At 36.1% G+C, this 60,948-nt stretch overlaps 2 protein-coding genes and 2 pseudogenes across 2 annotated transcripts; 2 read left to right on the top strand and 2 right to left on the bottom strand.

Moving 5' to 3' along the window:
• LOC120192911 overlaps positions 1-563 on the top strand; it is a 575-nt pseudogene extending 12 nt beyond the window's left edge.
• A 5,579-nt stretch (positions 564-6,142) lies between these two features.
• On the bottom strand, positions 6,143-7,494 carry LOC120192912. Its single transcript, XM_039195594.1, has 3 exons — positions 7,338-7,494; positions 7,188-7,253; positions 6,143-6,573 (listed from the first exon to the last, which is right to left on the bottom strand). Exons 1-3 carry the CDS (start codon positions 7,492-7,494, stop codon positions 6,143-6,145), a joined length of 654 nt encoding a protein of 217 aa, XP_039051525.1.
• Positions 7,495-21,703: 14,209 nt separating this feature from the next.
• Positions 21,704-36,264, top strand: LOC120192914 (annotated as a pseudogene).
• A 372-nt stretch (positions 36,265-36,636) lies between these two features.
• LOC120192890 lies at positions 36,637-38,834 on the bottom strand. The gene is made up of 3 exons (XM_039195584.1): positions 38,749-38,834; positions 37,383-38,199; positions 36,637-37,253 (listed from the first exon to the last, which is right to left on the bottom strand). The coding sequence occupies exons 2-3, from the start codon at positions 38,171-38,173 to the stop codon at positions 36,815-36,817; spliced, it is 1,230 nt and encodes a 409-aa protein (XP_039051515.1). The 5' UTR covers positions 38,174-38,199; positions 38,749-38,834; the 3' UTR covers positions 36,637-36,814.
• Between the last annotated feature and the right edge of the window lie 22,114 nt (positions 38,835-60,948).

Genomic DNA, 60,948 nt, shown 5'->3' on the forward strand with positions numbered 1-60,948 from the left:
CCACCATATACTGGAGATGACTTGAACGCCTCCACCGCCTCCCCTGAATCCTCCACCGCCGTTGAGATTCACCCGAAATACGATCCGAAGGGAGGCGGCACACGGCATCTCATCTACCGAGGTGTCCGTATGAGGCGTTGGGGCAAATGGGTGTCCGAGATTCGGGAGCCGCGCAAGAAGTCACGCATTTGGCTCGGCTCGTTCCCCGTGCCGGAAATGGCTGCGAAGGCCTACGACGTAGCGGCGCTTTGCTTGCAAGGACACAAAGCGCGGCTCAACTTCCCCGACGAAGTGGATGATTTGCCTATAACCTCGACGTGCAAGGCTCGAGATATTCAAGTCGCCGCGGCTAAGGCTGCTCATTTGGCCACTTCGTCGAAGAAAATTCAAGAAGAATCGTCCGGGTACGGGGACAATTTCTGGGAGGAAATAAAACTGCCGGAGTTGATGAACAGAGGATGCCTGCCGGTGGAATTCTTGTAGGTGGACGTTCGCCGGAGACTCGTCGTGGCTAGACGGAGAAGCTCAACCACAGCACTACTTCTTGACATGTCTGTAAAAAAGAAAGAAGGAAAAGAAGTGCATAAAGGTTTCAACAAGCTCTTGTCTTGGCTGGCTATGAACGTATTTGGCATTATACTACATAAATGCTTTGAGTTTTGAGGTTATAATGGCACGTCTATTTGGCAAGCTAAGGTTCACAGTTAATTCACTCTCCCTCCTTCAATTTTTAGGGTTTGAGATTAATTATTTTTAATTTATTTTCCTTTCTATTTATATTTAACCGGGCTAATCGCGTCATCTACGTTTATAAAATTATCAGTACGTTCAAATTAATAATACCGTTCATTGTTGTGATTGAAGTAATTTCTTTACTATTATTCAGTTATAAGTCAAATGCACTTTAAACTCCATGCATGCATAATAAAATGATTAAAACCATAATTAGATGGTTGTAAAGTCAATTATAGGCAATTTTGAGATATTAAACAAATATCAGACCTCAAAGAGTGGGGGTAAATAAGAAGATTATTAGATGGTCATGTCTCACCACGTTCCTAACCAATAATATTTTTTCATATCATTTTTTTCCAAGTGAATCACATCTTTCCTATATTTAAATAAGAGGTGAGTGATTGTTTGGCAACTAATTCGAAATTTGTAACTATCATCCATTGGGACAATAGATAATGTGGTGAGTCAATCCATAAAATAATTTCTCGTAATTAAGAGTCTAAGACACAAGACTGAGATCCTAGTTTAACTTCACTCACTGCAGGGACGGAGGGCCATTGGGGCCCCAAGGCCCCCCGGCTCTGGCTTATAATTTGTAATTTTAATTTTTATATTAGCATAAAATTTATTAAAAAAAATTAGATAAATTAAAAGTTTAGCATCTAATCTATTATTTTTATTCAATTTTGGTACTTAAACTTTTTTTTTTTAAATCATAACTAAAGTTTAGTTTAAATTTTAATTTGACACATCATTGAAAAAATTAACAGAACTCTTGATATGACATTTTTTTTTATTTTTTTCAATGATGACATGACATTATCTTATGATAACACGTAATATCACCGTTAAGTTTTTAACAATAAGATATCATAATAAAAGAGAGACATACTCGATGGTCGGCAGTAGGACAGTAGCGTGATAGTACCGGTGGCTGCGCCTGCGCTGTGATAAGTGCGTGCGTGGGTAGGAAAGTTAAGAAAAAAGGTAGAAAAGATTGGGGAAAGTTAGAGATTTGGTACTGGGTAGTGCCGTAGTGAAGAGTGGAGAAGAGAACGGCTGTGCTGAAGAGTGAAGAATGTTAGGGTTTTCTACATTGTGTTAACTTTAATTGGGCTTATGGGAAGTTGGTAACCGGATATTCGGTTCAATACGGGTCAAATGGGTCTTTATGAAAAATTTGAATCGAATCGAATCAATAGATTTGATTCTTTAAATCAACCCGAATCTGAATTATTTATAGGTAAATCTGAACCGAACCGTTTTACTCAATTCGTTCGGTTTTTTAATTTTCTCGGTTTCGTTGCTCAGCCCTACAACTAATAGTAAGTTCACAACTAAATAACAACGTTTAGCATAGATGAGGGACTAAAATGAAAAATAAACTGTTTTAGAGAAGGCCAGGCCCATAACTCGAAAAACTTGTAAGATTGGGCGTCCAATTGGAATATGATATTATTTTGAGTTGAGCCTTGAAATTCAGGTCCCCCATATCTCTTTGTATTTAGATAATTTAATTTATTCAAATCAAAACCCACAATCATATCTGTCTCTCATACATAAACATTAGTACGCCATAATTACCCTCTTTAAAATCAAAGGAAAATATATGAATCAAATTCACAAACTCTAATAAATTTGGAAATGCTTATATAAGTGATTTCGGCCTAAAATTCCCCTTGAAATGAAAAACTATTCTCAAACAACTCATTTTCAGCTAAAAATTCACGTTTGAAACGTTATTATCGACTCAAAGCAATAAACTGAAAAAATAATATTTTTACGGTGAAAATGTTGGTTGAAAAAAACTAGTTTGAGAAGCATTTCCAAATGAATCTAGAGCTCTAAATGGAGCCAGCTAAAACGATGAATATAAGGTAAAATAATAGATGTCGTATTACCGGCTTTCTCCTAATCCTAGTTGGTGTAGGGCTTATCATTTGGCTACCTCAACCAAGGTTCGAGAGCTGGTAACGGAAGTAATAATAAATAAATAATAATTACAGCAGTTAAGGTATTCTAAAATACCTCTTTTGGAGTTTGGAGTTTGTAATAATTTCATATAATCACGGTCTGATTAACATGAAAATCCGATCAATACAACTAAGCTCTTATGATCGTCCAAAGTTCGACTCACATCACATGTTGAAAAGACTGCACGTCACTTTCTTTTCTTTGGCAGATGTATGATCACTGTAGAGTTTGAAAACATAAGAATTAACCCAAAAAAGGTCAATGATAGATAGAGGTGGATGACTGGTGAACGGCAGAGAAATCACAAGTACTGAAAACCCAGAATTTTAACGACAGTTCATTCCTTATTAGAATCTTACTTGGTGAGGTCGAAAGACTTCCTTTTTTTGCTGCTGTTTAGATCTAGTGTTTCTTCTTCGGTGCTTCTTTTTTCTGTTCAATGTTCGGTACGACCTCGTGTTAATTGTTAGCTTACTAAGAATAACAACAATAGGGTTGAAAAACAGAGGAAAGGAAAAATATGACATTCAACTCAATGAATTCATAACATTGACAGCTTGTTTATTTAGGTAATTGAATAATAAAAAACCAGAAAATTAGGCACTAGTAGAATAAGACTCTTAGCAACAAAGGAAAAATCGAAATAAAAACTACCCATGATTTGTAGCCATTAAATCCTTGATGCACAGCAACTACTGAATCACTAAACACATGAAAACAGATTTTATTAACAATCCCTCCCTTAAACGGAAAACGCCTTGAACTTCAGTTTGCTAGACATTACATTCTCTTCAAACAGGATTTTCCAAAGTGCGAACTCCCATTGACCTCCTTAACTTTTGAAAGAGAGACAATTTGAGCAGTTTGGTGAATATATCAGCCAACTGATCCTCACTCTTGCAGTACTTGAGATCAATTACCCCATCATTGTTGAGATCTCTCAAAAAAAAATACTTCACGTCAATATGTTTGCTTCTGCCATGTAACAAAGGATTTTTTTGAAAGTTTGATAGCTGAGTTGTTGTCACAAAAAACTGTTGTAGCTCCCATTCTCTTGAACTTCAGCTCCTCCAAGATTTTCCTTAACCAAATAGCTTGACAAGCACAAGCTGTTGCAGCAACAAATTCAGCTTCTGTTGTTGATAGAGTAACAATGGATTGCTTCTTGGATGACCATGAAACAGCTCCGGTTCCCATCATAAAAACATAGCCTGAAGTATTTTTTCTATAGCTCGAGTCTCCTGCAAAATCACTATCAGTGAACCTAAATAAATTTGAAAATTCTCATCTCCTGTAAAACAATCCAAAGTCTTTCGTTCCTTGCAAGTAACGAAGGATTCTCTCGGCAGCCAATGAATGCATCTCCTTAGGATTCTCCATAAACCTGTTGATCAAACTCACAGAATACATTATGTCAGGTCTTGTACCACTAAAATACATTAAGCTGCCAACAATCTGCTTGTAAAGGGCGCTGTCCACTTCATTTCCTTCTTTATTCAACTTCAAGTTGTACTCAATGGGAGTATTTGCTGGATTGCAATCCTTTATATCAAACCTTCTTAGAATATCTTGAATATATTTATTTAGAGAAAGAAATATTCCGTCAGCTGATTGCACAACTTCTATGCCCAGAAAATAATGCATCATACCAAGATCTGACATTTCAAACTCAGTCATCATAGAACTTTTGAATTCCTTAAACATGAAACTACAATTTCCAGTGAAAATAAGATCATCAACATATAAACTGACAATAAGCATTTTTCCTTCATCAATGGATTTAATGAAAAGAGTAGACTCATAAGGACATCTGGTAAAACCAACTTTCAAGAAATAAGCTTCAATTCTACTGTGCCAAGCACGTGGCGCTTGTTTCGACCCATATAAAGCCTTTTTCAGTTTATAAAATTTATTTTTCACTTTCATGTTTAATATAACTAGAAGGTTGTTTAATAAATACCTATTCTTGAAGCTCACCGTGCAGAAATGTCGACTTTACATCTAATTGGAAGATAGGCCAAGAGTGTTGAGCTGCAATCGAATTTATCAATCTGATTGTATCATGCCTTGCAATAGGAGCAAAGACTTCTTTGTAATCCACCCCAAACTCCTACTTATATATAACCTTTGGCTACCAAGCACGCCTTATATTTGTCAAGTTCTCCGTTCTCCTCCAACTTTTGTCTTATACACCCATTTGACACTAATTTTTTTGTGCCTTTTATGAAGCTCGGTCAACTCCCATATATCATTCCTCTCTATAATTGCAATTTCTTCATCCATTGCTTTTCGCCATTTCGACTCTTTTACAATGCTTTTAAAAGTTGTTGGATGACAATCTGCATACAAGGCAAAGTGGGTGATTAGATCTTCAATCTGACCAATGCCAGTTACTTCAAAATCTCCCATCCAAGATGGTCTCCATCGAATACGACTAGGACAAGGTTCAGCTACCTCCACCGCATTAGTTGTTGGAACTTCATTTGATGGATCCTCAAGCCCAAGAGTTGCTTGACTTTGCTGCTTTAAAGGTTGTTGCCTTTCACCTTCAATTTCAGTGTCAACAAAGGTTTGTGAAGGCTGTAGGACATCCCAATTCCAAATGTTCTCCTCATCAAAAAGTACATCCCTGCTGATCACAATCTTTTTTGTCAAAGGATTAAACAATTTATATGTTTTAGATGTTTAACTTACACCTAGAAAGACACACTTCTCTCCCTTATTATCAAGTTTTTTCCTCTTTGCATCTCGGACATGTGCATAAGCAATGCAACCAAAAATTCTAAAGTGATATATAGCTGATCTTCTTCCACTCCAAGCTTCTTCAGGTGTCATGTTTTGAACATAAAAAGTTGGACTTCTGTTCAAGATATGGATTCTCCAATTTACTGCTTCTATCCAAAAACGTTTTGGGACCCTTCCACCAGCAAGCGTGCTCCGTACCATATTAAGCATGGTTCTGTTTTTCTTTTTTTTGATACGCCATTTTGTTGGGGAGTATATGCAGCTGTATGTTCTTTCTGAATGCCATGACTCTCACAAAATGATTCAAATTCCTTAAAGTAATATTCTCTACCACGGTCAGTGCGAAGAGCTTAAATGGTTTTTTCGGTTTCATTCCCAACAAGTACCTTGAAGCTAGTAAAGACACTAAATGCTTCTGATTTCTCCTATAAGACGCAAACCCATGTTTTGCGGGTATACTCATCAATGAAAGTAAGGAAATAATTTTTACCTCAATTAGAAAGGTTTTATTGGCCCACAGATATCCTCATGAATCAATTTCAGCACACATTTTGCTCTACAGGACTTTCCTTCAGGAAATTGTTCACGATGTTGTTTGCCAACAACACAATCTTTACACATCTGGGAAGATGACAATTTGAGGAACCCCACTATCTCTTTTTTCCAAGGAGTCTTCAAACCCCCAAAATTAAGATGACCTCAAAGCCCCAAAATTAAAATGACCATAGCGATAATGCCAAAGCCATGAGTCGTCCTTCCCTTTAGCCATCAAGTATGGTTGAACACAATCAATTACCAAGGGAAACAACCTGTTAGAACTCATTGGAACCACTGCAATAGCACCTCTGAAAGGATCATAGATTTCACAAGAACCATTGGATATTGTAATCATATATCCTTTTTCTTGTAATTGACCAGCACTTAACAAGTTACTCTTCAAAGCAGACACAAAGAAAACATTTGAAATTGATTCTACAAAACCATTCTTGTTTCTTATGCTAATATCACCTTTTCCCACTACATCAACAGTAGATTTATCTCCAAAAGACACAGTAGTTTGAAGAATTTCATCGAGATGAGAGAAAGAAGACTTGTTACCGCACACGTGGTTTCTACAACCTGTATCCACATACCACAAACATGAGTTCTACGACTCCTCACGTTTGTCATGAACTGCTATCAACAAGGTTTCAGTTTTTTTTTGCAAAATTTGACTTTTTTTGCCCTTTTCTTATCATTAGATAGCCATGACTAAATTTATGACATCTAAAACATTCTACCTTTGACTTGTCAAATTATTGATCTTGTCTTCTTCCTTTATCATCTGGTCTGGTATTAGGGATGAGCATGGACTCAAACTCGACTAGATCGGGTCAGAGTTTTTAAAAAATTCAGGTTCGATTCAGGTTGGGTTGAATTTTTTTAAATGTGATGTTTAGGTTGGGTTTGATTTGGGTTTAGGGTAAAAATACCCGACCCAAAAAAAATATAATTTTATCTTATATATTTAAGAATAATTACAATAATATCCCTCTATATATTATTTTTTTCAATTAAATCACTTTTTTATTGAATAAAAATAATATTTTTTATTATTTGGGTCGGATCGGATCAGATTCATATTTATCTCAAAAGTCGGGTCGGTTGGAGGGTATATATTTTCGGGTTGGGTGAAGGATGTAAAATTTTCGGGTCGAGTTAGGTTGGCCGAAACCCGGCCCTATATGGCATGCCGGCCACCATCTCTATTCCAGCTATCTTCGCTGCTTCTTTCCCTTCCTCAACCTCTATCTCTTCCTCTAAAAGAATGAGAAGAAATCTTTAGCGCCTGCTCCATAGGGTAGAAGTTATGTTCATCTTCAGTTCATGGACCAACAAGGAACTTTGGAGTTCAAGGGGTGAGCGCATCAATGTCTTTACACTCTTCAATTGAGCAGACACATAATCATACTTCGGTGACAAAGACCGCAATATCTTCTCAACAATGGTTGTGTCGCCCATCTTCTCACCATGAAACCGCATATTATTTGTGATTCCCATAGTTCGTACACAATAGTCTGTAACAGACTCACCATTCTTCATTTGAAGAACCTCAAAGTCCCTTCACAAGGCCTGAAATTGTGCACGCTTCACTCTAGAAGAGTCTTGATATTTCATCTTCATGGAGTCCCAAATATCTTTGGAAGTTTCTTTGCAAAGAATAGTTTCCAAGATTGAATGATCAATAGCTTGAAATAAATGATTCTTCGATTTCAAATCTTTTAGCTTCAGCCCATCCATATCTTTTTGTTGTGCTTCAGTAAGCCTTTCTCTATTTGGTGGTGTTTTAATTCCGTGTTAAATAACCAGCCAATACTCCTTGGATCGTAAGAAGTTCTCCATCAAGATGCTCCAATGATCATAGTGACCATCAAAACGTGGAATACCTGCATGAACAAAAAATTCATAAGCCATAAGAGGACTAAAAATTTTTTTTATTAAAATAACCGACTCTGATACCACTGTTAGTTTACTAAGAAGAACAACAATAGGATTGAAAATAGAGGAAAGGAAAATATAACTGTTGACGAAAACGGGTAAAGAAAACGAAAGAACACGAGAATTTTACGAGGTTCGGCAATGTGCTTACGTCCTCGGTGCCTAGGCAGCGCTAGAATTTTATTCAATGATCTTTTAGGTCTAGGTTACATCTCTATTTATAATAGAAAACCCTGGTACATAATTACAAAATTAACCCTGTACCGTACCGCGGGGGCTATGCCCCCGCACCCCCAACCCACATAATTTGTAACCCCACAACAAGACTTTCTTTGTAAGGACAGTTGATGTTCGCTTCGCTCACTCCGCTCCATCTCCTGTCCTCTTTACTGGTATATATTTATGAGCCATACCTAACAAATCTCCACCTTGGCGAATATCCTGCCCCTTGGAAACTTCAATGTGGGTTGGGTTACCTTGCTTCTTTAACAACTCGAAACATTCAACAAGTCCAAGCAATGCTTGAACTTGTCTGTCGTAACTGGCTTGGTGAACATATCAGCGGCATTCTCATCAGTATGTACCTTCTGAAACAAAACCTCTCCAGATGCAACCAACTCTCTGATCTTGTGGAACCTTACATCAATATGTTTAGTTCTAGCACGATACACCTGATTCTTAGCCAAGTGAATAGCACTTTGATTATCACAAAGCAACTGAACTCCACCTTGTTGAACACCCAACTCCTTCACTAAACCAGTAAGCCATAAAGCTTCTTTTGCAGCTTCAGCCGCTGCCATGTACTCAGCTTCAGTTGTAGATAGAGCCACAATAGATTGAACAATAGACTTCCAACAAATAGGCCCTCCACCAAGAGTAAAGACATACCCTGTCGTAGATCTTCTATTATCCAAGTCACCTGCATAGTCTGAATCCACATATCCTACAACCAAAGGATTATCCCGCTGACTCCCAAAAACAATTCCATGTCCCACAGTACCCTTTAAGTACCGAAAGATCCACTTGACTGCTTCCCAATGTTGCTTACCAGGTTTAGACATGTACTTACAAACTTGACTAACAGCATGAGCTAAATCAGGACGAGTACATACCATCGCATACATCAAGCAGCCAACAACATTAGAATACGGAACCTTTGCCATATCTTCAGCTTCCTTATCTGTCTTGGGGCACTGTTCTGATGAGAGCTTAAAGTGATTCGCCAATGGAGTGCTAACTGGTTTTGCGCTGCTCATCGCAAACCTTTCTAGCATTTTCTCAACATAACCCCGTTGAGATAGCCGCAGTTTCCTTGAGTCTCTGTCCCTGCAAATTTCCATTCCAAGAATTTTCTTTGCAGCACCTAAATCTTTCATATCAAATTCCTGACTCAATAAAGTTTTCAAACCGATAACATCATCCATGTTCTTCGCAGCAATCAACATATCATCAACATACAGTAATAGAAAAATAAAAGAACCTCATCAAGGCTCTTAACATAGACACAAAATCATACTCACATCGGTTGTAGCCAATCTTGATCATATAGGAGTCAAACCGTTTACCACTATCTCGGAGACTGTTTCAACCGTACAAAGATTTCTTCAATCTGCAAACTAAATGCTCGTTCCAGGTTGAGTGAAACCTTCAGGTTGCCGCATGTAGATCTGCTCCTCTAAATCACCATGCAAAAAAGCAGTTTTAACATCCATCTGCTCTAAATGCAAATCCCAACTAGCCACCAATGCAAGTACTGCTCGGATTGAAGGTGCCTGACCACAGGAGAAAAGATTTCATCATAATCAACTCCTTTCTGCTGTGAAAAACCCTTCGCTACCAAACGAGCCTTGAACTTCTCCCCCTCTTTTTCTGTTACTGTTGGTTTCTTCTTATACACCCATTTGCAACCAATCGGCTTCTTACCCTCAAGAAGGGGAACTAACTCCCATGTGCGATTGTGATTCAAAGACTCCATCTCCTCAACCATGGCTGCCATCCACTTGTCGTTTTCCTGACTAGTAACGGCATCATGAAAAGTAACTGGATCATCACTGCTAACAGTAAGTGCAAAGATACCAAGTCTTCAAAACCCAATCTGTCGGAGGCTTTATATTCGTCCGTCTCACCCTGTCTTTGGCGAGACTATAATCCTGCAAATCATCCGTAGTGGAACCACCAGAAGTCGGTTGAGAAGTTTCTGGTTTCTCAACTGGAAACTGCTCGAAATCTACCACTATCGTGTCTTGCTTCTGCTGCAACATAGACTGTTCATCAAAAACGACATCTCTACTAATCACAACTTTATTCGCAACTGGATCCCAGAACTTGAATCCTTTGACACCTTTCTTGTAACCCAGAAAAATGCACTCCTTCGATTTTGCATCAAGTTTGGATCTCTCATCAGCAGGTACATGCACATAAGCAGGACAACCAAAAATCCGTAAGTTATCAAAACTAACATCATGACCAGTCCATACATCTTCTGCAACTTTCCCAGCCAGCGATGCCCTTGGCGATCTGTTGATAAGGTAACACGCCATGTTAACAGCCTCAGCCCAGAAGTGTTTGGGAAGCCCCGCATTCAACCGCAAACATCTGGCTCTTTCATTCAACGACCTGTTCATTCGTTCCGCAACACCATTCTGTTGTGGTGTCTTGCGCACTGTAAAATGCCTCTGAATCCCATGCTCCTTACAGAATTGTAGGAACTGTGAATCTGTGTACTCCGTACCATTGTCAGACCGCAAACACTTGATTTTTCGTCCTGTTTGGTTTTCTACCTCAGTTTTCCACAGCTTGAACTTCTCAAAAACTTCAGATTTCTGTTTCAAAAAAAATACACCCAAACTTTCCGTGAAAACATCAATAAAAGTAACATAGTACCTAGATCCACCCAAAGACGATGTCGTGGAAGGCCCCATACATCAGAATGCACATAATCAAGAATCCCTTGAGTTGTGTGCTTCGCAGTCTTGAAACGGACTTTAGTCTGTTTACCAAGAACACAATACTTGCAAAAGTCGAGCTTACAGCTTTTGACACCATGCAACAAGTTTCTCTTGTGTAATTCTGCCATACCACGTTCACTAAGATGAGCAAGGCGCATATGCCACAATTTTGTCGTATCATCACAGGACTCAACAGAGTGAACTCCACCTGCAACGGTACTCCCTAACAATCTGTAGATATTCCCTGCAGTCATCTTGCCTTTCATCACAGTCAATGCTCCTTTAACAATCCGAATGGTTTCCCTATCCTCGTCAGCCTTAGGGATAAAACCATTCTTGTGCAAAGTACCCAAGGAAATCAAATTCTTCTTCAAGTCTGGGATATGTCGAACACCACTCAACGTCCTAACGGAGCCATCGTGCATCTTAATTCTGACATCACCAATACCAACAATATTGCAACATCGATCATCACCCAAATAAACCGAACCAGAATTAACCGGCCTGTATGTCGAAAACCATTCCCTATTTGGCGTGATGTGATAAGAACATCCAGAATCAAGAATCCAAGCATCCGTCAATTGTGTCGTTGAAATAGAAAGCATATCACCCTCACTGCAATCAGAATTATCATCCTAGACCACGTTCACAGACTTGGATGAGCCATCACGCTTCTCATCAGTCTGCTTTTTCAACTTCGGACAGTCTCGCTTCATATGTCCCGCCTCCTTGCACTTGTAACAGTGAATCGTCTTCTTATCCCTGGATTTGGATCTGGAATTCCGCTTCCCGGACCCTGCCTTCTCTGGCTTCCGTCCACGATCTCGATTACCCTTGACATATAAGCTTTCGGCTTGAGAGCTTTCCCCTGCATTCTGCTTCCGCTGGTTGTGAGCCAACAAGGCTGCAGTAATCTCCTCAACATTGATAGTCTCTTTCCCATATGTAAGAGTAGTCACCATGTGTTCGTAAGAGGGAGGCAACGAACACAACAGAATCATCGCTCTGTCTTCATCCTCAATTTTCACATCAAGCCGAGCCAGATCAGAAACGATTTGATGAAGACATTCACGTGTTGCGCCAAATCGTGATCGTCCTGCATCTTCAGCCCATACAGCCGCTGCTTCAGATACAGTTTGTCGTTAAGGATTTGGACATAAACTGACTTTCCAACTTCCTCCAAATTTCGTCTGGAGACGATAGATGCATGACGTGACCTCGTCCGCCAAGCATAATCGTATGGTTCCTGCCGCTCGTTGCTGCAATTCTTCCCAATCTTCCTCATCCATCGACGCCGGCTTTGTAGATCGCAAAGCCTTCAAGATCCCTTGCTGCGCCAATAGATCCTTCACCCTCGTTTGCCATAATCTGAAGTTACCCTGACCATCGAATTTCGCGACTTCGAATTTTTCTCCTGACATCTGATACCAATTGTTGACGAAAACGGGTAAAGAAAACGAAAGAACACGAGAATTTTACGAGGTTCGGCAATGTGCTTACGTCCTCGGTGCCTAGGCGGCGCTAGAATTTTATTCAATGATCTTTTAGGTCTAGGTTACATCTCTATTTATAATAGAAAACCCTGGTACATAATTACAAAATTAACCACTCCGCTCCATCTCCTGTCCTCTTTACTGGTATATTTATGAGTCATACTTAACAATAACATTCAACTCAATGAATTCATAACATTTACAACTTATTTATATAGGCAATTGAATAATAAAATCAGAAAATTAGGCACTAGTAGAATAAGACTCTCAACAACAAAGGAAAATTCAAAATAAAAAACTACTCATGATTTGTAGCCACTAAATCCCTAATGCACAACAACTTCTAAACCCCTAAAAATATGGAAACAAATTTTATTAACATTAATGGCTCAAACTGAGGGCATTGTTGCAAGGGTTCCTCGATTGCTCATGCCGATTCAGGTGAGTGTTGAGATAGACAAAATTGTTTTTTTTTTGCTGGCTTTTGAGTGTGTGTCTGGAAAAATGTCTGTATTTGGCTGCCTAGAAACTACAAGGAAAGAAAATGGCTTATGTCACAGACATTGTTGTTGTTGTTCTCGAGAGAAAAAAATAAACCTTGATGGCTGGTTTTGCTTTTTGTTCTAATTACTTTGATTTTCTCAGCAACCAAACTGTATCTGGTTTGACTTGTACTTCCTTTCCTAATTGGTTCATAAGTTAGGGCGGTGGCGATGATCTATATCCACAACAATGAAAATTTTGCGCAGGCGCGTTGGGGAGATTCCTCAGGTTCAAGAGAGTCTTTTACTTTCTCCATTTGTTTAAAAAAAAACCTATTCAGATTCTTCCTTTTGTTAATTTCTTAGTTACAGTTAAACAATCTGAAATCTGCACTTTGTTTTCCTATGCAGTTAGAAGCATGCTCCATTTTTGGGAATGTGTGGATCTACTAGCAGTTAAACTAATCAAGAACTTTATAATGAAGCCCCACTGTTTAATCTTCCTTCTAAGATCCTATGTCATGTTCTTCATGTCCAGTTACTGGTGTTTTATTTATGATTCCAGTTCTTCTTACTTATTAGTATTAAATTGTTTTATTTTGTTGAACTCGAAGAGATCACCTTGTAATTACATTTCTACAGGCAGAACAAGAGACTGATGAGGTTTATGCTCAAATCACTTTGCAGTCTGAAGCAAACTAAGTCAATGCCATCCTTCCAATTGGAAAATCTAATTGTTTTTGGTGCATGACTACTTCTATTATCATTACAGCAAAGCAAAGTGAACCGACGAGGACGAGGACGAGTCCAGATCGGTTCCCATACAAGGCTCCAAAGAGGGTTGTTCATTCCTTTTGTAAGATTTTAACGACATCGGACACGAGCACTCATGGAGGGTTTTCCGTCCTAGGAAAGCATGCTACAGAGTGCCTGCCTCCACTGGTAATAAGTTTGATTTTAGTAGTCCTTGTTAGACTGTCCCATTGTGGTGTTTGATTAGAATAATGTTTTGTATTTATGTTAAACAGGATATGAATCAAGCTACTCCAACACAGGAGTTGGCTGCCAAGGATCTTGACGGGTATGAGTAGCGGTTCAAGCATATATTTAGGGGTAATGCTTTCGTTCCATTTCGGATTTGCTTTCTTGGTCTGTTTTTAATTTGTTATCACAAACGATCAGGGCAATTGCGGCGACATTTACTTACGACTAGGTGGAACACCTTTGTCAATTCCAAAGAGATGGTGCAAGAGATACATTTGTGTTTCTTAGGTACTCACTACTCGGTCTCTTAGAACTTTTTTTATGTCATGTGCGCGCTCAGTGTGTTTGGTTGTGATTGCACTGGCATGTTTTATTAGAGGTGATAATGGAGAACTAAGAATTGGGGTTTTCGACGGCTCGCTGGTTGACAGAACGATGCCTTTATTTACTATTTCACTCACTGTACTTTAAAATCGTTTAATTTCATCACTGAATTTAATATAATTAACATACTTGGTCATTCAACCGGTGTTATAACATGGCTTTTTTTTTATTATATTTTTAGTTATCATTTTTTTAGTAAAAGAAAAAAGTTAATAAAAAAGATAAATGACTTTCCCCTCCAACCCGCCATCACCACTCAACTCTTCCTCTTTGTCACCCCCTTCCCTTCCCATCCTCTCCTCCACCCTCTTCTTCCCTCTCTTCTCCATAATAAAACAAAGAAATGCAACAAAATTAAGTAGAGAAATGCGACAAAATAAAGCAGAGAAATTACACTCACCTGGGTTTTGTGAGAGGGGATTATCCATAACAAGATTGGAGGAATTGCATGCTCCATTTTTGGGAATGTGTGGATCCACTAGCAGTTGCCTACTCAAATCAGCATATCTGAATTCCCATAAAACCAAAGGTTAGAGACTACAGCAGTTGGTTTTTAATTTCAAAAAATGTAAAACATGGAAGAAAAAAAAAGTAAAATCCCTTGAAAACTTAGAGACAAATGTGACATTTTTATTCAAAAAATGAAAAAGAAAGGAAAAGATGAAGGGGTTACCTTCTGCGAGAATCATATGTTACCTTTCGAAGGTCATCAATTGAAGATGAGCGAGGTAAAATTCCGAGATTGATATGCTACTGGACGCCTCTGCGCTTCTTCCTTTGCAATCACTTAGCTCATTTCTTGGGTTCAAAAACACAAAACAATTAGACAAAAAGAGAAACCGTTTACACTTGGATTTGACAGACCGAAATCATCGAAACAAAAAGGGTGGAGGAGAGGATGGGGAAGGAGGGAGTGGTGGGTCCAGTGAAGAAGAAAGGCATTTGCCCTAAAACTAATCATACATGGCAATTTTATAATATAAAAAAGCCATGTGAGCATTCTGTACTAACAGCTCAGTGACCTAATTAATAAAAAAAAATCTAAACGTATAAAGTTTAATAATGAAATTGAATGGAATCAAAGTACAATTACTAAAATAGAATATAAAGTAAAGTACAGTGATGATTCGTGTAATCTACCCTAATTAATTTTATCTCTGGACCGGGGTGAATTCACGAGATAATGTTCTCGATTTTTTTTTTTCACGATATGGTGCACATCCCAGATTAATTGCTGGAATGGGGTGATTTCTACAGTGATGCCATAGGACGCCATGCAATCCAGGCGACCTTGTAGGACGCCATGCAATCCAGGCGACATACGGGAACATACGAGCCAATGGTTCTGGTTCTCCCCATGCATACGAGCCATACGAGTGCGAGCCATGCGAGGTGGCCATGCAGTGGAATAGAGAGGTCGTTCTCCCCATGCGAGGTCCCCATGCATACGAGCCATACGAGTGCGAGCCATGCGAGTGGCCATGCAGTGAATAGATGCATACGAGCCATACGAGTGCGAGCCATGCGAGGTGGCCATGCAGTGGAATAAGAGGTCGTTCTCCCCATGCGAGGTCCCCATGCATACGAGCCATACGAGTGCGAGCCATGCGAGGTCCCCATGCATACGAGCCATACGAGTGCGAGCCATGCGAGGTGGGCCATGCAGTGGAATAGGGTGTAGGTCGCCATGTAGTCCCGGCGACCTTATAGGTCGCCATGTAGTCCCGGCGACCTTATAGGTCGCCATGTAGTCGCGGCGACCTTATAGGTCGCCATGTAGTCCCGGCGCCATTCCCATCATCCATTCATGCAGCCCCATCATCCATTCACATGCAGCCCCATCATCCATTCCTTCACGTGTGCATGCTGCATGCCTACGGCTCCCAATGAAACCATGTGAACCATTGCTGCTGCATGTGAAATAATTGGTACAATAATTGAAGCTGCAATTGTACAATTATTGGTGAAATAATTAAGGCAGTCGGTTGGTGAAATAATTGAGGCAGCCGGTTTAAAAAAAGAAAGAAAGGGAGAAGAGATTGTAGAAGAAAGGAGAAGTGATTGCCATCGAGAAAAAAGAAAGGAGAAAGGAAAAAAAGAAAAAAAAGGGAGAAGGAAGTAAGAAGAATTCGAAAGGAGATAAGGTAAATTTTTTGTATTTAAATTAGTTATTATTATAAATGTTTTAATTTGTTAGTTTAGGGTTTAGGGTAAAACAAAATCAGCTAATTAGTTTGTTAGTTTAGGGTTATATGATTGTTAGTTTAAGTTATAGTATACATAAATTAAAAATATTTAATTAGTATATGTTTTGATAGTTATATAGTTAAAAAATAATTAATTAGTTTGTATTGTTATAGTTATTTTATATAAAAATTATTTAATTAGTTTGTGTTAGTTATAGTTAAGTTATATTTGTTTGTTGAATTTATATTATAAAAAATTAGGTAAGTTTATTAGTAGTATATTATAATGAAAAAAATAGTTTAGTTAGTTTTTAGTTATAGAAGAATATTTTATTAGTTGTTTAGGGTTTAGCGTTTACGTTTAACTTATATTTTAAAAGTTTAGTTTGTTAGTTTTATTAGTTTATTATATTATAAGCTATTATATTAAAGTTTAGTGTTGTAAATTAGTTAGTTAGTTTATATTATATTATATTAAATGATTTTTTAAATATTGTTGTTTAATACATGGAAATCCACGTACCATCTACTTGGATCATATGTTTGCAAAATGGAAATCCTTCAATACATGCCTTGAATGCCCAAAATCTATGAAATATTTTCTTCCCTGGCAGAAGTTGACCTTCTTCGTCATATGCGGGCATGGTTTGAGACTTCACTATAGTTCCTGGGATAAATCGCTTCATTGCTTGGAGCAAATGTGGTAGCTCATTGTACGATGTATCCCAATCTCCATACGTCAACTTCATTGCCTTCATTTTCGCATTCCACACCTTGCCATATTTTACTTGATATCCAAATTGGCTTCGAATAGATGCAGCTAACACTGAACAAGATATCCTTGGATCCTTTTCAACCATCGCCTTCACGTATTCACATTTACATCGGAGTCCAATAGTCGGTGGTCTTGTTCGATGGAGTTTCGCAAACATGTGTGCGAAACCATTGTACCTCGTGATGACCCAAACATCGTTCCTTTGATTTTTCGACACTCTGATCTTCCACTTGCACTCTGCCTATTTTACACACTTTGCGTATAGGGTTTTCTGGTTGGACTCTGCAACATGGACATCAACATGGCATTGATGCAGTACTCTTTAATAGCCAGCGTAGCTTCATTTTTTCCTCTGAATTGCACCCCAACTGAAATTCACCAAATTATCAAATGATTCAGTCATTTGGTACGGAGGTAAATGTGGCATGTCTGGGAATTCAGGGCCCTCATTGCATCATAATCTATCTCGTACATGTGAGGAGTAGCTTCATACGGTGTCGGAACTTCATCAATTGCACCTCCACCAAAATATTTTCGTCGCCGCCCAAAACGGTTCTTCAGTTTCTTCATCTTCGCTTGAATCATCATGAATTTCTCCCCATCGATTTTCAGCGTCAATATCAACAACCAATTCCGGTATGTTTCTCTCATACTCTGCTGCTAGATGTCCCCCCGACTTCATTTACACTTTCCAATAGTGCCATAAACTGTTCGGGAACCTGTATGTCGGCTCCTCAAACTGACTATATAAAGCCATTTCAGATGGATTTTGAGCCACCCTCTTGATGACCCAGGAACATCACATATTTACGCACATCAACAAATAATCAATAACTGCTATATTGGTTGACTCATGTAATCCAACCATGGTTCCAATATCATCTTCTTCAAGTGGACTGCAGCATATCTGACGGTTAGAGCATATCATAAACCTATACCTCAAACCATCCACTGCAGCTCGAATTTTTCTTTCTATCTTATGCTTCATTTCTATAAATGTGATGTCTTTTTTGAACATCATATTTATTGGTTTTTCAGACTGAAAAACTACTCCGACCTCATTTTCCATAATCTGTCCATTATAATGGACAATCGTGAAAAAGTTGTTGCTCATTTTCTCTACAAATAAAAATAAATAATTTAGATTAAAAATTAGATAAGATAATTTCATAAATTATTAAATAATATATACTATATTAATGATCAATAAAGTTATTATTTAACTTGATTGATTGCTTACTAATAAACCTAATAATGATTTGATAATTACTATTAATCTAATGATTTGATATTTAATGATTTAATAATAATATGATTTAGTCATAATCACTAATAATTATTTATTATAATATTTAATGATTTAGATTTGATACTAATCATTTAGTAATTATTACTATAATAATGATTAGTTTGATAATTTTTTTAAAAAAATCAAACAAATTTGTTAGGCAAACTGTCGAGATAATGTTCTCAAAATAATTATTCCGCAAGATGCATTGTCCGGATTATTCATTCAATTAATTTTTACTTCTTACTAATACACATACAATGTAAATTAAACAAATATTTTTAAAACAACTAAATATTTTTAAACACAATATTTTTTAAAACGGAAATTATCTTGCACAAATTAGTTATATAAATCTAATATAAACTTACTAACTAACTAATTTACACATACACAACAACAAAAAATGGACAACAAAAAAATAATTTACTCACGTCTTTATGCCTTCTTCCTTTACTTTCTTTTCCTGCCTTGTTTCTTTCTTCGAATCAATCTGTACGTGGGCAAATATGTAAAATAATGTCATGTATGTGTAAACAAATATTTATTTAAACAACAATAGCTCCCACAAATTAATTTTATATAATCTATATATATAATATACCTTAAAGTAATAAACTATTTCTTATTATAATATAACTTAGTTAAAATAACAAACTAATTAAGCACTAATTAATTTTATTATAATATAACTTCAACTTCAACGAACAACCTAATATACGTTTAAAGACACTAACAAATTAATTAATATTTTTATATTTAATAACTTAAACTAAGAACTAATTAACTAATTTTTTATATATAATATATAACTTAAACTAATAACTAATATAATATAACTTAAACTTACAAACTAATAATTTATACTAACAAACTAATTACTAGATTTTAGTTTTAAGTTGCACCCGAAACTAACAAACTAATAATTTCATATAATAAACTAAATTAAACAAAAAAAATTACCTCAACTATGTTTGAGCCTTTATCTTCTTTTCTTCTTCTTCCTTTTATTTCTCTCGGCAAAATTTATATGTGCTGGTTCTGCTTGTGCTTCTACCCTATACCCCATATCCTTATATAAAACAACTGAGCGTTTAACTATTGAGCATTGAAAGGCTCACAGCTAAATTAACGCTGCAATAACGTAATTATAGATGCAACACATACAGGTACGGGTGCAGGAATCTCTGAGCTATGAGCTATGATGCAACGCATGCATGCAAGCTATGAGCTATGCAACGCATGCATGCAGGACCTTGTCGCCGAGACTCCATGGCGACCACCGTGACCTACAGTTCGCCGTGCATATCCATGCACAGTTCCACGTCCAATGCACCATCCCCTCCCCCCATGCATTCCCACCCCATGCATTCCCACGTCCAATGCACCATCCCCTCCCCCATGCATTCCCCCCATGCATTCCCACGTCCCATGCATCCCCTCCCCCATGCATTCCCACATCCCATGTTGATCCCTCCCCCATGCATTCCCACCCCATGCATCCCCTCCCCCATGCATTCCCACGTCCATGTTGATTGCATGGCATCCCCTCCCCCATGCATTCCCACGTCCCATGTTGATTGCATGTCCCATGTTGATTGCATGTCCATGTTGATTGCATGGCCCTATTACACACAGGTCGCCCGGATGCCATGGCGACCTCCAAGGTCGCCCGGATGCCATGGCGACCTCCAAGGTCGCCCGGATGCCATGGCGACCTCCAAGACCACTGTAGAAATCACCCCATTCCAGCAATTAATCTGGGATGTGCACCATATCGTGAAAAAAAAAAATCGAGAACATTATCTCGTGAATTCACCCCTCTGGACCGAGTTTCTCTCCTTATGCTCGTGTTCAGGACAAGCCGATTCATAATAGGAGCAAACAAGTACCTGGAGGCTATTAACAACGGATTCTCCGTTGGCATTCTTGGGTTCAACTTCAATCCCGGCCATGCAGGTCGTTCGGGTTCAATTCGACAGATAGCAATGCTGCAATGGGAGTGACTGATAATGCTTCGTCCCATATGGATCAAAATCCAGAAACTTCAAAGTCATCCCATATGGATCATATTATTGAATAAATGATCATAGGTTAAACGGAAAAGAACCGATCATAATTTAAAGTTGAAATCAAATATCTGAAGTATAAATAATAATGCTATTCAACACCAAAATTATTATTTGTTTTATGTGTCTGTATTTATGATCTGATGATAAAATATCGAGCAATTTCATTGCAAAGTTGGTAAATTTGTGGCTGGTGGCAGTTGTGTTAGCCGTCCCTGTTACAAGGATGTCCAAAATGAGGGTAGGCGACACATGGGAAGAGTTGTTTTGGACGGACCAGATTGAGGATGGGGAAATTAGACTTTATAAGATGGCGGGGAATCTGTTTGATAATTATATTTAAGATTTGTCAATTTGATGACTTGTATTCGTAGTCACCCTAATGTTTCCATTTTTAACATTTTTTAGTACTTCTATGACTACCAGTCAATATCAACAAAAACTTGCTTTTGATTGCCATCTCGATTTCAGAGCTTTACCTTAATAAATTCATATCGACCCGTGTTGTATAAATAGCTTTAGTGTGTGTTAATCTCCCAATGGGAATTTTTTGTATACAAAAGAATTTGAACTCAATACTGATATCAAATTACTTACTACTAGAACCAACTTCATTAATTAAGAACTAAAATCAGTGATAAAGGTCACCGCAGCAGTGTCGTCAGTGGAAGACACTAAACGATGCGGTCAAGAGATTGGAGGAGATGGGCGAGTGGTGGATGAGCTCACTTACACAAGGGCCATGGCATTGACTTCCCTTATTTTCTCACCTCTCAATCATCATCCAACTAGTCCCATTTGCTCCATAGCTGCTGCATTGTTTCTTACCTGTGATTTATGGGGAAAATTAACGGTCAGTATCCAATGAACACAAACTAATATTTTCAGGGTCACTTTCAATGGAACTATTTTGATGATCAACGGTCATCTTTATGTGCATCAATGGATGAGGCTGCGAGTGCTTAGATTTAGAGACTTATCGCTGCTTTAAAAGCTTCAACATATTAGTACTAGAATTTAAGTTTATATTAATAGCCAACATGATAATAATATATATTTGGTAGATTTCTGTTTTCGGTCCCCCCGCCATACTTGCATTCTGTTTAAATTACTCCACTAGAATTAGAACATAATATAGGGCCAAAACCTTCAAGTTCTAGCAATGTTATCAAAACCGAATCGGACCGGCCGGTTCGACCGGTTGAACTGGGAACCGGTTGCCTGTTCGGTCCGGTCACCTCTAAAATCAGTTTTGCAATTAACCGCTAAAGAACCGGTAGAACCGGTTGGGAATCGGCAAAATCGGTGTGAACCAGTAGTTCTTGTTTTAAAAAAAAATTAAACCAAACGACGTCGTTTGTTATGATTTTTTTCAGCCTCAAATTTATTTTAGTTATATAATTATCATAAAAAAATTATGAAGGTTAATCTTTGTTTGTATAGTTTAGTTATATAATTATATTTATTATTTAATATGTTTTACACTTTTACTTTTAATTGTTAAGTATTGTTTGGAAATTTAAATTTGTATTTATTTATCATATAGCTAGGTGATGAAGATCTTGATGCTGTGGACTTTCAAGTTCAAAGTGATGTTATGAAGTTTCAAGTTCAAAGTGGTGATGGTGGTGGTAGTTCAACTAATGAAGAAGATTTTCCTAATATTTTGGAATTTGAGGGAATCAATTTTAATGAATATTATGATGATTGATACTTGTATTAATTATGTACTTTTTTATTTAGTTGTTGATGAATTTCATTAAGTATTGACCTTAAATATTATGTTGTAGTTGATTTAAATCATGTTGTTTCACTTGATTTTATGATATTTAACTTATATATGTTATGACTTGTGATATTTTTATACCTTTTAATATTGTAAACTTAAAAAGAGTTATATATATATATATATATATATATATATATTAATATTACTTTGAATATTATGTAAAATTTTTAAAAATATATTATTTTATATAAACTGATTCAATCGCGATTTAACCCGATTGAATCAGTGAACTATTACCTTCACCGGTTTAAGGTCCGATCCTATTTTAAAAATATTGAGTTTTAGTATTGGCGTCATTATAAATAGATTGGAGAGTTTCAGTAGGCGTTCTAATTTTGGCATTGTTAATTGACCATTTGAGCTCTTTCCATTTTAGGTGAATTGTGCATTTAGTATATAAACAATCAGTCTTCATTCCATTTTAAGGTGAATTGCACATTTAGTATCTAAACAATCAGTCTTCATTCCATTTTAGGATAAATTATGTATTTAGTATCTAAATTATCAGTTTTCATTTCATTTTAGTACTTAAACTTTTAATTTTTTCAAATCATACCTAACATTTAATTTTCATTTCATTTTAGTACCCTACCTTTAAAAATTTAACATGTTTTGTACCTAAACTATTAATTTTGGAAAACTTAACATTAAATTTTAAATTGGGGTACTAAAATGAAACAAAAACTAAAATTTTTATTAGCATGGTACTAAAATGTTAAAAAAAAAACTTAACTTTAAGTATGATTTAAAAAAAAATTAAAAGTCTAGTAGTTTACCCTTTATCTTACTTACCTCATGCATTAATCTATGTTTTGTAGATGGTCAAATCTCTAATGAACTCGGCTTTACAGATGTTGGTGATTTAAACTTTAAGTTTGATGGCTTTAACCTCCACCCCCCCCCCCACCCCACAATTGGATAAATTAGTACCTAAACTATTACCCCTTTCATTGGATAAACTACGCATTTAGTACTTGAACTATTAATTTTAGTCTGTTTTAGTATTTAAACTTTCAAATTTTTTAGAATCAGACCTGATTTTTAGTTTTTGTTTCATTTTAGTAGCCACCGTTAAAAAATTTATTTAGTACCTAAAGTATCAATTTTGGTCCATTTTAATACCTAAACTTTTAACTTTTTCCAAAACTTATAGTTAAGTTTTTAACGGGTACTAAAAATGAAACAAAAACTGAAAATCAAGTTCGGTTTTTAAAAAATTGAAAATTTAGTTACTAAAACAGATCAAACTGATAATTTGACATGTACCATTTAATATAAGGCAGATAATGAAGCTTGTTGAACTTACTTTTCCCGTATGCTGCAACCACTCTCTTTATAAGCTTTGTCTCATAGAGAAAAAATGGGAGCTCATTAACCCTTGTTATTCTTCTCCCTTTTTTACTTTGGCATTACATAAAATGCCCCTGCTTTTAGTGCTGTACCATTTAATATAAGGCAGATAATGAAGCTTGTTGAACTTACTTTTCCCGTATGCTGCAACCACTCTCTTTATAAGCTTTTTACTTTGGCATTACATAAAATGCCCCTGCTTTTAGTGCTGTTCCACCTTCTATCTTTCCTTTTTTGTGCTACCAAACTTGTAAAGTAACCCTGACCTTTTATAACTTTTTACGAGGTTTTTGATATTCAGTAGTCGCAAGAAATTTAATCAAGTTCGGAGCCTAATTTATATTAAAATTTGGGATTCAAATTTTATTTTTGATGTGATTTGTAAAATTTATGGTGTGTCTAGCTTATATATTATCTTTCTGTTTATTTTATTCCTTGTTAATCTTAGTTTATCTTCTTACTTGATGAATGGCATCTTTAAACACCGTCTATATTGTCCGACAGATAATCCCTAACCTACTACAATGGTGTGACCATAAATCTAACGAATGTACATCGTGTATTGATGGCTGGTAATTTAATTTTGCTGTTAAGCATGCATGTAACATCATGATACTAAAAGGTCACAAGTTCAATTTCTAGGATCTTCAAAAAATAATAGATTACGACACATTTATGGAAGGATTAAAAGGAAATGATACTAATAATTTAAGGACTGATATATATATATATATATATATATATATATTTATATTTAAGTTTAGAGATTAATTTAGAATGAAAGCCATAATTTTGAGGGCTAATATAGAATATTTTAATGTTTAGAGACTAATTTAGAACATAAGTCCTATTTTTGAGACATCATATGAAATTAACTCTAGATTTTAATGAGTATCCAAAAAAAAAACTCTAGATTTTAATGAGTATCGTTTAAGTTAGGACCCAAATTTTAAATTTCTAGAAATATAATAACTTAAAATTTAAAGGGTAAAGTACACAAATGATCCATTGACTACAGGATGATACTTTGTTGAGTTTTTCGACTATTAAAAGTTACAAAATAATCCCTCGATAATAGGACGTTAGTTTGTCGAGTCCCTCGACTATTAAAAGTTACAAAATGGTCACTCGACAATTCATTATTTTCCAAACTCATCGTTTTCCATTAAAAGTTTGACGGTCGTCTGAGTTAGACGTTAATATGTTGATTGAGATATGATAGTCGTTTGAGATTATGAAATCAGGTTTTATCATATCACAGTCAACATATTAACGTCTAGCTAGGGAAGGGCATGGGAGGGGACAAGTCGAATTTTTAGCTGCCCTGACCCCAACTTGAATATATATATAATGAGACCCCGTCCTGCCTTGATGAATTTTAGTTTTTTTCCCGTCCTAATTTTTAGACTAAAAACTCGACTTTGGCCCGACCCAATTCAAATATATTAACATTTTAAAATAATATATTCTATAATAAAATAGTTGTGTTGAAAACATTTTGATATTTCGATATAACAAATTAATTTAAATGAATTTTAAGACTTTCCAAATGATTTTCTAAGTATATTCGATATAACTATTCGAATATCAAAACATTACTCCAAATCTTTTAAAGATCATTTTTAATTCTTACTCAAGTGTAAAATTAAGTTTTAATCTTAAAACAATTTCAAAATAATTTTACAAAGTATTTCGAATCATTTCAAAGCCAAAAATTCCAGATTGCTCAGAGGGAACTGATTCTCCCCAAGGGGGTACCGATTCCCCCCTGAATGGTTTGGCTCCGAGAATTCTAGTATGCTCGGAGGGAACCGATTCCCCCCCAGGGGGTACCGATTCCCCCCCAGGGGGTACCGATTCCCCCTTGTATAACGGTCGAAATATTTGAATTTTACACTTAGGGAACCGATTCCCCATAGGGGGTACCGATTCCCCCAAGCTCCAAACTGTTTTATTAATTGTTTTCACACTAAAACGGCTATATTATTTTCTCTAATCATCCCCAACGTTCAGAAGTGATTCAAGGTGTATTTAAGCAAGCTTAGAAACCATTGATCAACAACAAGAAACATCAAGCAATTAGAATCAAGAGAGAATCAAAGAGAAAGCATCAAACCTCAAGTTTGAGCATTTCAAGCCTATTTTTCATTCAATATTCATTTTGCTTTCAAGAACACTTATTGTGCTCAATTGTATTTATTCTTGAGTGTTCTTTCTTTGTTCTAGAATTGTGCAAACATATTTGCCTTGTGAGGTTTTTCTTGTAAGTTTGCAAATTTGTATTTCTCTTTGAGAAAAGTGTGTTCTCAAGAATTGGGGTATATTCTTGAGGGAGTTGTAAGGTTATCTCTTTGGCCTCAAAAGAAAGAAAAAATTAGTGAAATTGTTGGAAAATTATTAGTGTGGATAGCTAAGGTAGTGGACGTAGACTTTGGTTGATAAAGTCGAACCACTCTAAATCGCTGTGCAATTTCTTTCAATTTTCTGCAAAAGCTTCCACCAAAATTTTTATTGCCAATTCACCCCCTCTTGGCCGATTCAGTCAATCGATTAACTCAACAATTGGTATCAGAGCCTAACTCATTTGAATGTTTAATCACTTCTTGAGTCGATTCGGGAAGAGTTATATCGATAATCAAAGTCATCAATGGCCTCCGCTTCAAACTTCGACTCCGGTCTCGATTCGATGCCTGTCAACAAGCCTCCTTTCTTCAATGGAGCTAACTATGCCTATTGGAAGAATAGAATGATGTACTTCATTCAAGCAAGTGACATGGGAGCATGGAATGCCGTAGAACAAGGATACATCAAACCTCTCACTCATCCAAGGTTGTGGAGTGAAGGAGAGACAAGAATGTTCCAGCTAAACTCCAAAGCCATCCATATCATTTTTTGTGCTCTTGGACCAGATGAATACGGAAGAGTTTCATCGTGTACAACCGCCAAAGAAATATGGGACAAACTTCAAGTCACTCATGAAGGTACCGATGAGGTAAAGAAATCTAAAATTAGTATTCTAACGCATAGCTATGAAAATTTCAGACGGATAGATTTTCAACGATTGTCAATGGTCTCAAATCCTATGGAGAGATCATTTCAAATGAAAATCTTGTGAGGAAGTTAGTCTACTCCCTCCCAAAATCGTGGCAATCAAAGAAGACGGCAATCATCGAGTCTAAGGACTTAACGTCCTTAACTCTTGAAGAGCTAATTGGGTCACTCCTCACTCATGAAATGATGCTCGAAGATGAGGTGGACCTCGACAAGATTGACGAGACACCAAAGGAGAAGGAGAAAAACATTGGAGTTGCTCTCAAATCCACAAAAGATGAGAGTGATTCGAATGACGATGACGATGACGAGGAAATGGCATTGTTTGCCAAACGGTTCAGAAAAATGATTAGACCTTATCGAGGAAGAAAATTCAAATGAAATGAAGGCCTCAAAAATGAACCGAAAGAGAATGACCCAATCATTTGCTATGAATGCAAAAAGCCAGGGCATGTCAAATATGATTGCCCATAATTGAAGAAAAAGGGTCAATCAAAGAATAAGCACAGGGCTCATGTGGCTACATGGAGCGATGAAGAAAGTTCCGATGAAGAGGAACAAGAAGTAGCTAACTTGTGCTTGATGACATTCGGGGAAGATTCTAAGGTAACCTCTAACTCATCCGATTTTGATGATTTATCCTATGATGAGTTATTAGAGGAATATAATGGGTTGGCTTCGGATTATGAGAAATTATTTTTAAAATATAAAAATGATGTTTCAAAATTGAAAAATGAAAACAAACTCATATCCAAAACCAACAACGATCTTGAAAGTAAAATCAAAGATTTGCAAATCAAACTAGAAGAGTTTGAAAAGAAATATTTAGATTTGCAAAATTTACTTTCAAAGATCAATGATGATCATCAAAAGAAAAATGATGATCTTAAAACTTCTTTTGATAAAGTTGGAACAAAACATTTTGAAAAAGGTGGAAATTCAAAATCCAACTTTGTTAGAAAAAGTTTTAGAAACTACAATCATAGAGGTCCCCAAAGAAACTCTAATGGAAAAATCGTTAGAAGTATGTGGGTTCCTAAAGAACTCATTACTACTAAAGATAAAAATATCCTACACAAATGGATACCTAAGGGGACTAGGATTTTGGAAACTAATGAATATGGACCCAAAAGAATTTGGGTACCAAAAATCAAAAATTAATCTATGTTTGTAGGGAAAGGAGCATTGCGGCACGGGAAACAAATTCAAATTCATGGTACCTTGATAGTGGATGCTCAAGACACATGACCGGAGACAAAAGCCGGTTCATTGAGATTAACGCCAAAAATGGAGGAGAAGTGACTTTTGGAGACAATTCAAAAGGTCACATTAAAGGTATTAGTACAATAGGTAATATCTCTTCCATACAAATTAAAAATGTTTTATATGTGAATGGATTAAAGCATAATCTATTGAGTATTAATCAATTATGCGATAAAGGATTCAATATCTTATTTGAAATTAATGGTTGTAAAGTCATTGACATTGCATCTAATCGGATTATGCTTGTTAGTCATAGAATAGGAAACATATACATGGTGCATTTAGATTCTTTTGATATGACTAATTTATGCCTAGTTGCTAAGGATGAGCATGATAGTTGGTTATGGCATAGGAGACTAGGACATGCTAGTATGAGTGTTTTGCAACGATTAATTCAAGGAGACCTAGTAAGAGGGTTGCCTAAGCTTAAATTTGATAATGATAAAATCTGTGACGCTTGTGCTAAAGGAAAACAAAAGCGAGTTTCTTTTAAATCCATTAATGATGTATCAACTAGTAGAGTTTTACAATTGATCCATTTAGATCTTTTTGGACCAACTAGAACTACTAGCTTAGGTGGAAAACAATATGCATTTGTCTTGGTAGATGACTATTCTAGATATACTTGGGTTCTATTTTTAAGTACTAAAGATGAAGCATTAGAACAATTCATCACGCTTTCAAAAGTAATCCAAAATGAAAAAGGTTACTCTATAACTAGTGTTAGGAGTGATAATGGAACTGAATTTGAAAATCTTGGATTTACTAAATTTTGTAACTCTAACAGTATTAGCCATAATTTTTCAGCACCTATAACCCCTCAACAAAATGGAGTTGTTGAGAGGAAAAATCGAACTTTAGAAGAAATGGCTAGAACCATGCTTTGTGAAAATAATTTGCCAAAATATTTTTGGGCGGAAGCCACAAATACCGCTTGTTATGTTGTAAATCGAGTAATGATTAGGCCAATTTTAAAGAAAACTCCATATGAAATTTTCAAAATTAAAAAGCCTAACAGTAGTTATTTTCATCCTTTTGGATGTAAATATTTTGTTTTAAACAACGGTAAAGAAAACCTTGGCAAATTTGATGCTAAAAGTGATGAAGGAATTTTTCTGGGTTATTCCTTAAATTCTAAAGCTTATCGTGTATTTAATAAAAGAACTTTAGTTGTAAAAGAGTCTATAATGTTTTGTTTTCGATGATGTAGGTGTTATAAATACAAATGACGTTAGACATGACGTTGGAGAACCATCATCAAAGGAAGAAACGAAAAATGAGGAAACTCACGATCCTCTTGAGAATCCAACCATTGAAGAAAGGGAAGTATCTTATCCAAGAGAGTACAACTATGTCAAGGATGGTGAAATTATAGGTGATCCATCCAAAGGGGTAACTACTCGATCTTCTCTTAGAAATATTTGTAATTATGTTGCATTTATTTCATGCATAGAGCCTAAGAACATCAAAGAAGCATTAAAAGATGAACATTGGATTATGGCTATGCAAGAAGAATTAAATCAATTTGAGAGAAGTAAAGTATGGACCTTAGTTGAAAGGCCTAGTAATAAAACTATTGTAGGTACTAGATGGGTATTTAGAAATAAGCTTGATGAAAGTGGTAATATAGTGAGGAACAAGGCTAGACTTGTTGCTCAAGGCTATACTCAAGAAGAAGGCATAGACTATGATGAAACATACGCTCCCGTAGCTAGGATGGAAAACAATTAGAATGTTATTAGCATTTGCATGTTTCAATGAATTTAAATTATATCAAATGGATGTTAAAAGTGCATATTTAAATGGTTTTATAAAAGAAGAAGTGTATGTGAAACAACCTCCAAGTTTTGAAGATTCAAATTTTCCGGATCATGTTTTAAAATTGACAAAAGCTCTTTATGGTTTAAAACAAGCTCCTAGAGCTTGGTATGAAAGATTGTCAAATTTTTTAATTGATAAAGGTTTTTCAAAAGGAAATGTTGACACTACATTGTTTTTAAAGAGAAAAGGTAAAGATTTATTAGTAGTTCAAATTTATGTTGATGATATAATATTTGGTTCTACTAATGATGTTCTTTGCCAAGAATTTTCTAAGCTAATGCAAAGTGAGTTCGAGATGAGCATGATGGGGGAGCTCTCATATTTCTTGGGACTCCAAATCAAGCAAAGAAAAGATGGCATCTTCATCAATCAAGCTAAGTACGTCAAGGATATTCTCAAGAAATTTGGATTGGAAAATGGGAAACCCTATGCCACTCCAATGGGTTCTTCTATAAAGCTTGACTTGGATGAAGGGAGGTAAATGTGTGGATGTTAAATTATATAGATCCATGATTGATTCATTGCTTTATCTAACCGCAAGTAGACCGGATATTATGTTTAGTGTTTGCTTGTGTGCTAGGTTTCAATCATGTCTTAAAGAATCACATTTACTAGCTGTTAAGAGGATCTTTAGATACCTTAAGGACACTCCTAGTATAGGACTTTGGTATCCTAGAGACTCTAGCTTTAGCTTGCATGCCTTCTCAGATGCGGATTATGGAGGATGCAAATTAGATAGGAAAAGCACCTCCGGTACTTGCCAATTCCTTGGAAATATGCTAATTTCTTGGTTTTCAAAGAAACAAAATTGTGTTGCATTATCTACCACTGAAGCATAATACATTTCAGCTGGTAGTTGTTGTGCACAAGTTTTATGGATGAAACAACAACTTTTAGATTATGGAATTGAAGTAAGTACTATTCCTATCAAGTGTGACAATACTAGTGCTATTTGTCTCACTAAAAATCCCATCAAACTCTCTAGAACTAAACATATTGAAATTAGACATCACTTCATTAGAGACCATGTCGCTAAGGAAGATGTAGCTCTAGAATTTGTTGATACTTTGCACCAATTAGCGGATATTTTTACAAAACCCTTAGATAAGGAAAGATTTTGGACACTTAGGAGAAAATTAGGTTTAACTGACCTATCTTTACTTAATGTTTAAAATAATTTTAGCACTTTTAATAAATATTGAAAATTTCTTATAATAATAATCTTTGATTGCATTATTGCTATTAGTTAGGGGGAGTTTATGATTCTTGATGAAAAATTAATTTTATGTTCAAACATCGTTTAAAGATTAATTTAATTGTTTGAACATGATTAATTTTCAATATATGAGTTGCCAATACCACTAGAGGAAATCAATTTAGCATTTTGGGTGTTTAAAATCGGATTTTAGCATTTTGGTACATAGGAATCGATTCCCACTTTAGGGAACCGGTTCCCCCCACAGGGGAATCGATACCCCCCTGGGGTTCTGGTTATACACGGCAGAACCCTTCAAAATCCTCAAAAATTCTCTCCTTTCTCTTCCGTCGTTCCCTCTCAACTCTCTCCCTATCTCCATTCTTGCCTCAAATCATCGATTTTAATCGGAATTCACTTCAAATATCATCTCCTAAACTTGCAATCATCATTAAAATCGTGCAAACAACATCAAAATCCACTCAATCTCATCCTTCAAGGTAAAATTTTCTAAACTCACTATTTTATTGATTTTGAACATAGGACTAGTTTTAATTAGTTCTAGGATGAACTTTAGATCGGGCATTGATTGTTTAGTGATTAGAAACTAGATATTACAACCAATTTCATCAAAAACACAAGAATTTTCCAAAAAAAATTAAATTTTTGAAATTAAAAAAAATGTTAATTTTCAAATTATTGTGTTTTGATTAAATTATGTTGTTGTTATGAAAACTATACATATATTGTTTCTCAAAACCATATTTTTCAAAAGTTTTTCAAAAACTTTGCCCATTAGGATTGATTTAGAGAACCTTGAAATATTGAGGGCTCAATTGAGTTTTGGGATTAATTGAATTGCATACATGTGTTTTCTAGATTGTAGGTTATCAATTCTATTCCGATTTCCTAAACCATGTCCAATCCTAAACGTGCTAGGTCATCATCTAGTCACTCACACCGCCAACCAAATCCACCTCCAAATCCTCATCCTATTCCAATTTCTAATCCTAATCCCATTGATCCTAACTTGACTATCCAAAATTCGTGTTTCAATCATCCTGGTCCTAGAAATCATCGTTTTTGGTATTATCAATATTTTGACTATTACAAAATCCGGGAAGAACGTATTCCTTCTCGTCAAGCTATGTTAGCTATTAATTTTAAATATCTTCCTCTTTTACAATAGTGAAATTTGATAAACTCTTTGACCTTGAACCCATCGTTTACCATCAACTTGTTCGTATTTTCTATTCTAATGTCGTTTGTGTTAAAAACCAAACTGAAACCGAAACCATAGGAATTCGTTCCTACCTCATAGGAAAATTCTTATATATTGACTCGGCTTACATAGCCAATACATTCAGATTAGATAATGATGGAATTTCAAATGAAAAACAGGTTTTAGGATCTCGTTATAAAAGAAGGGATAGTGCAAGTGTCTTAGACCTTCATGAACGTTTTCTTCATCTAATGATTTCTTGGTGGTTTCGACCATCCGGAGGTCGTTATTCTACTCTTAGAGCCTTAGATCTTTGGTGGTTACATTGTTTCAAAAACAATATTAAAATTAACCTACCTCAGATTATTTTTGTTTAAATTGTTGAAACCGTAAATCTTGTTCCTAACAAGAAACTATGTTCATCCCTAGTTTACGGTTGCATTTTGAGTAATCTGTTTTCCAAAGCTGGGCTTAGAGTCGGTCTAGATGTCATTTTTCCCCTTAAGAAACAAATTAACCTTATTTTCTTAACGATAGCGGGATGGATTAAGGATAAGGAAACCGGTGAATGGGTTCGATCTTCTGCAAATACTCCGGGAGCTAGTTCTTCACAAGCTCCACCCGAAGCTGACGAAGATCTCGAGCTTGAGCAATTAATGCGAGACATCGATGAAGCCGAAGATGAGCCTGAGCAGCCCGAGGAGCAAGCACAACAAACGCATCAAATGCCTCCATATTTTCAATCCTTTATGGAGACATTCGATTTCCGATATGCTACCATGGATTCACACTTTACTTCTATAGAGTCACACTTATCCACAATGGGAGCTCAACAATTAGAAATTCTTCGGGAGATGCGTGCAAACAACGAAGCAACCAACGCGTGTATTAATGACCTCACTCACGAAATGGCCGCTATGCGAGCTTGTTTTCCTCCTCCTGATCCTGATATGTGATTCTATGTTTTGCTTTGAACTCCAAACTTATTGTTTTAACATTTTGAATATTTTGGAATGTTTGAATTTGTGGATTGATTGACTTTGAATTTGTTTGGATTTATGAATGGTTAGAAATTATCTATTTGGTGTGATTAAATTTATTCATTATTGCATCATTTACTTCATGATTAGATATATGACCAATTTTGCCATTTCACATTAACTATGAATATTGATTATGAAACTAATGGCTAACGTTTCTCTTGCTTCTGATCTTAGTAGCTTAAAATATAATCAATTGGCTAAATGATTTCAAAACCTTGTTTAATTCTTTAAAATGTATTTTTGATGTAACAAAAAGGGGGAGAAGTGTTAAATGTTTTTTAAAAGATAAATGGGAGAAGTGTTAGTGTTAAAGTAAGGGGGAGTAATTTCAAAACTTGATTTCAAAATCTCAAAATCTTAAAATTACTAAAATGTTTTGTTATATCAAAAAGGGGGAGATTGTTGAAAACATTTTGATATTTCGATATAACAAATTAAGTTAAATGAATTTTAAGATTTTCCAAATGATTTTCTAAGTATATTCGATATAACTATTCGAATATCAAAACATTACTCCAAATCTTTTAAAGATCATTTTTAATCCTTGCTCAAGTGTAAAATTAAGTTTTAATCTTAAAATAATTTCAAAATAATTTTACAAAGTATTTCGAATCATTTCAAAGCCAAAAATTCCAGATTGCTCAGAGGGAACCGATTCCCCCAAGGGGGTACCGATTCCCCCCTGAATGGTTTGGCTCCGAGAATTCCAGTATGCTCGGAGGGAACCGATTCCCCCCAGGGGGTACCGATTCCCCCTTGTATAACAGTCGAAATATTTGAATTTTACACTTAGGGAACCGATTCCCCATAGGGGGTATCGATTCCCCCCACGCTCCAAACTGTTTTATTAATTGTTTTCACACTAAAACGGCTATATTATTTTCTCTAATCATCCCCAACGTTTAGAAGTGATTCAAGGTGTATTTAAGCAAGCTTAGAAGCCATTGATCAATAACAAGAAACATCAAGCAATTAGAATCAAGAGAGAATCAAAGAGAAAATATCAAACCTCAAGTTTGAGCATTTCAAGCCTATTTTTCATTCAATATTCATTTTGCTTTCAAGAACACTTATTGTGCTCAATTGTATTTATTCTTGAGTGTTCTTTCTTTGTTCTAGAATTGTGCAAACATATTTTCCTTATGAGGTTTTTCTTGTAAGTTTGCAAATTTGTATTTCTCTTTGAGAAAAGAGTGTTCTCAAGAATTGGGTATATTCTTGAGGGAGTTGTAAGGTTATCTCTTTGGCCTCAAAAGAAAGAACAAATTAGTGAATTTGTTGAAAAATCCTTAGTGTGGATAGCTAAGGTAGTGGACGTAGACTTTGGTTGATAAAGTCGAACCACTCTAAATCGCTGTGCAATTTCTTTCAATTTTCAAAAGCTTCCACCAAAATTTTTATTGCCAATTCACCCCCCTCTTGGCCGATTCAGTCAATCGATTAACTCAACAAGTTGTAATTATTTATGATATTTTAAACATTAAATTAATTTTTTATATGTTTAATAATTATATATATATAATATAAAATAAAATTCTTAATATATATTTAAAAGTAAAAATTAATTGGGTTGGGTTGAGCTATTTTTCACTTGAGCCCAGCCTCGCCATACCCCGAATTTATATGCTATATAACCCATCCCGCCTCGCCTCGCCCCGCCCTAAGCACAGAAGTTTAAAAAAATGCCCCTATATGGTTGAATTGGGTTGGGCCCAGTTGAGTTCGGGCATTTTGACCATCCCTATGTCCAATATAGATTGTGGTCATTTTTTTAATAGAAAAGAATGAGTTTGGAATATAATGAATAGTCTTGTAATCAGTTCGTAACTTTTAATAGTCGATGGACTAAATAAAACAACATTCTATAGTGAGGGATCATTTTGTAACTTTTAATAGTCAAGAGACTCGACCAAGTAGTATCTTATAGTCATAGGACCATTTGTGTACTTACCCATTATAAATTAGAGTAAAATAACTAAATTCATAAACTATATATAGTATAGAGGCTAATAGAAAATTTTCCCTTTTGCTAACGAGTTTTTCTCATTCTTCTCCTCCCCTCCCCCTCCCCTTAGATACGTTAAAAAAATAACACTTTCCCTGCTCCTTCCCTTATATAGCAATAAACATTAGTTACCACTTTTCGAAAGTAACCAAACCATGGGATTTGAAGCAGAGCATCGAGTTACCTTTGTTTTCATCTTCACATGCACACATGGTGTCACCGGAAAGACCAGGGACGTTAACCCCACCGTTACGCGCCTCGGCCTCGGTCCCATTCCGTTGGGAAGAGGAACCAGGAAAACCCAATGCTTAAGCCACGGTCGCCGATTTTTCCGATGACTTTTCTCGGAAGTGCCTGGAACTGCCTCCCAGGTTGCTTCTATTGCAGGAAGCCAATAAGAAGAAGAACGATAAACTTTGCTCGCCCACACACTCTTGGATGGTCCTTACTTGGGCAGGGCTAGGTTCCAGTCTTCTTTTAGAATGGTAAAAAGTGAGCGTTATGGATCATTTCGTGCTGGTAGCTTTTGCCGTGAGAACATGGTGCCGGAGGGTGGTGATGGTGCTATGGTTGTTAGCGAGAGAGGGAACAGGGAAAACTCTTGGTTTCTTGGTTCTCGGAGGAGAAGCGATATCGGAGGGAAGAGTTATGTGTTCCCATCGTATGTAGATAAAGGAGAAGAGTACAGTAGCAGCAGCGTTAGTATCACGAGGATGAAGAAGATGGGCGGCTTGAATAGTCTCTATCATTCCAAATTCCATTTCAGGGTTTCTCTTGTTCCTTTCGAAAGTCGACATTTAATCTCTCTAATTTGACAAATCAAACCATTTTATTGTTTTTGCTATAATCATTGTACTAATACATCCCAGAAAGTTGTTTGATTTGTTGTCTGAAACACGACAGGCAAGCATCTATGAAGGCTTAAAGCAAGCGGTTCCATGGAGCAGAAGGGACAAGAAGGATAGGCAGGCATATGTGGGCTGACTTTTAATCAAGACACCCTATACCCTAAGGCCGCAGCAGTATTCCAAATTCTTATCCATTTAAGCCGATTGATATATTTCCTTGTGAATGAAAATGACTGATCAAATGTAATATATAACTTTTATATTTGGACGCATATATGGACATGGCTACGGCTATGGCTGCAGCTACAATCTTCTTCATGTAAAAATATTTCAATATGAAAGGTTCCGGACTAGGTTGGTCTGCATACGATAGTGGTAATATCATTAAGACATGCAGATTTTCTCCATTCATAAGACTCGAACTCAGACATTGGCCGTACATCTATAAATTTATCATAGAGAATTATCAGGACAGTTTCGCACGAGATATGTACAACAAACAGCTCAGGGACATCATGTAAATTGTACGTACCCCCCCCCCCAAAAGTACACTGCCTACAAACAATACAACACCTACAATAAAGAAGTTGAAAATTACTAGCATTCAATAAACATGGCGTACAAAATGCAAAATGTGGCAAAGCAATTTTCATGGCAGCAAGGGGATTAGTTTCCACTACAATTATCTAGAAAGGTAGCATCGGCCCCACAGTCCATCCCAACAGCAAACCAGCACTAACAATACTTAGTCCCAATGCAAAAGCAACGGCACATGTTGTTATGCTCGGTCTAGGCTGGCTCTGCTTTCCTCGTCTACCTTTTCCAGTCTTCTCCAAGCTCTTCCGTGAATTGCAATTGTTGTTGGAAGTGAAGACTGGCTCCTCGTTGTTCTTGATCTGAAGATAAACATCTAGATGCAGCATTTTGAACCACTGTTTATAGGAATAGATTTGTGAGGCTTGTTTGAAGATAAGCTTGATGACATGCTCCTTCTCTGCGTAGGCTTGCTTCGCTGCTTTCTCAGCTTCCCTTGCACGTGTTTGTGAGTGATGAAGCGCATTGAGTAGCTGAGCCATAGTAGGATCAGACTCTGTAACTTGATCCACGAAATCCTTCTCGGTTGTACTATAACAATGCAGTCAAATAAGCTGAGATAGGTTAATTAATTTTTTTCAATCTTAAAGTATTGGTTGATTAGAGACAAAATAATGTTCATCTAAGAAGTCATTTTGGAAGCACATTATAAAACAATACCAGAATGAAGAGTTGGAAGCACATTGCGCATCTGCATTAACGATTGGACAGGAGACAGGGTCTGTTTGGGACTTCCAAGCCGAAGAAGATACTTCATCACCGTCGAAACCAGAACATTCACAATAGTACCTCCTTATATGCATCTTCTGAGGTGGAGGGAGATCACAGTTCTCAATGAAGTCCAGCGACTTTTTTGCAACCAGGGAGGCTAGCTCATCTTTATCTGTCACACGCCACCATGGCTCGACCTTCCCACTTCCGACCCAGGGAGACACCAGATCATAAGACAATTCATTGGTTTTCTTGGAAACATCACATTCTATGGATTCCATCTCCAATAATTCACAATTTTTCATTCTCTCTGCTGAATCAAGAGAATATTCATAGTTCCTTTTTCTGCCAGCACCAGAAGCACCTGGTGCGTCTTCCGGGTGAACTCTACTTACATCAGAGGAAGAGTTCGCTTCAGATTTCAAGCTTTCCACTCTATCATCTAAGGCATTTAACAGCTCGTTTGTTGAACCCTTTTGGGGTTCGTAGCTAGGCTGTAGCTGAAGCCACCAACTCATATCAGAGGGTGGATTGGGATAGTAAGCAATACTGTTGAGCGGCATAAAACCAACGGCAGGCTGATCGTGCGCGCCTGCTACTCCAATGGGGATAGAATCAGCCTGTTTAGAGGAAGATGACGATTGGCAGCAAGCTAATTTGGGAGCTCTTTTGGCATCTTCTTGGACAAAGAAACGATTAGCTGTTCTTTGCCAGACTGCCCTTGCTTCAGCTGCTGCCATTAATCTTCTCTTCAACGTACATTTAGCTGTAACAACAACTATGAGATGAACTACTAGTCAAAACAAAAACTAACCGCATTTGAAATACTACAATGTTATCACTAGACAAATTACAGGTTATCCATATTCTTGTCATGTTGTAAGAACCTACACAAAAGTTCATAAGTGATCAAAATAGCAAATCTTAAGTTGATTTCATTGCCTTCAATCAAAATCTAAAAGACTAATTTCAAGTGAATTTCAGACGCATCCCCAGACACCCACCGTCATGAGATCACAAAAAACAGGCACCACAATGTAAATTCCGAACTCTAATCTGACTAGAACAACATATTTCCATAACAAGACGTGAACGAAAGAGAAGAAAGACACATACTTGAAGAACAAGAACCACAAAAGGTCAACATAGAGATAGAAGAAGAAGAAGAGAGAAATAAACAGTGCACGCAACAAGGTTCAATAATCAAGCATAATTCAACAAATGAAACATACCCAACAAGAAGAAGAGAGAGAAATAAAGCTGTAATCAATCAAGTAATCGAAAGAAGAATAGATTAAATAGACAGAACACAAACCCAGAAGAAAGAAGCAAGATTAAAAACTGGTGGGTAAGTGATAATTGAAGGAGAAGCTAAGTGCACGAGATTCATATATCTGAGTCTTGTGCCAGGCTTTTTGTTCATTAAAACAACGAGTTTTCAATTCAGACATTGTTTAGTCACTTTCATGGAGGTCTCTAGCCCATAAGAATCTTTAATATTTTTTATACTAAATTTTAATGATTTTATCAAGCAATTTGTTGGACCGTCGATGAATGTACACGTGCTGAATGATTAGGATATAAAGAGGTGGTAGTCGGTCCAAATCAAATTTCGTAAGAGAAGACAACGAACACAACAAATCATCGTTTTGTCTTCATCATCAATTTTCACATCAAGCCGAGTCAAATCAAAACGATTTGATTGAATACATTCACATGTTGCACCAAATCATGATCATCTGCATCTTTAGTCCATAAATCGATGTTTTAGATACAGTTTAGTCGTTAATGATTTAGATATAAAATGACTTTCCAATTTCTTCCAAATTTCATCTGGAGACGACAATGCATGACGTGATACATGACTTTTCGCTAAACATAATCGTATGGTTCCTATCGCTCACTGCTGCAATTCTTCCTAATCTTCCTCCTCCATCGACACTGGCTTTGTAGGTCGCAAAGCCTTCAGGATCCCTTACTGCGCCAACAGATCCTTCTCCCTTGTTTGTCATAATCGAAGTTACCCCCGACCATCGAATTTCGCAACTTTGAATTTGACTCCTGACATCTGATATCAATTGTTGAATAATCGAGTAAATAAAACAGAAAGAACACAAGAATTTTAACGAGGTTCAACAATGTGCTTACGTCCTCGGTGCCTTAGGCGGCGCTAGAATTTTTATTCAATTCAATGTCTCATAGGTTTATGTTACATCTCTTTTTATAATAAATATATCCGGGTATATATTTACAAAAATAACCATGTACCATATCGCGGGGTCGCAGCCCCGCAGCCCAACCCACATAATCATAATCCCACTACGAGACTTTCTCGATATATTTATGAGTCATACCTAACAAACACAACTCCGAAAGCTTTGGTTTAAGCCTTTTAAAACTGTTAAAAACACACTAATATTTATATTGCTTCCATTTTTTATATTTTAACAACTCGAGTTTCTTTAACTTGCCTTGGTAAAATTATTATTTTAGCCCCCAAAGTTTTAAAACCATTAGATAACAGCATGGTAATATTTTCTTTTGGCCCACCTAATTTGGTAAAAGTTACTTTTGATCCCGAAATTGAAATGTTTTCAGTCAATAAAATGGTAAACTTAAGCTTTGTCTCCCTTAAAATTTTTGTAATTGAATCTCAGCTTTTCAGTTAAAATTTTCTAAATTTATCCGTGCGATATATTTTAAACTAATACCACATCGTATAATGAAATTCACATCATGAAATAACAGTTTTGTTTTCTACCTATTAAAAAAATGCTTAGGATTTGCTCAATACTTTTACCACTTAGTAATGCCCACGGTGGCATGTAAATTTGCCCAATCAATATCAACGTTATAGAAATTTTTTGGGTTAATTTTAATTATAAATTTTACAAGTAAGTTTTAACTCAACGACCTTTCCCCTAATCTGCCCTTCCCAATCCTCAATTATAATAATACACCTTATTATATAAATTTTTATTTAATTTTTTTTTAAAATTTGTACTTCTTTAAAGGGGGTTTTGCATTATTAAAGAGTAACACATACAAAACATGAACATTGATAAGAACCTCATTAGCCTAACTTAAGCGTGCGATGTGATAACAAGACTGAACTTTTACAACAGATTTCTCGGCCACAATCTCACTAAACACACCACTACACCCAACAGAGAGAGAAACAAGGTCTGTGAAAGCACCCAAAATCCCTTACACCCAAAATTCATACTATAAGATAGTACTCAACACACTCGCCTAGCAGGATCTCTTTGCTTCCCTGAAAACAAAGAGGGGTCAACCTTGTTAATCTTCGATCCATTAACCATCCATCCCGAGTATATGGCACGAGCGCAACACCCATGAAAAATAGAACACCCCTTTTGCACTTCAACACACCTACCTTTATGTTAAAGAAAGCCACCAGCAGCAGCGAATCACCAAGGCACAAGACAACCTTGTATACAAAACTCAAACACTACCACCACCAACAAGAATCCAAACATAAACACCCTCAAACAACTGCCAACTGTATCAGCGCTTCCAGCAGTACTCAACAGAAACAAGGTAATATAATAACCATAAGCACAACACCCTGTCCTCAAGACTGTCAAATCAAAGGTTTTGTCTTCGTTCCATATGTACGATTAAATAAAGCCTTGTTCCTACACAACCATGCCGTTCAAAGGTACCCAAAGAAAGCTATATTCCAGGCCTTTTTGTATTCAGGATCTAAAGGTTGAGCATCCCAAGATAAAAGAAACGATCTAACAATCTCCAGATATACAAAATTCAGATTCGAAATCGAAAACCACCTTAGCCAAATCTTCCAAACAAACCTACAGTGACAAAACAAATGATTTACCATCTCCCCCTCTTCTTGACAAAGAACGCGGATACGAGATTCAATGCTCTCTAGTCTCCTTTTAGCAAGCCCCACAAATGTTGAAATTCTTTGGCGAACAACTCTCTAGACAAACGTCTGGACCTTTCAGGGGCTAGATTCGACCAAATTAGACACACACCTTATTTTTTTCAGTCCCTTCCCTTAGCAAATTCTCACAATAGCTGCTAGACAAGTAGGAGCAGCTAGGAGAACCAAACCATCTCAAACTATCGCTCTATCCACAACCCAACACTACCATGTTTATTGTATTCATAAACTGCTCCCCAAATGCTAATCTCCCACTGGAATAACTATTTTCTTACTTCAATGTTCCAAACCCACACACTGTTGATCTTTCGACCGAACTCTGAAATCATACCCATCTTCTCCATAGCAACCCCAACATTCTCCAAAAAAAAAAAACTGCTTTAGTGATTATACTTCCGTCCAATGATCGTTCCAAAAATCAATATTCCTACCATCCCCACAACACCGGAAATGTTTACTGAAGATGTCATCATTTCTATGCAAAGGGGTTGAGATATTCATCCATATCCGCGAAGAATTAGTAGGCTGAGTTGGAGACGAGAGTAAAGAATCATGATCGAACCCATATTTAGCTTTAATAATTATCCTCCATAAGGATTAGGGTTCACAACCAAACCTCCATAACCATTTATTTAATAATAAATGATTCTTAACTCGCAGATCATAAAAAACCAAACCTACATAAGCCCTTAGTTTGTTTACATTGTCCCATTTTACCCAGTGAATAGCCCTATCGAACTTCGTACCCCACAGGAAGTTTACAATGATTTTATGAGGGTATTAACAACATTAACAGACATCTGAAATAACGACAGAAAGTAAACTGGCATATTCACAATAATAGATCTTATCAAGGTGAGGCAACCATCAAAAGAAAATAGCTTGCATTTCCAGCCGTTCAACCTTACTTTGAACTTTTCTACAGTGGGTTTCCACAAGGTGACCGAATTTCTTGTTTGACCAAACAGAAGGCCAAGATACGTTGTTGGGAGATTACCCCAATCGTATTTGATGTAGTTCGCCCAGCTTTCAAATAAGTTCACACCATAAAGGATCGATTTGCTCATATTTAGCCTCAGGCCAGAAGCTACCTCAAAAAATTTTAAAACCCTATTCGCGTTTCCGATACAATCCAGATTATCATCCAGGAACATTATTATGTCGTCAGCGAATTGAATACGGGATATGTGCATCCCACTTGAACCCACCAAGACTCACCAATCAGACTTAAATCAACTGCTTTACTAATCATACCACTTAACGCTTCACCTACGAGATTAAAAAGGAGAGGGGGCAATGGACATCCTTGACGAAGTCTTTTCTTAATGTTGAACTTATTAGTTAGGGAACCATTCACCAACACAGATATAGATAATACATAAGATTGTAGACACCAGTTTTGTGCGCGCCAAAAAGATTATTAATTATATTATTATATTTATTATTAATTATTATTATTATTATTAATTTATATTTTACAACATTTTGCAGGCGCTAAAGACCAAGTCAGTCCAATATAATATCAATCCAGTGCAAGATGGAGCCCATACCGACATACTTCAAACCCGACCCAAAGGGGATCCGAACCAGCCTAGCGACCCGACCTAGTATAATTAGGGTTTTTAAACCCTAAAATAAACATCAACAGCTCAGCCGCCACCGAATCTCCCTCTCCCCGCGCATGAGAGCCTTCACTGACACATGAGTCGCCGTACAAGCTGAGTTCCATCTTCGCCAAGCCATATCTGATGACAAATCTGCACCCAACCACAAGCCAAAGTCAAAGAAAATATAATTCCACCTAATCTCAAAAAATCCGGGATGAAATCATACCTAATCCCATCTTAATCTCACCATAAAGCAAAGAGAAAAAATCAGAGGAAAAGGAGGAGGGTATTCGAACAAGGAAATAATCCAAAAAGAAGAAAAAAACCGAGATATAAACTAAAGAGGAAACCCCAAAAGGGATTGGAATGAAAAAAAAACAAAAGAGAGATAGGGGATTTCTAGCAGAAAATAAAAGAAAGAGGGTTGAGGTTTTACCTTCCTGAGCCCTCGCCAGAGTCGAGTGGTTAATCCTCGGTTAAGAGGCTAAGTTATAGTCAAATGGAGAGGGGAGTGGGAAGGGCCATTGATGGTTCAGTTTCCTCGTTGTTGCCGCCAATGTACGGCGGCCGTGATGTTTTAAATTTCCCACATGGGAGGAACTGAAGAGAGAAGATGAGAGAGTTGAGATTCTCTCTCTCATTCGGTTAAAACAAAGAGGGCAAATGAAGGTTAAGGCCGAATTTTGGCCTATTATCGGGCATATATATCATGCCCTGAACGACGCCGTTTCAATGGGGGAAGGATCTGCGTGTTTTTTGCTAAAGGGATAATAGCATTTTAAGTCCCTGTATATTTGTAAGGTTCCGTTTTAGCTATTAATGAATTTTCATTTCTTTTTGATTTGGACTTCATGTTTATTTGTTATTACATTTTTGTCCTAATCTGTATGTTGGTATTTATGATGATATTTTACATCAAGCCCTAAATTTATAATATTTTTGTTTTAGTCTTACATGCACTATAATATCTGTTTGGTTTAATGTTCTGTTTTGCCTATTGATTATTGATTTATTTCATTAGGTCCTTGGCTATGTTAGTAAATTTATTAATGTTTAGGATTGGGTTCCTGAATTTGTTATACATAGGTTTTCGTCTTTAATCTTTTATTTTAAGGAATAAATACTTAGTTTATATTATAGATCCTGAATTTTTATGTGAGTTCATTTTTATCATAATTTTTAACACTTTATTACTTTGTCCCTTTTTATTTAAGCATCTTATTAAGTAACTTTGTTTTAATTTTATTTTATTATTATTATTATTATGAATCATTTAAGTAATATTTTTTTATTTATTTTTATGTTTATTATTATATTACATGTAATTGTACTTGCTTGGTATTCCATAATTCTTGTGTGCTTGAATATTGATTATTGTATATTAAATTCATATTAATTGATCTTGTGTCAGTATTTTAGGCATACCTCATATTCGATTAAATATTTTATTAATTAATTCGAACATTTTCAAGAGCTGCATTTGTAGAACGGGCGTGGAAAGTATCACTTGATTGAAGTGTTGCAATCTGATACGACGTTCGAACGAAATAAGAGCTTGAAATAAATTGAAGTTATTTTTCGTGCTAATTAATCGGTTTTAATTCAAATGATGCAATGCATGTTTCTAAATTACCATTGATGTTATTTATGCAAATGTCGATTTTTTAATTTATAATCGATTCATATTTTATTGAAGAGGGAATATTCTTTTACTGATAAGAAAAAGTCGAGTTAGCTTTCCCGATGAAGGATTGCTAATTTCAAGATTTCTTTTCGAGTAGAATTTTCTCTAATTAATTAATTCGAAGAAAATTAATCAATGTTCAATTTATGGATCCTAATTTAACTTCATATTCTATTCATGATTTCCACCATTTACGACAACTTATAAGCGATCCAATACTAATTTTAGGCGTTGTGGGGGTGCTAATCCTTCCCCACGCGTAACCGACTTTCGAACCCGTTTTAATCGAATCTTTATAAATGCATACCAGCTTTTGTCTTAAAAATGATTTTCCTTATAATTGTTTTAAAAAGACGTTTTGGGTATTCGACCCACCTAACCCAAAGGTCGATGGCGACTCCTATTCGATTTAATTCAAATCAATTCAAAATCCGCCAATTTTCCAAATTAAAGTCATAACTGTTTTAAAATCAATAAATAATTGTTTTTTGTAAATAATGGTTATGACAGCTTGGCGACTCTGCTGGGGACTTTTTTTACAGAGTCAGGTTGTAGGTCGTTTACACATTATCGTTGTGGTGGAAATATTGAGTTGAGTCTTTAGTTGACTTATGATCTATTTATTGATGTTTTTAATTGCTTCATTTTTTATTGTCATACTAACATTTGAATCTTTGTTTTCAGCAGTGTTCAAGTCTCTCTCGAGAGTTTTCTTTTTCTTTAAGAGTCAAAGGTAGGTACGTTCCTCCTCACACACATCACGTTCATTTGTATAACATGAGCTCTAGACTGAGCTTTGATCCAAGTAAGTCAGGTGAATGCTTTACTCACGTAAGAATTTATTCTTCGTATGAGTTTTAACAAATAACCCATGGGATACATATCTTATACCTTCGTAGGGATTTATTCCTCGTATGGTATAAGGCAGTGAATCCTCTCGAATTGAACTCATTCCGCTCGAAACCTGTAATGGTGAGGATCGAGGGTTTGGAAGCCTAAGGGGGAATTGAAATCAAGGACAATTCGAGTATCATTTCCTCATAGAGCCGTAACTATGCATATAGTGAACCGTAGAACGGTCACCCTAGGTATAGCTATATCAAACCTCTGTCTGTCAGTAGGTACCCAAATTAAGTGTACACAAAGGATGAGCGTTTCGAAACCTTTTCTTTTTGCTTTAAATTCTGTTGAATAACAGCATGCGAACTAGATACCATGTGGTCAGGATCAATTTCTTGAAAATAAATCATTTTGGGTATAACATGTCCGGGTAGGAATGTTATTTAATTAAAGCATGTTCGGGCAGATATCATGATAGGGTAGGTGTTATATTATTTTTTGAATAACATTTTATCGTTATCGATTTGTCTTACATGTTTGAACTAATTTCTTTCCTTTTGTTTGTTTACATTAACTAATTTCTTTCATTTTGTTTATGTACACTAACTTATTTCTTTTGATTGTATCATTTTTCATATTTCTTTGCACTGCATTGCATCAACATAACATAATGCAAAAATGTTGATTTGCAAGGGGATACTCAAGTGGAAATTTTGTCAAAGAAGAGATAAAAGTTTTCATTCAAGCGGTCACGAACACAAACATGCACCAAGGGCTAAAAAGAGTTCAGAGTACAAAATGAGACTTGCTCGAAGATAGTGCAACATTCGAGACTGAAAGGATAACAATCCATTGATCCGATGAGTAACCCAACAATATATTCTCATCTACGATCATCTCATCGCTAGTTATCAAGAAGCGACGTACTAATTTATGCATCGCCGGGGCATTAACAGAGTTAGGTTATAGAACACTTGAGGGGCATCATTTTCAAGGATGAAGATCCAAAACAAAGCAGTGATCCACTTCGGACTCAACCATCTAAGCGAAAGCATGTCTGTAAAGTGGATTGTCTTGTACTGTGAAAGTTTTTATCATTGGTGAAAATTATTCTACGATATACATCGTTGGGATCAACATTTTTGCATTTGCATCTTTGCATTTTGAATCTGCATTTGCATCTTTGCAATTTGCATCTGCATTTCATTTTTAAGCATTTTCATAAAAAACATATTCATGGAGGATTCTATAAAGTGCTCATAACCACGTGACGCCACATTGAAGCAAGAAGCTAAAATCATTACAGTTGGAGCTTGTTCAGCTGGTTGTAGGACTGAGCCTTCCAGAATGATATGAGAAAATAGTCCCCATATCCCGAGGGTTACGATGTTAATATCGTGTATAGTTACCACATAGGAAGCTCCAGATATTCCTCTGAGAACTGTAAGGCACTAAAGCGCAAGATCCAAAACCTGATAGATTCAGGGGCATGGACAATCGAAGAATGATGGGGCATGTCATCTCCACATTGCAATGAGAACATTGTTTTATTTGAAATCGTTTTTGTTCTATCTTTTATATTTTCTTAATCTTTTAAATGACTGAACTTATGCTATCTTCTAAGGTTGAATAATTGAGCGATTTTAAAATCTTTAGTTCTTTGAATATCAAATGAATTAAGGATTCTTTTAATTCTTCAAGAATTATGGATTTTTGAAATGTGGCAAGATTAGACCTCTTTTATCCTGTCTAAAACCCAAAAAATAAAATACCTTGATTCTTTACCCAAAATAACTCATGGTAATTACCAAAAGACCATATTTTGACATTACCTCCCTTTGAAACTTTTGAACATTGCCTTTATCTTTTGGATACACAAAGAGTCACGCACATACCTTTCTTTGAGTCAATAAAGTCACAACATTATCTTTTTAGACGTAAAGCCAACATTTGTTTACCAATAAAACCTAAGGCATTGAGTACAAGATGTTCACTTGAGCATGAACCTTCCTACCAGAAGACACAACTTGGGGCATCTCGCATCAACTTCCTGAAGATAAGCCTGAACATTGAGACATGTTAGGAACAAGAAGCAGAAAGTATAATTAATTCAAAATAATTCTATCATGCATTAATTACATTTTTTTATGAGAATAAAAATTAATCCTGAAAATCTATTCCCTTGGGATACCTCTTCTGTAAAGACTTCTGTGTATGAGATGATGAACGACTTTGTTTCATTTATCCATATATATATATATATATCCCTTATTGTCCTCTTTTGAGCCTGTAGTATTTTTCTTCCGACTCAACCTTAACCAAGGATCACCCTCCACACTGGGGGGTAAGGTGGAGGAAATATGCTCACATGAGTGAAGACATCAAATCAGAGGAGATACTGAAAGGTGAACCAAATGCTAAGTGTAAAGATGAAATCAAAATTAAAAAAAAATAAGCAAAGCAAAAATAAACAAAGAAAAGGGACGAAAATCAAGTCAAATGGCGCATCAAGCTTCAAACTATGAGATTGATCAAGCACAATTATTCCAGAACCACTTCACTCAAAGATCAAGGAGCATCAAGAGAAAGATACATATAAGCATATTCAAAATGAGCAATACAAGATTGAAGGCATAAAAATGAATTGATCCTTGGTTCATCACCCTTAAACACTTGTTTGGGCTTACTTATCATTTCTTTCATAACTATGAACCATGACCTACATTACGTGCCTTAAAAAGTCCCTTCTAATCATACATGGATTTCTAAACATAAGAGACTATCTTCAGATTTCATTCCGCCAATCAGGATTAATCTTTATTTGCCAAATGTTATCTAAAATCTTTAATGCATGATAGGAAAAATAACAATGGGGTTCAAGATATGAATTCTGAATAATATCTTGAAACCAAAGAAGGATTTGAGTTGAAAACAAGGCTCGAATATAAAAATTGTGCAGCTAAGGCGATCACACAAATTCCTTTATAAGGCTTCGCACAACCCGAGTGTGACCATGGGAGCTGGGAGTCGGAGAACACTTCCAGTAGAGGAGCATACAAGTTACCCCATCAAATCAGTGAACATAAAAGAAACAATAATGCCAAAACTTTGACCAAATACAATAACCTAAGACTTTTTTATCCTTTTCTTGTTTAACCATTTCCCAAAGATAGCTTTGATCTTGATACTTGTCAAATAGCTATAATTTATTGAAGGATTAACAATGTAATTAATTCTTTGATATCCAATGAACTCTAGTTTTATGATTTGTCTCAATTGTAAAACCTAGAAAGGGGCAATATTTTCAAAATCTTTGATTAAACATTTTTCAAAACTCTTCTAATTGATATTTTCAGATCTTGAAAATAAAAGAAGAAGAGCAACACTTTTCAAACAAGATAATCTCTCTAGAGTATATCTTGGTAATTGACATGTGACTCTCAGACACAAAGCTCATGCTTAGAATCAGTGTTGAAGCAAGAAACAATGAATAATGGGGGCATCTTTGAAGATTCAACATCATATGTTGGGGCTTCTTTAGAGATTAGACATCGAATATTGGTGCATCTTTGGAGATTCAACATTATGATGTGAACGATCATATCTTTTGAAGGCATTTTCTCCACCAACAGAAACAAGCAGACTATTGATCATCTTTGAGATTGTTTCTTTTGAAACAAAGTATTGTCTCAATCGAGACAGTTTCTTTTGAAGAAAAATCTTTGAGTTTGTTTCTTTGGAAACAAAATTTTCTCTTTTGAGATAGATTCTTTTAAATCATTATCTCTGAGTCGATTTCTTTTGAAACCAAAATCCCTAAAGATAGCCAAGAGTTATCATAGTATGAGCAATATCATCCCCGACCAGATCTTCTCATCACGTAGGAGCCGTGTCAAACCTGGATAACCAAGATTCATCATAGTATGAGCAGTGTTATCACCCTTATATGGCTAAGACTTATCATAGTATGAGCAGTGTCATCCCTGACCAGATCTCCTCATCACGTAGGAGCCTTGTCAACCCTGGATAACCAAGATTCATCATAGTATGAGCAGTGTTATCACCCTTAGATGGTCAAGACTTATTATATTATGAGCAGTGTTATCCCCAACCAGATATCCTCATCACGTAAGAGCCGTGTCAACCCAGATAATCAGCCATCCTCATCACGTAGGAATCGTGTTATCACTTTTAGATGGCTATAACTCTTCATCACATATGAGCCATGTCATCACCCGACCTCATCTCCTCATCACGTAGGATCCGTGTCAACCTTTGATAATTAGTCGTCCTCATCACGTAGAAACCGTGTTATCAGCTTTAGATGGCCAGAACTCTTCATCGCGTATAAGCCATGTCATCACCCGACCTGATCTCCTCATTATGTAAGAGTCGTGTCAACCCTCAGATAACCAGCTATCCTCATCATGTAGGAACCGAGAATTGTTCATCATGTATGAGCAGTGTCATCCCCTAACCAGATCTCTTTATCACGTAGGAGTTGTGTCACCTTTAGATGACCAGAACTCTTCAGCACGTATGAGCAGTGTCGTCTCCCAAATCAAACAACAAATATCAAATTTTAAAACAAAAAAAGAACCATACAAAAACTGGTTGTCTTTTTTATCTTTGCCCCATTCTTGTTAAAACAAGAATGTGCAAAGAGGGGCAGTTGTAGACACTCGTTTTTGTCCAGACCAAAAATATTATTAATTATATAATAATAATAATAATAATTATTATTATTATTATAATTAATTTACATTTTACAACAATTTGCATGTCCTAAAGACCAAGTTAGCCCAATACAATATCAACCCAACTGTTACCCAGTGCAAGATGGAACCCATACCCGACATACTTCAAACCCGACCTGAAGGGGATTCGAACTAGCCCAGCGACCTAACCCAGTATAATTAGGGTTTCTAAACCCTAAAATAAACATCAACAGTTCAGCCACCACCGAATCTCCCTCTCCCCGCTCGTGTGAGCCTTCACCAACACATGAGCCGCCGTATAAGCCGAGTTCCATCTTCATCGAGCCATCACTGATGACAAATCTGCACCCAACCACAAGCCAAAGTCAAAAAGAAAATATAATTCCACCTAATCCCGAAAAATTCTGGATGAAATCATACCTAATCACATCTTAATCTCACCATAAAGAAAAGATAAAAAACCAGAGGAAAAAGAGGAGGGTACTCGAACAAGGGAAGAATCGAAAAAGAAGAAAAACCGAGAGATAAACCAAAGAGGAAACCCAAAGGGGATTGGATGAAAAAAAAAGAGATAGGGGCTTTCGAGCAGAAAAATAAAAGAGAAAGGGTTGAGGTTTTACCTTCTTGAGCCCTCATCGGAGTCGAGTGGTTAGTCCTCGGTTGAGAGGCTGAGTCACAGTCAAATGGAGAGAGGAGTGGGAAGGGTCGTTGACGGTTCAGTTTCCTTGTTGTTGCCGCCAATGTACGGCGGCCATGATGTTTTAAATTTCCCCACGGGGAGGAAATGAAGAGAGAAGATGAGAGAGTTGAGACCCTCTCTCCTTCGGCTAAAATAAAGAGGGAAAATGAGGGTTTAGGCCAAATTTTGGCTTATTATCGGGCATATATATCATGCCCTGAACGACGATGTTTCAATGGTGAAGGATCTGTGTGTTTTTTCTAAAGGGATAATAGCATTTTAAGTCCCTGTACATTTGTAAGGTTCCATTTTAGCTATTAATGAATTTTTATTTTTTTTATTTGGACTTAATGTTTATTTGTTATTACATTTTTTTTCCAAATCTGTATGTTGGTATTTTTTATGATATTTTACATCAAGCCCTAAATTTATAATATTTTCATTTTAGTCATTACATGCACTGTAATATCTGTTTGGTTTAATGTTCTGTTTTGCCTATTGATTATTGATTTATTTCAGTTAGGTACTTGGTTGTGCTAGTAAATTTATTAATGTTTATGATTGGGTTCCTGAATTTGTTATACTTAGATTTTAGTCTTTAAGCTTTTATTTTAAGGAATAAATACTTAGTTTATATTATAGATCCTAGATTTTTATGTGAGTTCATTTTGATCATAATTTTTAACACTTTATTACTTTGTCCCTTTTTATTTAAGCATCTTATTAAATTACTTTGTTTTTATTTTATTTTTTATTATTATTATGAATAATTTATGTAATATTTTGTTTATTTATTTTTATGTTTATTATTATATTACATGTAATAGTACTTGCTTGGTATTCCATAATTCTTGTGTGCTTGAATATTGATTATTGTATATTAAATTCATATTGATTGATCTTGTGTCAGTATTTTAGCCATATCTCATATTCGATTAAATATTTTATTAATTAATTCGAACATTTTCAAGAGGTGAATTTGCAGAACGGACGTGGAAAATATCACTTGATTGAAGTGTTGCAATCTGATACAACGTTCGAACGAAATAAGAGCTTGAAATAAATTGAAGTTATTTTTAGTGCTAATTAATCAGTTTTAATTCAAATGATGCAATGCATGTTTCTAAATTACCATTGATGTTATTTTATGCAAATGTCGATTTTTCAATTTATATTCGATTCGTGTTTTATCGAAGAGGGAATATTCTTTTACTGATAAGAAAAAGTCGAGTTAGCTTTCCCGGTGAAGGATTGCTAATTTCTAGATTTCTTTTCGAGTTAAAGAATTTTTTCTAATTAATTAATTCGAAACAAATTAATCAATGTTCAATGTATGGATCCTAATTTAACTTCATATTCTATTCATGACTTCCACCATTTACGACAACGTTCAAGCGATTCAGTACTAATTGTGGGCCCTGTGAGGGTGCTAATTCTTCCCCATGTGTAACCGACTTCCGAACCTGTTTTAATTAAATCTTTGTAAACGCAGACCAACTTTTGTCTTAAAAATGATTTTCCTTAAAATTGTTTTAAAAAGACGTTTTGAGTATTCGACCTACCTAACCCAAAGGTCGATAGTGTCTCATATTCGATTTAATTCAAATCAATTCAAAATTCGTTAATTTTTCAAATTAAAGTCATAACTGTTTTAAAAACAATAAATAATTGTTTTGGTAAAAAAATGGTTATGATAAAAGTCATCCATTTCCACCATATTTTCTCAAAGCCCATTGTTCTTAACAAGAGGTCTAAGAACTTTCAGTCAACCGTGTCATAAGTTTTTTTAAAATCTACTTTAAAAATAGATGCTCTCATTTTTCTTTTTGTTAGATCATCTATCAGTTCATTTGCAATGAGATAACAATCTGTTATTTGTCTCCTAGTAATGAATGCGAATTGTGTCTCACCAACCACTTCATTAATATAACCCACCAACCTCTTAGCCAGAACTCGAGCAAAGATTTTGTATATACTACCAACCATGGTTTTCAGAACCGGACCGGTTAGCGAACTGGTCATGCAACCGGTTTACTGGTTCAATCGGTCGAACCGGTCCGACCGGTCGGAAGAATTAGACGATGTCATAATTATTTAAAAAAATTAAATAAAAATATCAAAAATATTTAATAAAAAATAATTTTTTATATCACAATTCATATTAAAAGCAAGTCATAACATATATAAGTTAAAAACCATAAAATCAAGTAAAACAAAATGATTCAAATTAACTACAACATAATATTTAAGGTAAAACATATTAAATAATAAATATAATTATATAACTATAATTAAAAAATAAATTTGGGGCTAAAAAATTATAACAATATGATATTGTTTGGTTTAATTTTTTTAAAAAACAATCACACGTGGCTAAGAAACATAGAAGATCATCCCAACTAACTTCTATAAATAATAGAAGTAATTTGACATTCAAAATCATGGAGCCTTTTGGTGAGCATTGAGTGAACTATTATTTCACTTCAATCAAGCTCGAATTTTAGGTTTCAATCAAGCTTCTAATTTTTTTGAGTTCAAGCCTTTTCGAGTTCAAGTTTCAATATTATATTTCGAGTTCGAGTTGAACTTGATAATTTTTAGCTCGTGAGTTTGAGTCGAGTTGAGCTTACTTTTAAAGTTTTCAAGTTCGAGTCGAAGCTCAGCAATACTCGAGTTCGACTTGGCTCGTTTAACAAACGACGTCGTTTGGTTTAATTTAAAAAAAAACAAAATTGGCGATTTTTTCCGGTTTTCAGCCGGTCCGATTTGAACGGTTCAACGGTTCCGACCGGTTCACTAATAACAACTCAACCTGTCTAAATTGAACCGGACTAGACAACGATTCCCGATTGAACCGGTCGATCCGATCCGATCCGATTTTCAAAACACTGCCACCAACTAGGGAGATCGTTCTAAAATTATCGATGCAATCTGGAGAACTCTTATTTAGAATGAGTGGTTCATGGATTTTTCAGCTAGCTTCCCATTGAAGAATGCGACAAAAAGCTCCATAATCTCCTTTTTCGATACCCCAAAACTTCTTATAAAAATCGATATTGAACCCATCAGGGCTAAGAGTCCCTTGACTCATCGGCTGAAAAAATAGCTTCTCGCACCTCCTTCTCCGAGAACGAAACTTCCAAAGCAATAGCAGAACCAGGACTCAGTTTCTTTAACTAGACGACGAATCTCTTGACTGGAATAATGTTGACATCATTCTATATTTTCTTGAAATGTTCTTCAATCACCTCAGAGATTTTAACCCCATATTTTTATCAACTCGTTACCTAACCGAAGTCAGGATATAAAATTCACCCTCCCTCTAAAAGCTACAGAGAGATGTAAGAATATGTTCTTTTTGTCGCCTCCATGAAACCACTTCAGCCTAGACTTTTGGAGCCATTCTCTTTCCTCTCTACGGAGCCTTGACCAAAGTTTTTGTCTTATAACGTAGATTTTTGCTCTGGTCCCATTATCGAACCCATTAGACACCATTAATCCTTCGAGCACCTCAATTCTATTTTCTAGCTCCTGAATTGACTTAGCATCCTTCTTTCTAGCCTCCATAGTCCACACCTCCAATGCCTCTTTTACCTCTCTTAGGAGCGCACCCATACCTCTATTTTTGTAGTGCAAACTAACAATTTTTACCATTTCTGTAGTCTTTATCATTTGCCCAGTGTTAGAACCATTTGAAGGGACAGGGGCGCCCTAACGGATACTCTCCTTAATCAATACTGGGTTATGGTCTGACACACTCCTAGGTAGCACTGATTACGACATTCTTGGAAAGTAACATAAAACTTTATGTGATATCAAGAACCTATCCAGTCTACCCGCTGACAAAATATCCCCCTTTGAACCATATAAATGGGCCTCCTTCTAATAGTAGATCTATTAGGCTCTGGGATTGGATAAAATCTACAAAAAAAAATTCATCGCACTTGGATCAGGAAAGCCCCCAACCTTTTTTCCTCTGTTGTAACATAATTAAAGTCCCCCCCGATGATAATCGGTAATCCCAAATTCTTAATAATATCATTTAACTGGTTGAAGAACTCAATGAGGTGGAATTGAATTTGCATAATAATAGTGGGGATCGGTCTTCTTGTTTGAAACTAAAAAGATTGAATTGCAAATTGTGGGAGGTCTATAGGAGGGAGAAGAGATAATGGCTTCAAAAGTCGCGAGTGAAGTGGATCTCATAGGACAATCAGAACACAAGGTTTTTCCACAACTACAGTTTTTTTCAGGAGAAGGGTAAACACTATTGTCTCTGATTGAGAATGGGAGGAGGGTTGAGGATCCGCTAGAAGTCAAAAGGGATGTGAAAGGGTACTTCGAAAGAGTTTATAATAGTAGTTCATCACTGGAGGTGATGGCTTGAATCTGTCGTTCTCAAAGCTTTTGGAGAATCAAGTTGAGTGGTTGGAAGGTTCCTTCAGAGAGGAAGAGATCGGCCACGTTTTGAAGTCTTTTGATGGCAACTGCGCTCCGGGTCCAGATGTTTTCAACTTTAATTATTTTTTTAAGAAATTTTGGTCAGAGTTAAAAGATGGGATTATGAGGTTTTTTGAGTTCACAACTCTGGTAGATTGGATGCTGCAAGCATGAACCATTCTTTTATCTCTTTGATCCTGAAGAAACTAAACCCTCAATCGTTGGAGGACTTTAGGCCGATTAGTCTCGTTGGTTGAGTTTATAAGCTTTTAAGGTGTTGGCTAACCGTCTTCGGGTAGTTATGAATTCTTTAGTAAGTGCTTCTTAGTTCGTGCTCATTTCGGGAAGACAAAATTTTGATTGCGCCCTAATATCGATTGAGATAACCGACTCAATGAGAAAGAGTGACAGGTCGGGAGTGGTTTTCAAAAAAGCCTATGATTCGCTTGAATGGGGTTTCCTCAAGCGGGTTCTTAGAGAGATGGGTTTTGGGTCGAGGTAGTGTACTTGGATCTTGGAGTGTATCTCTTCTACATTTATTTCTATTTTGGTCCATGGCTAACCATTTGAAATATTCAAGCTTTGCAAGGAGTCTTCGTCAGGAATGACCTCTTTCGTCGTTACTATTCAATATAGTCGGTGAGGCATTAAATCTTATGATTCTAAAGGAGTCCGAGGTTGGTTTTTTTGCGGTTTGTGTAATTGGTAGAGGATCAGCGGGGGTGACAATTTCTCACCTTCAATACGTTGATGATTTGATAATGTTCCAGGGAGTTTCGTTGATGCAAATAAAATATCTGAAAAGAGTTCTGTGAGTGTTCGAGTTAGCGTCGGGTCTTCAACTCAATTTAAAAAATGTACAGTGCTTAGTCTGAATGTTTCAGCGGCCGAAGTGCAAAATTGGACGAATAGTATTGGTTGTATGGCTGGGAGATACCCATCAAGATACCTTAGCCTTCCTTTAGGAGCGGTTCGCAACTCCCGTTCGATGTGGGAGCTAGAAATCAAGAAGTTGGACAACATAATAGAAGGGTGGAAATCAATATTCTTATCCTTTGGCGGTAGAATCTCCTTGATTAAGTCTGTCTTGTCTAACCTTTCAACCTATTTCATGTCCCTGTTCAGGATGTCTGTTTAGTTTATGACAAGCTGAACATTTTATTTTCTATATTCCTATAGGGTAGCGAGTTAAATAAAAAAGGTATCCACTGGATTAGTTGGAAGGATGTATACAAGCCTTTGGAATCTAGTGGTATCGATTTCATTGATTTAAAGAGTAGGAACTTCGGTGTTCTTGGGAAATGGTGTTGGAGATTCTGCTATGAGCACTCGAGTCTTTGGAAGAAAACAATTACAGCAAAGTATAATGTTGTTTCGACATCTATTCTCCCTTTAGTTTTATTGCCTCGTGGGGCCTTCTTGTAACACCACAACCCGTACTCGATCTGGATACGAGTTTGAGATGTCACATTGACTTTTTAAAACAATATTCCTACAAAATAACAGAACATTTGAACTTATATAAAAAAAATACGATAATATATTGTTGAATTATGTTCGTTATAACAAATTTAAGGAAAGAAACGCTTTTATGAATAATACTATATTGTATGAATAGTATTGATATGTGCAAATAGTACCGTGAACAATAATTAACAGTATCGATGCTAAAAATTTTCCAGAATGCTACAGGGGTATCGATACCCTGCTACAGTGTACCGATACCTTGCTACAATAATTTCGGCCAAACATATATAAAACTCATAAAAATTTAAACGTTCATCACCATAAAGTTACCATTTACATATATAAGTTTAAAACATTACAAAACTCGATCACACATACATACTTAATTTAACGACTTTATTTACATGTCAACCTATTTATCACATAACAAGACATACTGTGTAATTTACTTCTGATCTGATATTTGAACGGAGATATGTTGTTCCTTTGAACTTAGCTTTGATCCTCCTGCTTCTCAGCACCTATGTGTAAATCACTTACACGCTAAGTCATAGAATTAGTGAGGCATAAAATATAATAATGATGCATTTCATATACATATGAATATGTAATCTAATTATTCTATCATGTCACAGATAATTCAGTGTAAATGATAATATCATGATAACATGTAATAATGTAAACACTTTTGATACCTTTTATAAGCCCATGTACATTACTGAGAATTTAAGTTATGTGAGTACATTGAGGTTGTGCACAATTATGCTGTCACCACAGCTCGTATAAATGTCCCGAAGGACCAGTCCATAGATCCATAAGAACCTAGGTAATTAGTCCATATGTCCCGAAGAACATAGGTAAACAGTCCATATGTCCTGAAGAACATATGTAACCCTCGACTCTTGGCATGCCAACTATACCACTAGCTCTCATATCACATAACATGGGCATTATCATTTATAATAGTTCACATCACTTGTATCATTCTTATATTCATATATTCATATTATTTCTCTTATAATCTCATGTTCATTCTCTTCTGTCACATACTACATGTATGTGCAAACATATATCTCATATCATATAGCATGTCAGACATATCACATAGTTGATATCATATTTTCATATAATTCAATATCACAGATACCCATTCTCATTTACTCATGCATTCAAACATGGGAAATAGACTTATCGTAAATCCTACCTTATGATGTATCAAACATTCATGTATAACGTTCTGTATGCATTGTAAATCAAATAACATTTTAGGAGTCACTTCTTACCATAGTAACTCCGTCACTGGCTCATCGCAAGCTTATGTTTGTTCAATAACATAAGTACAAATTAAATTTGCACTCACCTTAGCCTCACTTGATTAGAATTGATTCTAATTCTTCGATTGTTCCGGAACTTGTTTAGGCTCAATATCTACATAAACAAAATTTCCGAGACAATTATCATAAGCCTAAACCTTATAACTTAATGTTAATAACTTAAGCTAGTTTAATGAACCAACATTCCATTTTTCCTTTAGGAGGTATCGATACACTCCTTAAGGTATCGGTACCCTTATTGCATTCTGTGATTTTTCGTTCAAGGGGTATCGGTACACGTACATATGGTACCGATACACTCTGCCCAAACAGACTTTTTCACCCGAAAATTCATCAACTCTTCACTGAATTTCCTCATATAAAACTTCTTTCATACCACTAAACTCAACTACAACCATTTTAACTAACTTTTATCATTCCAACACTTTATTATCTCCCATATATCATTCAGATTCTTAAAACTAAGAATCTTACTAAATTTTCCATGCAATCCTAACTTATTTCTAACACTTATAACTTCTTATTCACGCTTATGACAAGTCAAATTCCATCTCAAAGTTCCTTTATTAACTCTTTTCCAGAAATTCCCTTAAAACCTCCTCTTTAATCTTTCATAACTTTTTCATCTTTTGATTTTAAGACAATTCAAGCTATCCTTAAGCTTAAGTATTACCTAAGGATCAAAACTCATACTTAAAATTAACAAATAATCAACTAATCAGAAAATTTACCTTTGATTGGCTCTCTCTCACGTATGAAGAAGAAGAAGGAAGAGATTTCTGAAGAAATCTCTCAACTTTATCCCATATATCATTATCTTATCATTTTCAAATCAAATGACCATTTTGCCCTTTAATTCCTTTAATATTACTAACAACCTTTCATAAAATATCTTCAAATAAATTCTTGAATTATTCAACTATTTTATTTTAAATCACCAAATTCTGAAATTTTACAATTTAGTCACTAATCCGTCGTTTGGGATGTTACAGTCTTGGATTTGGCCCGACATTCTTTCTACTTACACTGAGACTAGCGAGGAGGTAAGTTTAAAAGAGCTTTTTCAGATTCAAGTTGGAGATGGTAGTAATATCAACTTTTGGCATGATAGTTGGCTTGGGAATCGCCCTCTTAAAGTGTTGTTTCCGAGGATCTTCGCTTTGGCTATTAACAAAGATGGGCCAATAGCTGATTTCGAGGTGAAGAATGCTTCGGGTTGGGATTGGAAGGTTGTGCTCAGGAAGGAGGTTTTTGATTGGGAAATGTGCCAATGGGAGGAGTTAAATTGGACGATTAACAGTCTTGTAAGCTCGTTGTCATCTTAGGATTGGGTTAAATGGCGTGGGTGTAGCAATGGTCGGTATTCAGCCAAATCAGCGTCATTTTTATTTCATCCTTGCACTCCAGTGTTTTCAATTGGAAAAAAATATGTGTGGATGGGATGCGCCCCCTATAAAGTTGAAGTGTTTTTCTAGAGAATGTTTCATCGGAAACTTCCAGTCCATGTTGAGTATTCTAAAAGAGGGGTTTCTCTGCAAGATGTCCTCTGCTCGCTTTCTACAGAATCTGTCGAGCATATTTTTTTCTCCTATGAGGTTTCCTGGTTAATTTGGGGTGAGCTTTTATCTATATGGAATGTTCAGATTACTTTTCTAAATGACCCTATTTGTTTTATGTCAGGCTGTTTGATTCCCTCCCTCCGTCTTTTTGCTACAAATTAGTGTGGAGTATTCTTACTTTTATTGTAAGTTGGTCTGTTTGGTTACATTGTAATGATATAGTATTCAATGGTAGAAGGTTGGATGTGTGTTTGGTGATCTTTCTCATTAGATTCCAGGTGGCATGCAGGCTAAAGGCAAAGTTTCCATCTTTTTCCCTCAGTACGGATAATGTAGTTGCTGACTTAACTTTGGCGGTTGACTCCAGCTTTAAGGAAAAGAAGTTGTTGCATCAAGCATGGGCGCCGCCTCCGAAAGATGTGTTGAAGTTCAATGTTGACGGTGCTATGCGGGCGGATGGTGGTGGGGGTATCGGGGGGATCCTTCGGGACTACGAAGGCTCTTCGTTGTTATCTTTTTTAGTTCCTATTAGTTGTGGTTCCCCGGTACAGACATAATTATTAGCAATATAATACGCCTTAGAATTGTTTTTAGAGTCAATGTGGGCTAGGAAAGTAGAATTATTAATTGAATGCGACTGCAAATCAGTGATTAATTGGCTTCTGAATCCATTTTTGACCCCTCCTGAATGGGTAGATATCCTTCGCCCAATTGTGACAACAATTGTTTGAGAAAAGGTTGTGGTCAAGTAAGCTCTAAGAATTCGTAATATGAAGGCAGATGAACCAGCAAAGTTGGCCCTTGGTGCTACTCCAGTGCAAGATTGACGTTTTTCTTTTCCATTAGTTTGAGTTGCTCTTCGGAGCAGTTTTGGGATCTCCCTTTCAATATAAGTGATTCTGTACTCATTTGGGTGGCTTCGTTCGATGGTCGGGGTGTCTATTCTTATATATATTCTGTAGGTGTCTTGTTTTCTCTCATATTGGAGAGTGGTAGTTTACATGGTTGCTTTGGGTTTGCGAGATTGTTTTTGCTAGTTTTCTGGGCTGTTTAGGTTTGAGTTAGCTTTTGGTTGTTTTGCGGATCCATATCGTTATTGTGGGGGCACTATTTTCCCCTCTTATTCTTAAGGAGGTTTTTTAATGAGGTCTCATAATATTTTGCACCATGTTTTGAGTAAATAAATTTCCCTACTTTAAAAAAAATTGGTTGAAGAACTCACCCCTTTCATTATGGTCATTTAGGTATATATGTTAATT

This window comes from Hibiscus syriacus, unplaced genomic scaffold, assembly GCF_006381635.1.
Source record: "Hibiscus syriacus cultivar Baekdansim isolate YM2019G1 unplaced genomic scaffold, ASM638163v2 tig00116983_pilon, whole genome shotgun sequence".
Classification (NCBI taxonomy): Eukaryota; Viridiplantae; Streptophyta; class Magnoliopsida; order Malvales; family Malvaceae; genus Hibiscus; species Hibiscus syriacus.

What these genes read in the sequence shown, in the direction of transcription:
- LOC120192912 (XM_039195594.1), bottom strand. Translation starts at nt 7,494, where the DNA reads ATGGGAATCACAAATAATATGCGGTTTCATGGTGAGAAGATGGGCGAC. An exon ending in CTCACCCCTTGAACTCCAAA is followed by an intron (nt 7,254 to 7,337) that starts GTTCCTTGTTGG and finishes TCATTCTTTTAG; the next exon opens with AGGAAGAGATAGAGGTTGAG. An exon ending in TGGAATAGAGATGGTGGCCG is followed by an intron (nt 6,574 to 7,187) that starts GCATGCCATATA and finishes ATGTGGATACAG; the next exon opens with GTTGTAGAAACCACGTGTGC.
- LOC120192890 (XM_039195584.1), bottom strand. Translation starts at nt 38,173, where the DNA reads ATGGCAGCAGCTGAAGCAAGGGCAGTCTGGCAAAGAACAGCTAATCGT. An exon ending in GCTTCCAACTCTTCATTCTG is followed by an intron (nt 37,254 to 37,382) that starts GTATTGTTTTAT and finishes GCATTGTTATAG; the next exon opens with TACAACCGAGAAGGATTTCG.